Source organism: Gossypium hirsutum, chromosome A13 (assembly GCF_007990345.1).
Source record: "Gossypium hirsutum isolate 1008001.06 chromosome A13, Gossypium_hirsutum_v2.1, whole genome shotgun sequence".
In the NCBI taxonomy this organism is placed as follows: Eukaryota; Viridiplantae; Streptophyta; class Magnoliopsida; order Malvales; family Malvaceae; genus Gossypium; species Gossypium hirsutum.
In genome coordinates, this window is record NC_053436.1 from 19,884,303 (window position 1) to 19,956,391 (window position 72,089).

General features: G+C 34.8%; 2 protein-coding genes, 3 non-coding genes and 1 pseudogene across 5 annotated transcripts in view; 2 read left to right on the plus strand and 4 right to left on the minus strand.

Moving 5' to 3' along the window:
- Positions 1-10,248: 10,248 nt before the first annotated feature.
- Positions 10,249-11,769, minus strand: LOC107893951 (protein PHYTOCHROME KINASE SUBSTRATE 1). Its single transcript, XM_016819112.2, has one exon. The coding sequence runs from the start codon at positions 11,575-11,577 to the stop codon at positions 10,327-10,329; it is 1,251 nt and encodes a 416-aa protein (XP_016674601.1). The 5' UTR covers positions 11,578-11,769; the 3' UTR covers positions 10,249-10,326.
- Positions 11,770-21,967: 10,198 nt separating this feature from the next.
- Positions 21,968-22,074, plus strand: LOC121213050 (small nucleolar RNA R71). Its single transcript, XR_005908421.1, has one exon. It is a non-coding gene; the product is annotated as a small nucleolar RNA R71 (small nucleolar RNA).
- Positions 22,075-27,923: 5,849 nt separating this feature from the next.
- On the plus strand, positions 27,924-29,205 carry LOC121212423 (mitochondrial uncoupling protein 5-like; annotated as a pseudogene).
- Positions 29,206-33,803: 4,598 nt separating this feature from the next.
- On the minus strand, positions 33,804-33,910 carry LOC121212913 (small nucleolar RNA R71). The gene has a single exon (XR_005908285.1). It is a non-coding gene; the product is annotated as a small nucleolar RNA R71 (small nucleolar RNA).
- A 17,600-nt stretch (positions 33,911-51,510) lies between these two features.
- LOC121213322 (small nucleolar RNA R71) lies at positions 51,511-51,617 on the minus strand. Its single transcript, XR_005908705.1, has one exon. It is a non-coding gene; the product is annotated as a small nucleolar RNA R71 (small nucleolar RNA).
- Positions 51,618-69,462: 17,845 nt separating this feature from the next.
- Positions 69,463-72,089, minus strand: part of LOC107893952 (probable methyltransferase PMT2) — a 4,278-nt gene continuing 1,651 nt past the window's right edge. Inside the window, exons 4-7 of the mRNA XM_016819114.2 lie at positions 71,773-72,067; positions 70,836-71,225; positions 70,384-70,461; positions 69,463-70,105 (exon numbers count right to left, since the gene is read on the minus strand). Coding sequence (XP_016674603.1) covers positions 69,874-70,105; positions 70,384-70,461; positions 70,836-71,225; positions 71,773-72,067 — 995 coding nt within the window. The 3' untranslated portion in view covers positions 69,463-69,873. The remainder of the gene's footprint in view (positions 70,106-70,383; positions 70,462-70,835; positions 71,226-71,772; positions 72,068-72,089) is intronic.

Consider the following 72,089-nt stretch of genomic DNA (forward strand, 5'->3'; position numbering starts at 1 on the left):
AAAGACCTGCAGGCTATATGCTGGAATTATATCCGGGATAAATCCCGTAGGCTTCGTGCTGGTAATATATTTGGGTTAAATCCTGCAGGCTTCGTGCTGGTATTATATCCGGGATAAACCTCGCAGGTTCGTGCTGGTAATATATCCGGGTTAAATCCCGCAGGCTTCGTGCTGGTATTATATCCGGGTTAAATCCCGTAGGCCTAGTGCTGGTATTATATTCGGGCCTTTAAGCCTAGCAGGCTATAATGCCAGTGAAATGATATGTTATGCGAATTCGGTGTTCCTTGTAAGATAGGGATTTAGCCGAATGTTAAAGATGAAATGATAGTGTATTGTATCATGCTTATATGGCCTAATGGCAAGTATATCATGTTGGTAAATATGTAATGTGCTTTTATAATCGAATGATAAGTTTGAAATGAATGTGAGTGAAATGTTATGCATAAGCTATCAAATGCTAAATGTGAAAATGAGATGAAAGAAAAGTGTTTGAGATGTATAATTATATACGCTCGAATGATGTTAGTACTTAATTGATATGAATATGTTATATGGAACTTATTGATTTGATTATTCGGGCCTTTGAGCCTAGCAGGCTATAATGCCGGTGAAATGATAATCAGGCCTCGAGCCTAGCAGGCGAAATGCCAGTGATTTGAGAAAAATCTAAGACTAAGGTACCTCGTATTAGACTGACAAATGAATACATTCAATATGTTAAGTGGGCCAAGTACACATTATGTACGCATATGTGAGTTTGATTTGAAGTGAATCATAAGTGTGTAATGTGATACATACGTGAATAAATGTTATAACTATATCTTTGATCATGATACACCGGGTCAGGGTGTGAAGGTTTGTGAAAGTATTTGATTTAATTATGTTATACGAATTCAGATTAAGTGTGATAAGAATGCTGAACGTGCATTATGTGTTTGTATGTATTCGGCCAGATGGCAATATACCTAGAATATGGCCTATTGAGAAATTGAATAATCAAAGTAAAATTTCGTTTATTTGTTTGCATTGCTTAAAACTTACTAAGCTTATGAAAGCTTACTCCGTTGTTACATTCCTCTGTTTTATAGATTGTTGGCTCCAGTTACCTGCTCGGGTTGGAGTTCGCCGTAGATATTATCACACTGTCGAGCTCACGCTATTGGTGTAAGTAAATCCTAGTATTTCGAGTCTATGGTATGTATAGGGTTTTAAATGTTGAGTATGTGATACTATAAGTTAGCCAAAGGTGGTGGCTTGTATTGATAAAGTGTTTTGGCTATGTAAATTGGCTTATGTTGGCTAGTGATGTTTTGGGCCTTGTAAGCCCTTATATGGGACAGATTGCATGTGAAAAGAAAGGTTTTAAATAGATTGAAATTTTTCGGCAGGGTTTTTGTGTGATTGACTGAGTTTAAGTCGGGTAACACCTCGAACCCTTTTCCGGTGAGGGATACGGGCGAGGGGTGTTACACCCTAAACAAGTCTAAATTCCACAAACCATCATTAGTAACCATATCATACAATAAGTAGTCCAACATAAGATTATTTTGAGAATACAAATAATTTATCAGGGGTCTTAAGTTTGGGATCCAAGGGTCTTTTCAGCATCTAATAGAATCACCAACCCCCACAGACCAATATAAGTTTTCACGTAAGAAAGGCCATACCTTAGCTCTAGCTCTTTATACGGTTGAAGATCTTCCTCGTGCTATGCGTTCACGCATATTTTCCTTCATCATGTACTTCAATCTAAGAATTCGAACCCATGAAGCATCATCATTGGAAACTAAATTGAATCTTAACTTTAATAAGGAGGAATTTTGGTCTTCTAGATACCTAAATCCTAATCTTCCACATGCATGAGGTTGACAGATAAAATCCCAATTAACCAAAGATATTTTCCTCCTTCTATTAGAAGATCCTTAAATAAACTCTCTTGCCAATTGTTCAATTTCCTCACAAATACCTTTAGGGATCCACATAGATTGCATAAAATAATTAGATATAGAAAGAAGGGATTGAGCAAGGGTAACTCTACTCGCAATTGAAAATTGCTTAGCATCCCAGTTATTTAGTTTGTTGCGCACCTTTTCCACCACAAACCTCAATGTAGAGCAAGTAATCCTGTTATGAAATAGTGGTATGACCAAGTAAGTGCCAAGGTTATGAAACTTTTGAAACCAAGAATACTACTCAATCTATCATTGAAATCATCCTCCATGCCACTAGAAAAATAAATAATGCTTTTTCAAACATTGACCCGATGTCCTGAGAGATTGTAGAAAATATCAAGAATTTCCTTAAGGACCATAACATGCTTCAAATATACCTTAGCGAAAAGTACCAAATCATACGCAAAAAAAACATGTGCAATAAATATGGCCCCGAACAAGATAATCTGATAGAGCTTCAGCTACTGCTAGAAATTTTTGATTGAACGCTATGTCCTAGCAATTCCATACACAATACAAACAAATAAAAAGATAATAAACAACCCTGTCTAACCCCTCTAGAAGGCTTAAACTTAGCGTTGGTACACATTCCACAAAATTTGCATGGTATAGTTTGAAATGGCTAACATGATTACTTTCCTGAAAAATTCAGTATACCAGCTACTTGACGAGATCCATTAATGAAGTCCCAACGTAATCTATCATAGGCTTTTTCCAAATTGATCTTAACTCCCATCCATCTTTTATTTTTTTCCTGTATAGAATTTATGACCTCTTGGTCTATAAAAATATTGTTAGAGATGTTTCTTGCTGCAATAAATTCAGCCTACTCTTGACCAATAATTTTAGGGAAAACCAACTTGAACCTATTAGTTATAATTTTCATGACCAATTTATATAAGACTGAGTAAAGGCTAATAGGTCTAAATTAAGAAATATCCTTAGGATTAGAAACCTTAGGGATGAGAACAAGGAGTGTATTATTCAATCCCTGATCAATGGAACCACCATTAAACACATCTTTAACCCAGTCATAGATTGATCCACCAATGGTTTCCCATGGTTCTGGAAGACGAAAGCGTGGAAATCATCGTTACTTGAGGCTTTCCCCAAGAATTTCCTATCACATTGGTTGATTTTGGGAAAAAAACTTGGAGACAAAAATCCTTCGAAAGTCAACCTCTCCCTATATAAATTCTAAAAGAACTAATCGCCTCAACTTGAATATTATTTGGATCATACATCCACTCCCTTGCCTAGTTATACAAAGCAGTAATATGATTAGCCTTCCTCCTATCTATGAAAGAATCTAGCATTTCGATCCCCTAAGTTAAGCCAATAAGATTTTTGTTTTCCACAATAATTCCTTATGAAACAAAATAGATTCTAACTCCTCCCTAATCTGCATCTCCTTCTGAGCCAAAAAAAATCAAATCCAAATGTTCCAACACCTTTTTAATCCCAAATAAAGAATTAGTCAATTTCTTTTTGCACACCCCAATATGAAACTGACAGTTAAATTAGAAAGGGATTCAAGCATATCACCATCATACTTCCAAGATTTTTTAAGTAGATCAGAAAAGCTCGAATGCTTAGCCCATCTCGCCAAGAACCAAAAAGCCCTCCCTCTAAGAAAGGAAAATTCCTAATTAAATTTAAGGAGAAGGGGTCTATGATCCGAGTTGATTCTCACCATATGAGTAACCATGCAATTCAGAAAATTCTAAACCCATGCATTATTTCCCAAAGCTCGATCAGGCCTCTCAAAAATCATGCAAACTATTGACTCCATAAACTCACCAAAAGAAAGGCACATTTTCCTACAAGAAATGCCTCATTTTTTCTCATCAGACGATAAAATAACATTGAAGTCTCCAATTGCAATCCAAGCAGTTGAATCAGAAGGAACAAAAGACTTTATCTCCTCGCAAAACATTTTCCTTTTCTGTTTATTTGGCTACCATATACAAAGGTGAGGAAGACATAAAGATGAGAATTACAACTACGAATTCTAACCAAAATGAACTAGGGATGATTAAGGACCACCTCTAACATAATCGTGCTTTTCTAGCCAATCCAAATCCCTCCTAAAAAACTCATCACTTCAACCCGATGAGAGCACTAAAAACCTAACTTAGCTATAATACCATTAACTTTACCTCCACTAACCCTTGGTTCCACCAGACTAACAATTTCTGGTTTATTCTCTAAGAAATATTCCTTAAAAATATGATAAAATTTCATATTTGCACACCCTTGACAATTCCAAGAAAACACAAAAAAATTCAAACCCATTATTAAATATTAAACAAAGTAAACCTCAGTTACTGTCTAGGTGTCTCTTTGTCCTCTAATTGCTATTCAGCCTCCATAAGGCCATAAACTTCAACTCCCTATTTAATTTGAGAACTTAACAGCTCAACCAAACTACTTACTAGTTTAGACAAAGGAACTCGATTATCTGTAGTTTAAAAAAGATTCCCTTTACAACGAATAGTTTTGTTGAGTTTTTTACTTTTTCATCCACCACCTGTCTTTCCTTTAGCAAGGCGTGCACTAGCGGATCTATGCCTACCCCCCATATCTTCCCTTTGACCATCGCCCAAAGTAGCCATCGATTTAAGAAGAATATTTTCTTTAAATATGATTGCCAAATGCTTGGAAGAAAAAACTCCATTTTTCAACATCACCGACAACTCCAATACTTACTCAAAAGTCAAGTTGTAATCGGAGGAAACAAAAGAGTCAGTTCCAGCATTAAAGAAAGGAATCATCATTTTTTCACCATCAACATGTTTCACATTAGTCTTGATATTTCCTGCAGAAGCAGCCCCATTTGAAACAGACAATAAACAACCCACTTCTAACTGACCCACTGCACCTGTTGCATCTAACCTAGTTGGAAAATTTGGGCCTCTCTCTTTTCCAACCTTTTTAACTAAATTAGTGAAACCCATTCATTAACAATATCTGGTTTTCTTCCTTGGGTCTTTATGTCTTTCTCAACTGAAACCTTAATCTTTTGCAAACCTTTACTTTCCATTTTGGCTCAATTAAGTTATGACCCAAAGATTAACTCGCCTGTTAGATGAAGAAACAGAAGCCCTATTATTGTCAAAATATTTTGACCCTTTTGAAGTCCCTGCTCTATTTCCCCCATGTTTCCTTATGTTCTCTACAGCTAACCTCCTGGATTTTCTCTTTCCCATTAAGGGTTTCTAAGGCATCAAATCTGAATTTAACAGATAACCTCCTTGGTTTTCTGCTCATATCCTCCCAGAATCCCTATAATTGTGCCTATTTTTTCCTCTCTACCAACATCCATGGACCATAAACCCTGGAATCATCAGTGTTACTGTCGCCGACCACTACCGTAGTAGATGGCTAATCTCCTCCACCAATTGAATTCTCCTCAACCAACGGATCTGAGCTGTAACAACCCGATTTAGGGCCTAGTCGGAACAGTGGTCTCGGGACCACAAATTTGAAGATAAAAAAATTATTATTTTTATTATTTTTATGAGGTTATGGTATGATTATATTAGTGCATGAAAAATTTGGTGAGTTAATTTTAATGTTTTCTAGCTCGATTGCGAAAAATGACTAAATCGCATAAAAGGAAAAAGTTACATTTTAGTACCCAATGGTGCCAAGTAGCTAGAGAATTGAAATTAGGAGTATTTAAAGGGAAATTAGACCCTTGTGCATTGGCTTAGCCGGCCATGAGGAGACAAATTGGAGAGAAGGTCAAAATTAGGTGAGGGTGAGGTTATTAATTTTGACTAGTTTTATATTAAACAAAACAAAGGCCATTTCTTCTTTATTTTCTTCTCTTTCACCGATTTTTACCAGCCATAAGGGGTTTTTGAAAGCTTCAAAAATTTCAGCAACATTAAGCCTCTCAAGTAAGTGATTTTGAAAGTTTCTATTAATGATTTTTACATTTTTAGACTCCTTAAAGCATAGGCTTTCTAATGAGAGGTCTATTTTGCAACATGGTGGAAAGTTTAGGGTTTTTCCATAAAAATATTTGTAATGTTTGCTGAGTTTTTATGGAGGAATATGTGTCTTAATTGTGTTATAAACAACTTTTGTGAAAGGTGATAGCATGAAAACACCTAAAAGGACTATTTTGCATAAGTTGCAAAATAGGTGGTTAATGTGTGAAATAGTGAGATTTGGGATTGCTCTAGTAGTAAAAAGAGTTTAGCTAGGCTTGAAATACGAAGAAATTCGATAAAAATCAATTTTCGGGCATAGGGGTAAAATGATCATTTTGTCAAGGCCTAGGGGCAAAATGGTTATTTTACCAAAGTTGTGAATTTATGAATGCTTAATTTTGTTTAGTGACTAAATGAATGTATATTGTTAATATGGATCAAGATTTTCCAAAATCGAGCCTAGACTGAGGCAAAGCCAAGCAATCCGATTAAGCCTCTAGTCAAGCACTTTTTGTAATCCGAGGTAAGTTGTATGTAAATAATACAACTACACTGTTAATATTTGTATTCATATTGTCATTGAATTGATATTGTACGAATTGTTAAGTTATAATTGAGAATGCCTTATAATATTTGAGATAGTAGAAATATGCCGTTGAAAGCTTAGGATATGAACTGGATATTCGTGCCAAGACATTGGGTGATTTTTGCGCCAGTGTAAGACATGTCTGGGACATGCTTCGTCCACATTATGAGAGCCAGTGTAAATCCATGTCTGGGACATGGCATCGGCATCCAGACGAGGGCTAGTGTAAGACATGTCTGGGACATGCTCCAGCTATATTATGAGTGCTAGAGTAAAACATGTCTGGGACATGCATTGGCCTCGACAGAGGTAGCCAGTGTAAGACGTGTCTGGGACACGCAGCGGCTAAGAGTTGTGCTAGTGTAAGACATGTCTGGGACATGCATCAGCGCGCATATATGAGAGCCAGTGTAAGACCATGTCTAGGACATGACATTGACAATTTATCCCATGTTGAAGGTTCATAGAATATCCAGTAGTATTCCAAGTGGTTCAATGGTGAAAGTTATAGTTCAATTTTGATAAAAAGAAAAGATGATCATATTGTGAGTGTTACAAGTACCTATATGATAAGCATGAGTAACGAGCTTCATTTAGAAAATGAGATTCGAGTAAATGATAATGAGTAAGTTAAGTTATGTTTACTTTTGAACTATAAGAAGGATGGCAAATGTGAGATTGTTGTATATTTATTTATATGCAACTTACTAAGCTTTATGCTTACTTTCTTTTCTTTCCCTCTTCTTTTAGTATCGCCAGGCTAGTTTAAGGGTCCCGTAAAGTCAGAGATATCGATCACACTATCAGCCGTAGCACTCGGTATAGTTTGATTTATATTTTTGAAGGTGGCATGTATAGGGCTAGACTAGGATGTTGTATTAAGAGAATATTCATGTATTTTGGCTCAAGCCAAAAGCCCTTCACTTTGTATCAAGCCTGGAATAATGGCTATTATTCATTTTGATGAATGCATATAATGTTCTTTCTATGGATGAATTGGTGTCCATTGTGATGAAATTTGTATATTGACATGATCTTGTGTAGGTTGTGCAAAATGGGTGACAAAATGGCTTGGGAAATAGCCTAGTTTGTCCACACAGGTAAGACACACGGGCGTGTGTCTACGCCATGTGTGACACATGGCTCACACCCATGGGTGTGTGTTATTGTCATGCGTCCCCTGCACTTAAAACTTTAAAGTCACTTTAGTACACGGGTAGGTCACACGGGCGTGTGCCCATGCCATGTCATAAAGTCAGTATGCATGCTAGTGGTACACAGGCAAGAGACATGGCCGTGTGTCTCGGCCATATGAAGGATACGGTAATAGGGCACGGGTGTGTGCTTGGGCCATGTAGTTTTGGCAGAATACCCAGGTTTTCAAACACAGGTTCGAGACATGAGCGTGTCCGTAGCACACGGTCGTGTGTACTATATCCACACGGGCGTGTGGAGTCTTGATGCATGAAATATTCTAAGTTTTTCATGAGTTTTTGGATGGGTTCCGAACTACCCCGGATGAATGTTTTGGGCCTTGTAAACCTGTATATGAGACAAATTGCTTGTGAAAAGAGAAGTTTTTAAATTGTTTGAAATTTCATGGTTCAGTTTTATATAGTTGGTCGAGTTTAAGTCAAGTAGCACCACGAATCCTATCCTAGCGTCGGATAAGGGCGAGGGGTGTTACATGAGCGCTTCTCCCTAACCACCAGATTTAGATGTTTCTCTTTCATTAAGCACATCTCCTTCACATGGCCGTAACATTCATACGAGAAACATAATATAGGTAAATACTCATTTTCGATTCTTTGCAAAATTCTGTTAATTAAAACTTGCAAAACCAAAAGTTTATCTAAATTGGCATAAATAACCATTCGCGTAAATTTCCCCTTGCTTTGTTATCAGTGTTAAAATCCAGCTTAACGACCTTTCCAATCAACCTTCCAATCTTCCAAAGAATTTTCTTTTTGTACATGTATCCTGGAACCATATCCACGACATAACCACACTTGGGAAAGGCTGAGAAAGGACAAACTCAATGGTCCACAGTTGTACTGTCAGATATTGGCCATAGATAATCCAAGGACCTTGAGAGAGCACTCTTTCAAAGTCCTCCAAATTTTGGAATTTGGCCAGAAAATAGCCATTAGCAATATCCGTCAACTTAAATGGCTGAATCAGCTTCCATAAAGCTAGACTCTATTTTGAAGAGTTAAAAGCCCGATGCTCTTGCCTAAAAGCTTGATAATCATAGTGTAAGCCATTTCCTTAATTAAAAATTGATTGATGGAATTCCATCGACAAAAGATACCTCATGGACAAATTCACCGTCTTCTTCAAAGGTAATAGAGTCTTTCTTTTGTCCCAACTCACTAGAATTTCTCCCAATCAACCTCTCCTTTCAAGATAACGGTGGATTTGGATCCATATCCATTGCTATTACCACGTTCGAATCCACATCATCGGTCTTACATCCTTCATCCTTACCATCTTCATTGAGAGAAACTAATAGAGACGCCATGTATCATACGATTTTGATATCATATTTTCAACTTTTTTTTACAAAACTGTCGTTTTAGCTTTGGACTTTTCATTTCTAAGTAGGGGTGAGCGTTCGATTGAATTGAATGAAAAAATTTTGAGTTAATCGAGTTGAAGAATCCTATTTTATCATCCTAACTTGATTTAAAATTTTCACAAATCGATTCGAGTGAGATTGAATTCGAATCGAATTGAATCCGAATTGAATTGAATCAAATATATTTGGTCAAGTTAAATTTTAAAAAATGCCTTTGGATCCATGTAAGTATTGTCACCCACCGTAATCAAATTTGTTAATAACTTTCATCTCCTTATAATTTATTTATTAATATTTTATATACGGGTTAGCTTCTTTGCTTGCTTAGTTGCTTCAATTATCTTCTAATTTTTGTCACTATGTATTTTGAAATTAAAAAAATATATTAAATATAAAAAATGTGATTTTTAATAAAAGTTATCTTAAAGATAAAATCTGAAATCGATACCAACATAAAATTTTAACACAAATATTTTATGAGGTGATCAATAATTCAATTAATAGAATAAAAATTCAATATGATTAAATAATTCAATAATATAAATAGTAGAACATGTGAAATTTAATTTAATAATATAAATAGTAGATATAAATAAAATTATTACTATTTAGATTTAGGATTTTTTGGATGATTTTTTATTTTGAGGTAAAAGGTGAAAAATAAAAGTTTTAAGGGATAAATAAAAAATTTTGAGTGTTGGTGGAGTAAAATTTTGGGGGAAAAGTAAATGGGGGAGAAAATATTAAAAAAAAATTGCGTGGCGCAGGGGGAGGATTAGGTTTGGGGTAGATGGGGGTGAGATGGGAGGAGAGTAAAAATATTGAGGGAAAGTAAAAAAGTTTGAGGGTTTAGGGTAAAAATGTAAAATATTATAGTTTGACATTTAATTTATTCAAGTTATTCTAATTCGAAAGTTAAACTTAATTCGAACTCAAAATTCGAAAAAAAATTTAAGTTGGCTCGAATAACTTGATTAATTTAACTTGAAATTCAAATTTTTTTTTAATTTTTTAAGTCAAATTGAGTTTTGCTCACTATTATTTGTAGGTATTAGAGATTTTTTTGAATTTGTAAGGTTATTTATATCAATGAAGGTTTTTATTATTATTTTAAATTACTCCGTTTGGTTTAACTTTACTAGTAATTAGCTTGATTTTATGGAATTCAATACAACTAGTATAGATTCATAGTAGTAAACTTCCTGATAATAAGTTATGCAAAATTTACATGTACTAAGATAAACTCCAGCGCCAAGGTATTCCAGGCTACTGAATATACAGCAGATGTGAAGCTTGCTGTGGGGAATGTGAATGGGGAACAGGAAGGGAGCGAGTGGGGAGAATCTGCGGCGTCCGTGGAGGTTCAAAAGCACCGGCCTCGAGTTTAGTTTCCGCTCTAAATCTCGTGACAGGCAGGTAGGAGTCCGACACACGGCGCATCCTCGAGTCTAAATCTGCCTTCTGATTTGTTTTGTGTGCATCTCTGGCGATTTTAATAGTTTTCGAGCTGTTACACCCCAATAGACCACCCGAACGTGGTCTCTCTTTGTTGATTTTCGTAGTGTTGGTGTAAAATGTTTTTATTGGGCTCGGTAAAGTCATCGACGGCCTTCCCTCTTCATAGTCCGACATGGCCGAGAAATCAGCTGCACTTGCAGTGACCACACTCCACTCTATACTGGCCTCGCTCGGTGCGTAATTGGGTTTTCCCGTTAGGCTCTCGATCTCAAACAAATCCGAACTAGCATCACTTTCGGTATCATTACAATTAGCTTTAGAGTTCTCAGTTTCTTCAACTTTTGGAATAGCATGATGATCCCAAGACAACATTTTGAGCCTCCTCTCAAGGTTCAAAGACTTGTTTCGCCTTCCAATTCCAAGAACAGGGGACCAGAAAACCTCTAACGATTTCCTCCCGATTTCATCCACATCTCCTTGTAGTGGCACTCTAACAGGCCGAATACCCACAGCGGGATTCATTGTTGGGAAAGTGAAAAGGTCTTCTTTAATGCCTGCAGCTGTTTTTTTTTGCTTGCTTTGAAGTATTACCTCACCATTAGGTCTCTTGAAACTTATTTCACCAACCTCGATATCAATGGAGCTTCTATCGAAACAGTAGCATTTACAGGCGGGAAGGCAAGAAAGAAAGCTCTTTGCAGTTATGGACGTACTGGGTTTTTGCTGAGGAGGGTTTTGGATAACAGTATGGAGTAAAGGGTTTTGGCTGCTCCAGCTTGATTCAGATCGAATGCTTGGAGCGTGGATCAATGGCTTCATCGGCTCTGGGTTGGTGATCACTTCTTGATTCGTACAATATTCCAAGTTCTTTGGGATCAATTTTGTTGGTCTTGGACCACCACCGGCAGCAGCATCTATTGCTCCATTGAAGTATTTTTCAGCTCCGAATACTCCAATTTCTCCGTCTTCTTCTTTCTTCTTCATTGTATAGCCATTGGTTTTATCAAAGGGGAATGTTTGTGAGAGGTTGGTATTGTGATTGGATGTAAATGTAACCATAGCCGTAGACCGAAGCCTGAACCTCAAACTTATCTGATGGTAGAAGAAGAAGACAGTATGGAGTTGAGAGACTTCTTCCTCGCTGCTAGGCTTAATAAGTAGCCTTAAGGCTGGCTGTTAAATTACGTAGGACCCAATGCTTGCTTGGGGCTTCACCAAAACTTGGTTATTCTTTTTTCCCAAATTTGGAGCTACAACCTACAAATTTCCCATTATATTTTGCTATGAATTATGTTTCAAGCCTTCCTATAAATAGGTTTTGTAAAAAAAAAAATATTATTTTAAGTAACCTTGTGCTCATTTAAAGCATCAACCTAGCTTGATTTTCATTATAGTTAAATAATTTTAAAAAAATTTCACATATATATTTTTAATATTGATTCTTTTAATATTTTATTATACATATTTGTCAACTTTCAATCTTATTTATGAAGTCTAAAAATTTCATTGACAGTATATCAAATATATATAGAAAAGAAAATATTTTGTACACTGTCAATAAAATTTTTAGACTCCCCAAAAAGAATTAGGAATTGACAAGTATACTATAAAAATATAATAAAATATTTAAAATATATATTTAAAAAAATGAGATATACCTATTTTTTAAAGTTTTTTTAGAGGGACACTTGTTTTTTAAAATTATTTATATTAAAAAAAGGGATAAATCTCAAAAAGTATACATGAACTTTGATTTAATGTGTGATTGTATACATGAACTTTAATTTAGTGCAATTATACACATGAAACTCTAATTGTGGTTCAAATGTATACTTGAAACTTTAATTTTGATTTAATCATACACATTTAAAGAAATAAATACATCAATTTATTTTCATATTGGATAAATATAATTATTTATGTATGCAATATATAAATATAAAATGATGTTATATCAATAATTATGCTAATAATTTACAAGAAATGGATCAAATCAAAATTTATGTATACAATTACACATCAAACCATAATTCATGTATAATTTTAAGATTTATCCCTATAAGAAAACATACACTACTAATATACTAAATGCTAAGAATTGAAATTTGCCTATTTTGGGGAATTTGGCAAGGTGGAGCATCAAACCAAATGTCTAATATCCTTTCATTTTAGGAAAATTTATTGGGTTAATTGTTGTTACCTATGCAATCATTTTCAAAGTTGATTATTTTAGAAAAACTTAATGATTAGGGGCGAAGTTAGAAAATTTTTTTAAGGGGGCCGGATGAAATTTTAATTTTTTATAGTTTATATTTTTATAATTTGTAAAGGATTAAATTGAATTTTTATAATTTTAGGGAGAGCCAAAGTACAATTTTACTTTTACTAATTTAAAATTTTTAAAAAATTTCAAGAGCTTAAAATGAAATTTTTCATTTTAGGGAGGGCTAGGGCCATGGCCATGCCAACCCCTGTCTATGCCCTGTTGATCGTTCAAATTACAGTTGAACTTATGTTAGATTAAGATATTATAAAAGTTAAGTTTTAGAAAATCATTAAAAAAATGAGAAATCATATATATATATTTTAAAAAGTTATAGTATATATAATGCAATGGTTAACACCTAATCATTTTGTAGAATATTTGTAAATGATAATAGTTATACAGAATTTTTTATGAGAAGAGAGCAACGCAAGATTTTTCTTGAAACTACTTTTAATTAATTAATAATATAATTATTAAAATGAAATTTTCATATCCAAATCAAACTACAAAATCATAATTGATTGTTTTTAATATCGACAAATTAAATCGATGATCACTTAAAAAATTCAACTTTATCAAGCATAAAATTAATATGAAAAAAATTCTGATTTGTAAGATGGTGGTTGACGTTTTTTAACCAATGCATTGAGGATGATTGAGTTTTACAAATTTTTTAAGTTTTGAATTTAATATTTTCATTATAAATCTTAAAATTATATATGAGTTTTGATATAATATGTAATTTTATACATAAAATAAAAAATTTATCTGATTCTTATAAACTATTAACACAATTATTAATATATTACATATACAAATAATTATATTGATCCAATATAAAAATAAATTAATATATTTAATTTTTTTAAATGCATCTAATTAAATTAAAATTAAAGTTTCATATACACACTTGAACTACGATAAAAATTTTATGTGTATAATTACATTAAATTAAAATTCATATATCAAATTACACATTAAATTAAAATTAATGTATAAATTTCAAATTTATCACTATTCTTTTAAAAGGTGAACTACGTAGTTTCATTATGATCGCTTCAATTAAAAAACTTACAATTTATCACTACCCTTACAATAATCTATCATTTTGGACTCCAATCCTGTGCACACCATGTCTGTCGAAATTTACTGCAACTTATTGCTACTTGAATTGGTCAAGATATTTATTTCTATAGGAGTCAGTTAACAATTTCGGTCCTTTATTTGTGCAAATAAAATAGAAGTACGTTAGCTACTCTAAATCAAATTAGTTGAGATATTTTAGGGTATTTTGTTTAAATAGATGTCTTACTCTTAGTCAAGTTGCAACACTTCAAATTTCTATTTTCTTCTATTTTCTTGATTGAGTAATAACAACTTTCTTCTTATTTACACTTCTACTGTGTACATTTGTGTCAACTGGTATCAGAGCTAAGTGATGGTCGCTAAACTAACTAAAAATTTCGACTAAGGTAAGCGCACTTATCAAACAGTAGTATAGTTATGGTGAGACCGAAAATATCGTATCTACAAGGACTAAAAGTACTAGTACTTACTATCTTTTTATTATCTAGCCTAAAAATTAAAGGGATGTTTTTAAATTAAAATTAACTATTTAATTAACTAAGAACACGAAAGAAATAAAAGTTGGAGAACACTTTTGGAAAACCGATGGAGAAGACAATACCCAAGGAAGAATCCACCTAGACTTTACCTATTACTTCTGAATTAGATGATTTCTTCACTTTACTTAATCCGTAAAAATTCCTGATTTATGTTAATATGTCTCTCAAGACTAAAAAAAACTGACTCAAGGTTGATTAATTGAAATCTCTTTCTAATTAAAACCCCTATTTTTGCATTAAGACGATCTATGGATTCGCTTATTAGATTTGACTCTAATCCGACAGATTTACGTCGTCCTATGTCTAGGATTGCATTCAAATCCGCTTAATTATGCTAGATCTACTCTTAAACATGGACTTTTGCTCCACTGAATAAGCCCATCAAACTTGAATTAATATCCTGATATATTAAAGCAAGAATTAAGAACACATAATTAAGAGTAAGAACAAGTATTTATCATATAATTCAAATAAGAATAAGACCTGTCTTAGGTTTTATCTCCCTTAGGTATTTAGGGAGTTTAGTTCATAACAATGGGAGAAAACATCTCAAAATTGGGAAAACAAAAAAACATAAAGAAATCCAAAGAACTTCTAATGAAGTTGAATGGAGATTTTCAGTCTTGAAGTAGATCCTATTTCCGAGCTGATTTCGATGGCTATCTTCGAGTATTCTCTGCCTTCTGCTCTCTCTGTCCCCCGTTGATCCTCTTCTAGCGTGTTTATATAGACTTTAGAATGCCCAAAATAGCCCAAAATTAGCCTTATCCGAATAAAATTAGACTTGGGCTTGACAGGGACACGGCCGTGTGCCACACCTGTGTGAAGGTGCTCAGGCCGTGTGTAATTTTGACGTGTTTTAATGTCGACACGGCCATGACACAAGGGTGTGTGGCCTGTCTGTGTGCCTAACACGGGCGTGTAGATTACCCTCGTGGAAGTGCCTAGGCCGTGTGGAACACTAAAATCAGTCTATTTTGTCTATTTTTGGCTCGTTTTTGGCTCGTTTCTTGCTCTTTTCACTTTCCTATACTCTCTTGAGTATAAAAAATGAAATTAAAGGATTAGGAGCATCGAATTCAATAAAACTAATGATATATAATCCATAAATATGCCAAGCATGGGATTAAAATATGTATATATTATGGTTTATCAAATATCCCACACTTAAGCATTTGTTTGTCCTCAAGCAAAATCCTCAACTCACAATTAAAATAAATTCTTCTCAATTTACAATTCTCATCAATAATGTTTCGAAGTAATCCATAAGTAATCATACATTGAGTGTTTTACTAAAAGATCATCAAATTTTCAAACAATCCAAGTTGAGCATTTTATCACGAAAACAGAGGTATTTCCCTTTATCTAAGTATTTACCTTTAATTCAAAATCACACAGAGTTGGCATCCTCACTAAAGATTCGCTCAAATCACTCAAGGTGTTTAAGGTTAAAAAATAAGCGTTCAATTAGTCAAACATGAAAATTTATTACCATAGGCTTGCATGAAAATCAAGTCTCCACCACTATAAATGAGATGATACACAAATCAGATGGTCTTTAGCAGGGTTGTAATAGGGCTTGGGTTAAAGGTGTGGATAAAGGCTAAAAAAGAGGATTACAATCGAGATCAATTTAATAAATTACCAAACTTCGAAAAATAAAGCTAATTACTGAATTACAAACAAGTCCCAAAATTAAAGCTATCCAAAACTAATGAAGTGACCTTTTTCTCAAAATAGTAACTTTAACTTATCCAAGCTCAATATGAAAGAATAACAATATGTAATTACATGAATATATAAATATATATTATTTTTTTTAAATAAGAACAAGTATAGAAAGTACATAATAAGAAATAATTTAGCAACGGAAATGAACGAACATAGTTAGGTAACTAATCAAATCAAATCTCGATAAAAAGGGAGTCAATAAAAATGGAGAAATTCTTAATGAATCAAAAAGGGTTAAGTTGTGGGTTATCATTAAAGGGAAATCAAGAAATGATGTTCAAAGCTCAAAGGGGTTCACTAAGAGTTAATTATGTGGGTAGGCTTTTTATGGAGTAAGTAGGTTAAAACCTAAGTGCCTTTATCATCTCAGTATATCAAATCAAAGGTGTGGTCTCGATATGTATAATCAAAGAAAAATCTAGAATAACAAATCAGTATTGACATACTCATAAGCAACAATAAAAATGAGCAATAAGGGATATATGCTCTACAGGCTCAAAATCTCACAAAAATTATGGCTTTTGATGTCAATCCTGTGAATTTCAAACTTCAAGATAATACCTAAATTTGGGGAAAGAACCTAAAAATTTTTAATTCTCAAAAATAAACTTATCATGCTTGATTCTCTAATGTCTAAAAGTTTAAATAATCAATACATAATTATCTATGCTTTAATCCAAAAAATATTAATAAAGATCATAAATCAATCAAAATTCATTCTAATAGTAATATGAGAAAATTATTTGAGAATAAAATATAATTTAGAGATTTTCTGATAATCATATAATTAACCTCCCCACACTTAAGATGTACATTGTCCTCAATGTAAAATCAAATACAAATCATAATAGAAATAGAATATCATAAGATGGGAAGATAATTGAAACTGCCCTGAATGGTGGATGAATTTCCCAGAATAGTGAAAAGTAGAATTGTAGATAATTGTAGGGATAGTGCAAAACTCTGAGCAACTGATAAGAAAATAAACACAATGCTGGAGCAGATTAAAGGGTTACTCGTTAAGAAATAACCATAATAATTAATATAAAGTTTAAAATAGGAAAACAAAATAGACATAAAAGGAAAAATAAAAATAAAATAAAAGATAAAAATAAAGATAAAGATAAACATAAACATAAAAATAATCGGACTCAATGGTCATCCTCATCAGATGTGTGCGTCATCGGTGCTGGAGGAGTAATATGTAAATGCTGACAGATCTGTTGCAAAGTCGCATCAAGACTGTCAAACCGCTCAGTACAATACTGACAGAAACTCATAAACTCCTCATAGGATACTCCTCAAGAGCTAGCATGGAAGGGAGGATATCGATGACTCGATGGTGGAGGCTGTGGTGGGTCTTCGTGATAGGGAGAAACATCATCAGTGAAGTCTTTTGGCTCATCCTGGTCATCAGAGTGGACGAGTCTGTACTGAGGGGGGTCAAATCCATGACGTCACTCTATAATCCTCATATGGATCATACTAGAAATTCCATGAAGAGACATCTGGCCTATAAGTGTGAGTGTCGATAACATCTCTAGAGTGTTGAAGAGGCCGAAGTGTCGAGCAAGGCGAGTCACGTAGGGGCCAAGGCAGATGGGGCCCCTCCTATGGCGGTCTATCTAATGGTAAAAAGTAAGGGCAATAAAGTATGCCAAATTAAATACATGACCAATCACCATGCTCCATAAGAAGTAAGCATTGGTGGTGCTAATGACGCCGGTGCTCTCTCTCCTCCCAGTCAAGGTGTGGGCCAAGTTGGCATGGATGTAGCGTAGTGTTGGAGGAAGAGAAGTCGCCTTTGAGTGACTTGCGTCATAGGGAACAGTACTCGTCATAAGGTCAGTCCAACAGTAGGAGGGTGAGTGGTGTATGTGACGGTGAAGATGTAGAAAAACCTCGAAAGCCATAAACTCCTCCATGTAGAGACCCAAAGCAGCTCCAAACTCTGGTACACTCATGTGTCTTACGAGTCCACCAAGTCTAAAAGTGATAGTATCGGCCTCGTCATGGGTATTCATCACATGCTGTAGATGGAAAGTAGTGCAAAACTCTAAAGTAAGCTCCGAATAGGTGGGCTCGATAATTGTAAATAACCGATCTTACGAGGTAGTGGCAAGATGGAATCGAACAAGGAGGGCAAGATGGACCTGCTCCAAGGCGGTCCAATCTGTGCAGCGGCCCACTCCCAATGGTCGTGCACGGAGGAGCTAGAATAAGTAGTCCTGTGGGCCTGATGAGAATCAATGCAAAGGGTGACGAGCTTCGGTCGAAGTGCTCGAGGAGGTTGCGCCAAGACCCTTCCGCTTTTTCGCGGGAACAGCTACTTTAGATTTGCCTCGAGTGTTCATCATGAGAAATCTACAAGAGATCGAATAAATGAATCAAAATGACCAACCACATAATAGGTATGAGAGAAAAGAAATTCAAATGTTCAAAGGTGCAAAGTTGACTATAGGTATTAGTCAACAGAATATTAGAACCAATCAAGAATTTAGCATGCAAGTTTAAACTAATAAAGATCAATATAGCATATAGATTAAAATAGTAAGACGAGATCTAATCTAACAAAATAAAATATATATATATATCACTGTTGAGTTAGAAGGAAATAAACTAATTAAACTAGCTAACAAATTAATTCCAAAGAAGCAGTAAATCTAGTATGGAAAAGGTTAAAAAAACAAGAAGCAATCAAGCATAAGTATTAACGATTATGAGTTGAAAATGTGTCCTAATATGCGAAGAAAGGAAAAAAAATGGATGAATTTAAAATAGTAAGGAACCTAAAATCATAATAAACACAGAAAATTTTAATAAGCAAACTGATTAGAAAATCACGTGAAATAACATAACGGAAATAGGGGAACCGAAAGTTGTGATCGGGGATGTGGACGGAGGTGGGATAGGGTGGGCTTGGGCGGTGTGGGCCGATGGTCGTGCGATGAAAGGGTTGAGGTGGAGAGGGAAGCGTGGGCAGATGGTGGTCGGAGAGAAAGAATAAAGGGAAAGAAGAGGGGAAAAAGAAAAGAAAAGGAAAGAGGGGGAAAAAAAAGATGGGGGAAAGAGAAAAGAAAAGAAAGAGAAAGGGAAAGGAAAATAAAAAGGAAAGAGAGGTATAGTGGCCAATCAACAGACGGTGAGAGGGAGGAGGGAACGACGGCGTGTAGTTAAAGAAGATGGAGGAGAAAAAGACAAAAAAATAGAAAGGGGATTTAGGGTTTGAAGGGTTTTAAATTGGACACGATCGCGTGACGGTCCGTGTTGGGCCATACAGTTGTGTCACATGTGCGTGTGGCTCGACTTCCAGCCTGTATTCGTCAAGAAATTAATAGCCCAGTCGTCACACAGTTTAGGACATGCCCGTGTGTCCGGGCCGTGTGGTTCACACGGCCGTGCTCTATATTTTTCGCTTCTCCCACGCCCGTGTGGCTCGGCCACACACTCATGTAACCGATCGAGGCCCGTGTGGATCAGCTGTGTCTCGCACATGGCCGTGGGCCTTGTCCGTGTAACTCTCTAACTTGTTAAAATTCAAAAAATTAAGCTCTAGGTTTCACATGGCCTAGGACACGCTCGCGTGTCCAGGCCGTGTATTTCCCACGGCCGTGCCGCATGACCGTGTAGATTTATCGCTGGCCTTGTGCATGTCAATTTTTGGGAAATTTTAGCCCTATTTCCACACGGCCAAGGACACGTCTGTGTGTTCAGGCCATATGGGTCACTGTAAGTCCATAAAAAACACGAGATATAGATAAAATAAACGAGTTAGTGGTGTTAGTGCTCGGGTTGCCTCCTGAGAAGCACTTATTTAAAGTCTAAGCTCAACTCACCTCATATTTGCACTGCCATACTCCTCATTCCTACTATCAATCTTATAAAAATAAGGTTTTAGACGAGTACTATTTACCTTAAAAGTGCCAAATTTTGAATGAGTTACCTTGACTGTACCGTATGGGAAAACGTTGAGTACCACAAAATGGATTACTCTATTAGGTTCAAAAGTGGCAACACGAGGGTCTACTTCATCTAACAGTACTTTGTCTCGGGTCTACTTCATCTAACACTACTTTGTCTCCAACCTTAAGTTGATTCGATTCACTCTTAAGTTTATCATGACACTACTTTGGTCCATTGTGTATTCTCAGTTTCTCCTTAAATTTTGCTCGCCATTCATCTAGTTCCTCGATTTGTAATAGTCATTCCTCAAGAGTTGTTCGTGGCTCCATCACTTTATCTCTAGGGGTTTCCTGCACAAAAGTTTGAGCCAAAGTGTTATTCTCATGGAAAGAACTCATAATATCATCTCGATCACTAGATAGTCTAACGGAATTATGAGCTTGAAGTTTCGTCGTGTCATCACCTATACGAAGAGTTAGTTCTCCCGTACCAACATCAATAATAGTTCTAGCAATTGCTAAAAAGGGTCTACCCAGAATTAAGGGTATGTCATTGTCCTCATCCATGTTTAAGACAACAAAATCGACTGGGAATATAAATTTGTCAATTTTAACAAGCACATCTTCAACAATACCCCTAGAAAATCTAATAGTTTTATTAGCCAGTTGAATACTTATCCTAGTTTGTTTGGGTTTCCCAAGACCTAGTTGTTTAAACACTTTATAAGGCATGAAATTAATACTAGCCCCTAAATCAGCCAAGGCATTTTTAACATCTAAACTAACAATTAAGCAAGAAATAGTAGAACTCTTTGGATCTTTTAATTTGCTAGGTAGTCTATTTTGCAAGATTGTCGAGCAAACTGCATTTAACTCCACATGAGATAACTTATCTAACTTCCGTTTGTTTTCTAAGAGCTCCTTTAAAAATTTAACTGTATTTGGCTTCTACGAAAGAGCTTCAATAAATGGTAAGTTAATATGTAATTTTTTAAGTAGTTTAAGGAATTTACCGATTGTTCGTCTGTGTGGTCTTTTCTCGTCGCACTGGGGCATGGCACACGAGGTGTATACTATTTACTTACCGGTTTTGGTTTATTGTGGCTCAAAATAACCTTACCCTTACCTACCACCTTTTCTTGCCTCGATTCTGGTTCATTTTCAACTAACCCTTCTTCGTCGCGTACAGTGATAGCATGGAGTTGCTCCCTTGGGTTAATTTCAGTGTTACTTGGCAAGCTACCTTGTAGTCATTCAGAGATCAACTTGGCAAGCTGTCCTATTTGAGTTTCGAGTCCTTGAACCAATGCTTACTTATTCTTAAGCACGGTTTCGATGTTTTGGAAGCGTGTTTCTAACACTGAGATGAATTTGTAAGCATCTATTCAAGGTTCGATTTTTTCTCTTGTTGGTAAGGTGGCTGAAAGCCTGGCGGTGGTGGTGGTCTTTGATTTCCTTATCCTTCCCATGAAAAATTTGGGTGATTCCTCCAACCTGTGTTGTAAGCATTACTGTAAGGATTATTTTGAGGTCGAGGATTATTACCTATATAGTTCATTTGCTCATTCTCCATGTTAGGACCGTAGGGTGGGTATACTGAATTGCTCGTTCCACCTCCACTTACATCGCACTGCATTATTGGATGTACCTGCGTAGAACCAAATAAACCATCAATCTTTCTATTCAAAAGTTTTACCTGATCTGAAAGCATAGTAACTGAGTCTACGTTAAAAACGCCGGCTGCTTTTGTCGGCTTTATCTTCATGACTTGCCACTGATAATTGTTTAGTGTCATATCTTTTATGAACTCATAAGCCTCTTCAGGTGTCTTATTATTGATGGTTCCACCAGTAGCTGCGTCGATCATTTGTCTAGTTGAGGGATTCAAACCGTTGTGGAGAGTTTGAACTTGTAGCCAAAGAGGTAACCCATGGTAAGGGCACCTTCTCAATAAATCATTGTATCTCTCTCATGCATCATAAAGAGTTTCTAAATCCATCTGTACAAAAGAAGAGATATAATTCCTCAACTTTTCCGTTTTAGCCGGCGGAAAATATTTAAGCAAACATTTTTCGGTCATTTGTTCCCAAGTAGTGATTGACCCTCGTGGTGACGAGTTCAACCACTATTTAGCCTTATTCTGTAATGAAAAGGGAAATAACCTAAGGCGAATGGCATCGCCAGAAATGCCATTGATCTTAAAAGTGTCATAGAATTCTAGAAAATTTGCTAAATAAGTGTTTGGATCCTCGTCCTGCAAACCATCAAACTGAACAAACTGTTGTATCATTTGAATCGTGTTAGGTTTCAGTTCAAAATTATTTGTAACAATAGCAGGTCTAACTATACTCGATTCAGTTCTTGTTAAAGTAGGTTTAGCATAATCACACATAGTACGAGGAGCAGGATTTTGATTTACTAGATTTGCAGCAACTATAGGAGGTAGCGGATTATTCGGATTATCTGCCATCTCTTCGAGTATATCAGTCACGTCCTCTTGCTCTTCCACTATATACTGTAGGCTTCGCCTTATTTCTCTTTGAATTCTGTGAGCTGTGCTTTCTATCTCACTATCAAATAGCAAAGGTCCTGATGAGTTCCTTCTAGTCATAAACTAGAGATTCCTGCCAGAAGCAAATAATCGGGAGAAAAATTAGTAAATAAAAATAAAAACAAAAAATAAATTGCAATAACAATAAAAATGGCTAAATTAGTAAAAATCAAGCGTTCCTAATATCTTAGTCCCTAACAACGGCGCCAAAAACTTGATGGTCACTAATCTAACTAAAAAAGCGCACCTATCGAACAGTAGTATAGTTGTGGTGAGACCAAAAATATCGTATCCATAAGGACTAAAAGTACTAGTATTTACTATCTTTTTATTATATAGCTTAAAAATTAAAGGGATGTTTTAAACTAAAATTAACTATTTAATTAACTAAGAACACGACAGAAATAAAAGTTGGAGAACACTTTTGGAAAATTGATGGAGAAGACAATACCCAAGGAAGAATCCACCTAGACTTTACCTATTACTTCTGAATTAAACGATTTATTCACTTGACTTAATCTGTAGAAATCCCTAATTTATGTTAATATCTCTCTCGAGACTAAAAAAAACTAACTCTAGGTTGATTAATTGAAATCTCTTTCTAATTAAAACCCCTATTGTCGCATTAACAAGATCTATGGATTCCCTTATTAGATTTGACTCTAATCCGACAGATTTACGTTATCTTATGTCTAGTATTGTATTCAACTCCGCTTAATTATGCTAGATCTACTCTTAAACAGGGACTTTTGCTCCATTGAATAAGCACATCAGACTTGAATTAATATCCTGATATATTAAAGCAAGAATTAAGAATACATAATTAAGAGTAAGAACAAGTATTTATTATATAATTCAAATAATAATAAGATTTGTCTTAGGTTTCATCTCCCTTAGGTATTTAGGGAGTTTAGTTCATAACGATGGGGGAAAACATTTCAAAATTGGGAAAACAACAAAACATAAAGAAATCCAAAGAATTTCTAATGAAGTTGAATGAAGATTTTCAGTTTTGAATTAGATCCTACTTCCGAGTTGATTCCGATGACTGTCTTTGAGTATTCCTTGCCTTTTTCTCTCTCTTTCCCTCTTTGATCCTCTTCTAATGTGTTTATATAGACTTTAGAATGCCCAAAATTAGCATTTTCTGAATAGAATTAAACTTGGGCTCGACAGGGACACGGCCGTGTGCCACGCCCGTGTGAAGGTGCTCAGGCCGTGTGCAATTCTGACGTGGTTTAATATCGACACGACCATGTCATACGGGCATGTGGCCTGCTCGTGTGTCTAACACGAGCGTGTGGATTACTCGTATGGAAGTTCTTAGGTCGTGTGGAACACTGAAATCAACCTATTTTGTCTATTTTTGGCTCGTTTCTTGCTCTTTTCAGTTTTCTATGCTCTCCTAAGTATAAAACATGAAATTAAAGGATTAGGAGCATCGAATTCAATAAAAATAATGATAAATCATCCATAAATATACCAAGCATTGGATAAAAATATGTATATATTATGGTTTATCACTAAGTTATACAAAGTGTTTGATATTATTACTCAACCAACATGAATGGTGGAAGTGCTTATTCGGGAGCTACTGTAGAAAAGCTTGTTGGTAATAATTACAATTACTAGAAGTTATGTATGGAAGCTTTGCTACAGGGGCAGGATTTATGGGATCTTATTTAAGGTAATGAAACATTGATCCCAACAGATACTCCGTAGAATGTTAGATTATGGCGAAAATGGAAGATCAAGTGTGGGAAAGCTTTTTTTTCTTTACAGACATCGATCAACAAGGAATACATTGACCATGTTCATGATTAAAAGTCACCTAAACAAGTTTGGGAGACTTTTCAAAAGCTGCTTACTAAGAAAAATACAGCTTGGTTACAATTTCTTGAGAATGAACTAGTTGCGACAACTTAAGGTAATTTGTCCATTGAAGAATATTTCTTAAAAGTGAAGAACTTTGTTCTGAAATTTTAGAATTGGATACGGAAGAGCTAGTGGGTGATGCAAGTTTGCGTTGCTATCTTATTTATGGACTGGAAAAAGACCTTATGCCCTTTGTTTCTTCAATTCAACGGTGGGCGAATCAGCCTTCAATTATTGAATTAGAAAATTTGCTTTCTAATCAGGAAACTTTGGTAAAGAAAATCACAAGTAATAACAAGCTTTCTCCCAAATCAGAAGATGTGTTGTTTGTCAAAGATTAAAGGAGAGAGAAATTTTGCTCGAAATCTTCATTGAGTGATAGAAACCAATCCAGAAGTTAGCTTCTAAAGCTTGTTACAGCTGTGGAAAACTTGGATATCTCAAAAAGGATTGTTGGGTGAAAGTAGTGTGTGATCGATGTGAGAAGTCAGGCCATATAAAGGCAAATTGCTGAGTGAAAATGCAAGAAACAGAAACAAATATTGTACATGACAACAATGAGTTCCAACAACCAACTTGGGAGCAATGTTTATCCATTGAGGTTCTTGACCAGCTAATGAATGTGACTTCTATTGTGCACCAAGATGATGTGTCTATAGATGTTTTTAACTACAACAGGGAATGGATTGTTGATTCTAGTTGTTCTCTTCATGCTACTAGGAATGATACTCTTTTCTCGAACGTTCGTCCATATTGTAAGAAGAATGTTATTACGACAGTTGATAATTCACTATATTCTGTGATGAAAGAAAGAGATTTGATTAACGAAGATGTTCTTCTCAAGGATGTTTATCATGTTCCTGGCTTAAAAAAAATCTTGCTTCTATCTCACAAATAACAAATTCAGGAATGTATGTTCTTTTTGGTCCTAATGACGTTCAAATTTTCTCAAATGTGAAACATATGGTTATTGATTTTCTATTTTGTGGAAAAAGAAAAGAATCATTATATGTTCTATCTGCAAGTGATGAATATGTAAAAAAAAGGCTAGTCACAATGCAAGCTCAATGCTTTGGCATGCTCGCTTGGGTTATCTGGGTTTTCAATTGCTTTAGAAGATATCCACAAACCAACTTCTTGAGGGTATCCATTTTAAAGGTATTCATCATGATGAGATTTTTCTAGGTTGCCAATATGGAAAATCTCATCGTCTTCATTTCTTAAGTTCAAAGAGTAAAGCATCAGCGCCATTGCAACTAGTTCATTCAGATATCTTGGGACCAACGAGAATGCCAAGCTATACTGGCCTTCATTATGTGATGGTAATTGTGGATGGTTTCTCTTGGTTCACTTGGGTATACTTTTTAGAACACAAAAGTGAGGCTTTGTCTAAATTTTTTTAGTTCAAGCATGATGTAGGAAAAGAATTTGGGTTGCCAATCAAGTGCCTGCGCATGGATAATGGATGGGGATTTTTATCAAATGATTTTATGGATTATTGTAGAGAGCATGGAATTCAATGTCAAATGACTTGTCCAAAAACCCCACAACAAAAAGGGGTTGTTGAGCGCAAATTAGCTCATCTTACATCAGTTTGTTTGTCTTGGCTACATGCGAAGATTCTTCTAAGAGAACTATGGGCAGCAACTTTTCAAACTACTTGTCATGTCATAAATCGATTGCCTCTATGGCCAGGGACAGAACCATCACCTTTTGAGTTGGTGTATCATCATAAACCTAATGTGAGTTCTTTTCGTATTTTTAGGTCTATTTGTTATGTTCATGTATTGAAACAAAATCAAACTAAGCTTGACCTAATGGCCAAGAAATGCATTTTTGTTGGCTATGATACCCACATGAAGGGTTAGAGATGTATGGATTCGAAAATAAAAAAAGGTTATCGTTTTTCGTAATGTGGTGTTCAATAAAGTGTCATATCACAAAGATGATGCAAATGGCAGCAAAGTTACAAGTCTTGCACTTTTTCCTGATGATTTTTTATTAGGAAGAAATATTTCTTTAATTGAAGAATGCATTCAATTTGAAGAAAATACAGAGGCCACCACAAGTAGTGAAACTGTTACAAGTAGAAATCCTCTGAGACAGAAAAGGTTGCCGAGCCATTTTCCTGATTATGTAGTTGAGATAAATCATTTTTTTTTATTTTATCTTGCTTTTTCATGGAGGAGTATGTGAAAATGAACCCAAGGAGTTCCAAAATGGGAAAATGCAATTGTAGAAGAGATTTTAGCACTCAACAACATGTGGGAGCTTGTACCAAATCCATTTGATCCTCGATTTAATTACTTTTACAAAGCCATTTGATGTCGATTTAATTACTTGTAAGTGGGTTTATAGGTTGAACAAAAAGGCTAATGGTATGCTTGATAGATACAAAGCTCGTCTTGTTGCTCATGGGTTCTCTCAACAATACAGATGAGATTATGACGAGACTTTTAGTCCTAATACAAGGATGAAAATGGTTCAAGCAATCAATTATTTAGCTATTAGTAAAGGCTAGAAATTATGGCAACTAGATGTGAAAAATGCTTTCCTTTATGGAGAGTTGGATCATGATATTTTTATGAAACAACTGCAAGGATTTGTATCTAAGGAGTATCTTGATTATGTATGCATACTTAAGAAGGCGTTATATGGTCTCAAGCAAGCTCCTCGTGTTTGGTTTGGTAAGATTCATCTAATTGCCGCAAATAGGATTCTTCGTTACATCAAGGGTATTTTAAGTTATGGATTAATGTATGAGCAATCTAAGCCATTTTCTTTGAGTGGCTTTGTGGATACAATTTGGGTTGGTGATGTGAATGACAGGCGCTCTAAAATAGGTTTTTATTTTATAATAGGTTCTGCTACGATTTCGTGGTGTAGTAAAAAATAAACTACCGTGGCTCTCTCAAGTTGTGAAGCAGAATATGTAGTAGCTACAATGGCTACTCAAGAATGTTTGTGACTAAGGAGACTTATTAAAGAAATGGTGACTACTCTCAATCATCCAATTCAGATTTATTGTGATAATGAGACTACTATAAAGCTTGTTGGGAATCCGTTGTTTCATGCTCTTTCAAAACAAATTGAAACTCATTATCATTTTGTTCGAGAGAAAGTGTTATCTAAGGATATTGAGTTGTAGAAAGTACGAACCGATGAACAAGTTGCAGACATATTTACTAAGGAGGTTGCAAAAGCCAAGTTTGAAGGCTTTCATGAAGCTCTTGGCGTTATTGATAGCAAGTTTGCACTGAGGGGGCTGTTGAAATTTAGTGCAACTTATTACTACTTGAATTGGTCAAGATATTTATTTTTATTGGAGTAAGTTAACAATTTTGGTCCTTTATTTGTGCAAATAAAATAGGAATACGTTAGCTAATCTAAATCAAATTAATTAAGATATTTTAGGAGGTATTTTTATTTAAATAGATGTCTTACTCTTAGTCAAGTTACAGCACTTCATATTTCTATTTTCTTATATTTTCTTGATTGAGTAATAATAATTTTCTTCTTATTTCCATTTCTACCGTGTGTATTTGTGTCACATGTCATCATTTTTATTTTTACTATTCATCTTTTTCCTCCCATTTTTGTAACTGAAATAAGCAAGTGCAAATCCTCAGTTCTCTCCATCTAAAACCATTTCCTGATATTGACACTCTTGACTACAAAATGCTTTATAAAAAATGATCACATGGCATCAATTGTCACATGATGTTCAACCCACCACTAGATTTAATCAAAGTTCGAATACAACTCCAAGGTGAATCCCAGGGCCCTAACACGGTTGCTCAAAATCTCCGCCCTTCTTTAGCTTTTTAGACTAACAACACCACCTCTGTTGTCCAACTCAAACAAGCCACTGTGGCACATATTGGACTTGTGGCTACTGAGATTCAGATATTTAAAATCGAAGGCTTCAGAGCTCTTTTCTTAGGTGTTTCTCCTACCGTACTCTGCCAGGCCCTTTATTCCACCACTTGGATGGCAATCTACGACATCCTGAAATCGAGAAGGAGACGAATTCCATGCCTCTTGCCAGCAAAATCCTCATCGGGTTAATAGTCGGTGTTATGAGTGCTACCGCCAGGAACCCAGTCGATGTTGCAATGGTTCGTATGCAGGCTGATGGTCGCCTCCCTTTATCTCAACGCCATAACTACACCAGCGTCGTTGACGCCCTTGCTCGCATGACCAAACAAGAATACATTGTCTAGTTGTGGCGTGGCTCATCGATGATGGTGAATCGAGCCATGCTGGTGACGGCGCCGCAGTTAGCGTCCTACAATTAGATCAAGGAAACAATTTTGGCAAAAAAATAGGCGAAAGATGGGCTTGATACACAGTGGTGGCGAGTTTCTTGACTGGATTTGTGGCGGCTGTGGTGTTGAATCCTGATAACATGATCAAGACAAGAGTAATGGCTTTGTATAAAGGCCACCATATACCAGGGCTTTGGATTGTTCTATAAAAATAGTGAAGGCCAAAGGGCCCATGGCTTTGTATAAAGGCTTTATACCTACCATCTCCAGACAGGGACCGTTCACGGTGGTGATTTTCGTTACGTTTGAACAGGTTCAGAAGTTGCATAAGAATTTCTGAACTATTTTTACAATGACAAAGATGATGATGACGACAACAAATCTTAGGATTTCAATGTTTTAAGTTATTTCTTTTTTCAGTTTTATAAATGTCATGGGAATGAAAATAATGAAATTTGGAAATATTGATGATGAATGGTAATCGGGTAAAAAATAAAAAAATAAAAATATCATATTCAATTACAGATTTAAGATGAAAACGATAAATTATTCTAACTAACATAAATTAAATAATCAAAATGAAACAACCAAAAAGTTGAATTACAAAACTTACCCTTTTCCTTTTTTAAATACAAATGCAAGAAGAATTAATTCATTGTAAATGTCATATAATAAATAGTAATTGCACATTTAAAAATAAATTAATTCATTGTTATAGAATGAATCATTCAATGACATATTTTAAATGAAATCATAAAAATTTTCTAATTTTTATAAATATACTGAAAACAAAAACAATTAAAAAATAGGTTGAAAATTTTTAAATTTATCAACCTATGTTGTTTTTGAAGAGAGAAAAGAAAACGTGTCCTATAGGGTGCGTTTTTACTTAGCTAAAAGTTATTTTTTTTCTTGTGGTTGGAAATATGAAGTTCGTAGATTTATTTTTGTTCGTGTTTGAGATAAACATGGTTATAATTTTAAGGAATGTTTCAATTTACGGTGGTGTCGTGAAGCTGAGTGACCTACAGATTTCATATGCCATATGAGTATGGAGCCATCACTCGGGAAGCCGGATCGCGTTGCAACTCAAGGTCGTAGTTGACGACGATTATATAGTATCAGGTTAAATTGTAACTAGGGTTTCAAGTTTACAAAGGTAATACTATCAAGGGATAAAGCAGAAATGAGGTTGTAGTTAGTAGTGGTTATGTAGGCACGACAACGAGTTCTTCTCATCAGAAGAGGATGCTTTATAAAACTCATACAAAAATACGAGGAAGAAAAACGCAGTGGCATTTTAGTGTAATAAGTAATGCGTCTTATCCATCACCATCGAAAGTGGTGACCCCGTTATTATAACCCATGATAGAAGTAGGGTGTAACAGGTTTTACAAACAAGGTTATTGGCTTCAGTGGAGATGGAAAACACGAATTAGTTTATTATATTGGAAGGCCCCTTGTGTTTTCCTTCTTCGCACTTGTGTATGGGTTTTATGAGACATGCTTCTCTAGCGAGGAGAAACTCGTTGTCGTGCCCGTATTAACACCGTCAACTACAACCTCGGTTATGCTCCATCCTTTGACAGCATAACCTTTGTAAACTTGAATCCTTAGTTACACTTCAACTCGAGACAGTATAATCACCGTAAACTTGGACCTCGAGTTTCAAATCAATCCCGGCTTCTCAGGTGATGGCTCTATGCTCACACAACAGGTGAAATTTGTAGGTTATCGAACTACACGAAATCATCGTGAACCCAAACACAACTTAAAAATATGACTATGTCTCATTCAAAGCGAGAGAGAAATAAATATTTAATTTTGAAAATTTCAACATGCAAGAAAAAGAAAAAAACAATTTAAAGGATATTGAGATATGGGTGAGTAGGGGATGAGAATGTACATTTATATAAAGGATGGGGGGAGGTAAAAAGGAAAAAAAATCTTTTTATTCCAGGTTGCAGGGGCTCAGAAGCAATTAAGTTTGGTGGTTGAAACCCCTAGAGAGAAAACTCTCCTTTCGAGTTGGTACCGAATAAGAAGTCCGGCGCAAGCTGAAAAGTCAGCCAAACTCAACTCAGATATGAGGCAATATGGGTATTCAGGAGTGTGGACACACACTAAGGTTATGTGGTTACTATAGGAAACTACGACATATGAAGCCAATATGTACACACAAGCTAGGAATATCAAGGAGAAGAACTAATTAAAACACTAACTCATGCAGTGAAAAGACTAACTTATTCATTTATTCATTAATTTTTCTGTAAAGTGTAAGTTAATATTAATTGTTGAGGTAATATATATTACAATACACAAGTCAAAGTTTTAATCTTTCTCTGAACCTTTTGAGCAATTCTTTACTTTCTCAAAATATTGTACTTAACAAATGAACGGAGAAAAACTTAAATGAAAAAGTAACATAAATAATTGTAAATTTTGAACTCTCAATATGATATGATACAAAGCAAACCAATTTAATAAATTTGTTTTGTATATTGTAAATAAGTGTACAATTGGGATGTAAAACAAAGTATACAATTTGGAAAAATTACAAATAACATAATCATTGACGTCCCAAATGTGCACCACAATCGGGTGGGCATTGGGCACACTGGAAACACAAACATATATAGACTTTTTCAGCACCTTTTGAGCTTTAATTCATGCACTTACGTAGTAATTTTTGTCAAAATTCATAATTTAATTATAAAATAATTAATTTGCACTTAAATTATTAACATATTTAATTTTAATTATTTTTATAACAAATTTTCACAAATTTGGTTTATTTTCGACAGTTTTGCAGAAAATGTGAAAATTGGCTCGGTGTCACCTCGAAAGGCTTAAACCATTGGAGCAATTTTCTGCATCAAGTGAATCAAGAGTAGGGCTAATTATTTTTCCGGCCAAGTATGATCCAATAAGGATTATTATACATATTTTATAATCAAATCTGATCCAAAATTAATTGGGTTACAAATTAATTATAAGCTTAAAGAAGAAAGTGACCTGATTGTGCTAAGTAAAAAAGGACTGATCCAACAAGAAGGGGGTAGCCTAAACCGTCCATATAGCTGACCCAATTAGCTGATTTTTACACTTGCAAAATAGCCCTTGAACTTATCCTAAAAGCCATTCAATCCCCTCAACATTTCATGCCTTTTACTTTTTGCGCCAAGCTAAAAATAACAAGTTTGAATCACTGAAACTTGCTCAATGCATGGCTGGCCAAGGGAGAGGGAGTGACTGATAATTATTTTCTATTTTTATCAATAATTCCCACCTAAAAATCCCCCTCTTCCCTTCTTTATTTCACAGAACACACATCTCTCAATTTTCTCATCATTCTCCTTTTTGTCTCCCATTTCCTTCCTTGCTTTCATATTTTCTTGTCCTTTTCCTTTGCTGGTTTCCCCTTTTGAAAGAAAGCTTGCATCCCCCTTGGAGTAGCAACATTCAAGTGTGTGTGAAGGCCTTGAACAAAATGAGCAAAGAAGAAGAAGAGCGCACTAGTATGGCTTCAGAGAAACACCATGATTTGTTTCCTAGTTCCCTTCTCTTTAATTTTTCTCGATTGTGTTGTGATTATGAACATGAATATTTATTGTGTTATTGTTCTTGATTTAATTAAAATGACTTAAATTTAATTCGTGTTAGATTGATTGCATTCTATTCGCTTAAATTATTAAAACCATGTTTGTGTTGTTATAGGCATTGGTAAATTGTTCAATTAAATAAAATCATGCTTATGTTATACTTGCATTATAAATTGTAAGGTAACAAATGAATTAATTATTATCAGATTGAAATTATAATTAATTGACATAGTATTTAATTGGTGCATGTTTAAACTTCTAAGGTAGCTGAAGGTTAAATTAGCGACAATATTAAATGGTACATTAGCCTTGCATAACTTGCAAGATTATTGTGGTTAAATTGTTTCAATATAGGAATATGTTGTTACTTCACTTAATCTTATACTTGCTTATGAAAATTGATTAATTGTTTGATTTGACATTGGAATATGTTCAAGAGATTAATTGGTGTAGTAAATATGTATGTGCATTAGTTAACAAAATACCAAGTTTTCGTGAAATTATTCGTAACAACATGAGCATTCGTAACAACATGAGCATGGGTTTAGTAGTTCTGAGTTAAGGAATGTAATTGATCTAACACATTTATGTCACGTTGATTAACTCATTTTTAGGAAGCGCGCATTGGAATTTTTAGTTTTTAGATCACTTTTTCAAATCAACATATTTTACCTTCACCAAATTGTTTAAAGTTGCATTTCATAAATATTTTTTTCTTTCACAGTCCTTATGGGTATGATAACTTGACATTTACTTGTCACTTTATTATTTATTTATGATTGTGTACACTTGCACGTTTTCGTCGTTCCAAGTTTTTGGCGCCATTGTCGGGGACTGTTTTAAAAGACATTAATCGTGAAATTGTTGATTTTGCATTTTGGTTTATTTTTCTATTTTATTTTAATTTAATAATTTTCTGTGATAGTTTTAGGTGCTTAAGAGTATTGATCAAATTATGGACTTACTCCCCGTAGATCCTAAAATTAAAAGGACTTTTCAACAAAGAAGAAGACAAGCAGTTCAGAGAAGGACCAAATAGATGAACTTTGAAAATCAGAATCAAGGAAACGGAACAAATCATGCTCAAAATCCTATCAAACTGAGCTTTAAGATAGTATGTCATGTCGTTGTTTCATGAGCTTAATCCGAGCATTAGGAGACCTGAAATCGAGGCACAATAATTTGAGCTAAAGCTAGTCATGTTTTAGATGCTTCAGATAGTGGGCCAATTCAGCAAAATACCGAATGGGATCCTCACCTTCACCTTAGATTGTTTATAGAGGTGAGTGACTCCTTCAAGTTAGTTGGAGTACCCAAAGAAGCACTAAGATTAGATTTGTTCCTATATTCACTAAGGGACAGAGCTCGAGCCTAGTTGAACTCATTACCACCCGATTACATTATCACATGATAAGAGTTAGCAAAACGATTCCATATAAAGTAATTCCCATTTAGCAAGAATGCTAAGTTGAGGAATGAGATCACTACCTTTTAATGGATGGATGATGAGTCCTTGTATGAGGTGTCAGAAAGATTCAAAGAACTATTACGAAGACGCCCTCATTATGGAATCCTACGTTGCATCAGATTAGAGACGTTTTATAACGATTTCAATGCTCACGCAAGGATGGTAGTAGTTGCTTCTGCTAATGGTGCTCTCCTTTCTAAGTCTTATAATAAGGATTATGAAATCATTGGGAGAATTGCTAGCAACAATTACCTATGGCCAACCAATCAAGCAATGCTAGGAAGACGAGTCGCAAGAGTACATGAAGTGGATGCTCTCATTTCACTCGCATCTCAGGTATCCTTGACATCCTCAATGCTTAAAAACTTTACTACTAATGAGTTTAATAATTTTGTAGCTCAACCACAGAATCAACTTGAAAATGTAGCTTGTGTTTATTGTGGGGAAGGGCACTTGTTTGAAGAATACCTATCAAACCCAAAATATGTTTATTACATGGGTAACCAGAACCAAAATCGAGGAAGGCAAGGACTGCAATCCAATTTGTGTAACCTATCTTGGTGAAACCACTCGAATTTTTCTTGGAGTAACCATGGGGCTAGACCTAGTAACACTTATGCACAACGTCGATGAACCCAACCATTTGTATTTACCCAACAAGTTCAGAAACCAACTCAAGCTGAACCTTCCAATAGCCTAGAGAACCTATTGAAGGTATATATGGAAAAAAATGATGCCACTTTAAGGAATTTGGAAAGTCAAGTGGGTCAACTTGCTACAGAATTTAGGAGTCGACCACAAGATGTTTTGTCTAGTGATACGGAGAATCCAAGAAATCTAAGGAAAGAACACTGTAAAGCATTGACTTTGAGGAGCGAAAAGAAATTAGAGCCCAACATTGTCGAAGTTGAGGAAGAGCCATGTGATTCTTAAGTTGCAGTGGAAGTTCAACCAAATGTTGAAATTCCAGTCTCACCAGAAACAAAATTTGCAAAATTTGATAAGATAGCTTCTGACCCAATCAATTTTGATAAACTAACACTTTTGTTAGATACAGAAGTGCCACAAAAGACGAATCAACCAGTTCAAGTTAAGAATCCTCCACCACCCTACCCTCAAAGACTCTAGAAGCAAAAATAGGCAATCCAATTTAAGAAGTTCTTAAACGTATTCAAGCAACTTGATATCAATATTTCATTGGTAGAAGCACTTGAACAGATGTGAAATTATGTCAAATTCATGAAAGATGTCTTGTCCAAGAAACAGAGGCTTGAAGAATTTAATACGATAGCTTTGACGAAAGAATGCAACGCATATCTACAAGATAAGCTTCCCTTAAAGACGAAGGACCCTGGATGTTTTACCATACCTTGCAACATTGTAGCAACTTATTATGGTAAGGCATTATGTGATTTGGGTGCAAGTATCAACTTGATGCCCATGTCCATATTTAGAAAGTTAGGGATATGTGAAGTTAGACCTATTACGGTTACACTTCAGTTAGCAGATCGATCCTTAGCATATCCAAAAATAAAAATCGAGGATGTATTGGTACGTTTAGAAAAATTTATTTTCCTTGCTGACTTTGTTATCTTAGATTTGAAGCAGATAAAGATGTGTCAATCATCCTAAGAAGGCCTTTCCTAGCAACTGAAAGGACCCTTATTGATGTGCAGAATGGCGAGCTTACGATGCATGTTTAGGATGATCAAGTGACATTTAATTTTTTAAATGTATACGATCTCCTGACACAGTTGATGATTGTTCTGTAGTATCTGAGTTAGAAGAATTAGTCGTGGAATGGGAAGTCAACTTTGTTGAGGACCCATTAGAATAAATTTTGATATCAGACCCTCTAACTGATGAAGAATGGAAGGAATACTTAGCTTTGTTAGAAGCTAACTAGAAGGGATTTAATCTGCAATCCCATTTTGAATTTTCGGAATTAGAAAATAGAGATTATGTTCAACCAAAAGTGTCAATCGATGAGCCACCTAAATTGGAACTAAAGGTACTTCCCTAGCACTTAAGAAATGTTTATTTAGGTAACACTTCAACTTTGCTTGTGATTATTTTAGCTAAGTTAATTGAAGAGCAGGAAGAGAAACTTATTTCAGTGTTGAAACAATTCAAAAAGGTTATCGGATGGACCATAGCTGACATTTGTAGTATTAGCCTATCCGTGTGCATGTAGCAAATAATCTTAGAAGATGATGAGAAAGGGACGATTGATGTACAATTGAGATTGAACCCCATTATAAAAGACATGGTAAAGAAAGAATTCATTAAGTGGTTAGATGCGGGTATAATTTACCCCATCTTAGACAATTCATGGGTAAGTCTGATCTGGTGCGTGCCAAAGAAAAGAGGTATTATGGTCGTAGAGAACAAAAATAATAAGTTGATACCGACCAGAACAGTTACAGGATGGAGAATTTGCATAGATTACCAAAATTTTAACAAGGCAACTAGGAAAGATCACTTTCCTTTACCATTCTTGGATCAAATGCTGGATAAACTCGTGGGGCGAGATTATTTCTGTTTTCTAAGATGGGTACTCAGGGTACAATTAGATCATAGTAGCACCAGAGGATCAACAGAAATCAAAATTCACTTGTCTGTACATTATATTAGCATTTAGAAGCATACCATTTTGTTTATGTAATGTACCTGCTACATTTCAAAGATTTATGACGGCTATTTTTATTGATATGGTGGAAAAGTTTTTGGAAGTTTTTATGGACAATTTTTCATTGTTTTAAGACACGATGATTGCTTAGTCAATCTAGCTAAGGTACTAAGGCGGTGCTAAGAAACAAACCTAGTACTCAATTGAAAAAATTGTCATTTCATAGTACGAGAAGGTATTTTTTTGGGGCACCGAATAACCATACAAGGGATCGAGGTAGACAAAGAAAAGGTAGATGTCATTGAGAAACTCTCGCCTCCAACATCTGTAAAGGATGTTAGGAGATTTTTGGGACATATTATATTCTAGCGAAGATTCACCAAAAACTTCTCCAAAATGGCTAAACTCTTATGCAAATTATTTGAGAAGGACACAACATTCAACTTTGATGAAAAATGTTTGAAAGCTTTCAATGATCTGAAGAATCGGTTAGTTTTGACACCCATTATCATCACACCAAATGGGGAATTACCATTTGAATTAATGTTTGACACAAGTGACTTCGCGGTAGGAGCTGTGATGGGATAGCGAAGGAAAAAAAATTGTCATCCCATTTACTACACAAGTCGGACTCTGATGGGAGCTCAACTGAATTATACGGTAACAAAGAAAGAGTTACTTGCTATTGTTTTTACTTTATACAAGTTTTGATCTTATCTCGTAGGTAATGAGCTGATTGTCTATATGGATCATTTGACAATTAAACATTAACTTTTACTCCAAGAGTTTGATCTAGAAATTCAAGATAAAAAAGGGGTAGAAAACCAAGTAGCAGATCATTTATCCAGATTGGAACCACAAGAAGGAACTTCTCTACTTACACACATCCAAGAGACATTCCCAGATGAGCATATACTTAAGGTAAATCATGTCAATAACACCCATCGGTTTGCTAATTTTGCTAACTATCTAGCTTGTGGTTTGACTTTGATTGATAAGACATATCAAGAAAAGAAAAAGTACCTTCACGATGTGAAGTACTATTTTTGGGAAAATTCATACCTGTTTAAAAAGTGCGCAGATCAAATGATCAGGAGATGCATGGTAGAAAATGAAGTACATGAAATTTTATGTCATTGTCACACAGCTCTAAGCGGGAGACACTTTGGAGGTTTACACACTATGGCCAAAGTATTACAAGCTGGATCATTTTAGTGAACTCTGGTCAAATATGCATATGCCCATGTAAAGAGTTGTGATTGATGTTAGAGGGTTGGAAACATCACCAACAGAAATTAGATGCCCTGAACAAACATTATTTAGGTAGAATTATTCGATGTTTGGGGTATTGACTTTCTTGGTCCGTTCCCTCCTTCTTTTGGTTACAAGTATATATTAGTACCAATAGACTACGTATCTAAGTGGGTTGAGGTCGAGGCATATCCGATGAACGATTCCAAGGTTGTAATGAAGTTTTTGCAAAAACATGTGTCCACAAGGTTTTGAATTCCTAGGGCTATCATTAATGATGAGGGGTCCCACTTTGTGAACAAATGGTTGAAATGGTTGCTCGATAGACATGGAGTGAAGCAAAACGTTGCCACATCTTACCATCCGCAGACAAATGAGCAAGCTGAATTGGCAAATAAAGAGATAAAAGGTATACTCAAGAAGGTAGTTTATCCAAATCGACAAGATTGGTCCAAAAGACTGGATGACGTTTTATGGGCCTATAAGACAACATTATAAACACCTTGGATGACTCCCTATCGGTTGGTTTTTGGTAAAGCCTGTCATTTGCCCTTGGAGTTAAAACATAAAGCTTACTAGGCTCTCCAACAGCTCAACTTGGATCTTAAGCTTGCTAAAAAGAAAAGGATGCTTCAATTTAATGAATTAGAATAATTCCAAATGTTCTCATATGAAAATGCCAAATTATTCAAGGAAAGATTAAAAAGATGACATGACAAGCACATTCGAGTTTGAGAGTTTGAAGCAGGTTAGCAAGTCTTGTTGTTCAATTCCAAATTAAGGTTCTTTCCAGGTAAATTAAAATCATGTTGGTCCAGTCCATTCACTATTCATCAAGTCTTCGCATAAGGGGTTGTTGAACCTCACGGTATGAGAGGTAATTTTAGAGTTAACGCTCAGTGCTTGAAACATTACTGGGGGGTAAAATTGAGCGGGATAAAACCTCGTTCATTTTATCAGATACCTAAATTTTTATTTTTCTTTAAAATAAATGACTTAAGCTATATTGTCTAGATTAGTATGTTAAAATAAATTTTTTCTAGGAGATTGGAACTAAAGCAAGACCGCTAGTGACCCTTCTAATATTTCCTGAGAATTGATTTTAATATAATCTTCCAAGAAAACATTTCCTAAGTGACAAAATAATTTTTTAATTTGTCAAATAAAAGGGTTGATTTTGATCCAAATTTTAGTTTGCAACTTAATTTCAAATTATCTTTAAGTCCAAGTACTTAATTAAATTATTTGAATAATTAAGTGGCTTTTTTGTAAATATTAAAATTAGTTGTCTTTTTCTATAAATATTTTAAAACAACTAAAATAAAAGTTTTTTATTTTTTATTTTTAATAAACAGGATGATAACAACTAATGTATAATTATTTCATATAATATATATTAATTGTTATTGAACCTGTATAGGATTAGAATTGCTTAGTATTTTATCACTATTTTATTTAACAGTTTTTATTTCAAAGATAATATCAAGTAATATATTAATATACTTTACATTATATATTAATTGTTATTGTCTTTAAATAAGATTAAGAGTTACAGCATTTTATTATTATTTGATTTAAGAATTTGAGTTAAAACTTCCCATGCTCACATTTTAAATACCACTTTCCTGTTCACTTTTTTCTTCCATCACCCTTAACACCATCCACCCTTCAAGCTATTTAGTGTTGCGGCCCCCATCTACCATCATCGGCAATTGCCCATAACACCTACAAACAGCCGCATGCCCAGCAGCCACCATCGCAAGCACCATCACTCCCTTGCGCACCAACTTGCACAGCTCTGCCCTGCTCACACACCTTACTGCTCGCGCGCCATCGCTGTTGCTTCTAGCACCCTAGCATTCGCACGCCATCGCTGCTACTTCCAGCTCCTTAGCCTTTGTGCACCGCAGCTACTCCTTGTCCTTGACACGTGCACAGCCTTGCTTCAAACACACTACCCGCGTGAGCTTTGCTACCTTTACACCACGACACCATCACAATTAGCCACAACCATCAAGTCACCAAATAATCTCCCTCCAACCAACTCTAAAATAACATTATTAGCTTCACACTTTATTTATTGAGTTCTTAATTTTTAAACAAAGATGGTAAGAAAATTTCTCCTAAATTTTAATTTGATTGATTGTTTAACTTTTCAATTTTATGAATTGTTAATATTTTATGGTAATTAGATTTTGGGAAAATATTATTTGTTTCCATCTTATGTGATGTTTTGGTTAAATCATGCCTCGTAAAAGAAATCGTGCCTCTGTTCAAGTTGAAGAATCACAAAACAAATTTCATAGTGAATAAGCCGAAGCAAGATACAACAGCATTTTCAAAAATAAAAAAATACTCCCAGAACAAGATTTTACATTGAAAGAAAACAACTATACTAATTTCATGGCGAGCATTCAACAAGTTATTGAAGCTTTAAATTGGGAAGTGTTTTGTGAGAAAAGACCGAGTACAGATGAAGAATTAATTCATGAATTTTATGCAAATTTGACCTCAAGTGAATTAACAGAAGTCCCTATATAAGGAATCAAGGTACCAATAAACTCAAACAATATTAATGAATTCTTTGATTTACCTAATTTTGAAGACGACAATGTTCTTCCCTAATGGAAAACATTGACGCCGAAAAATAAAAAAAAAATTCTCGAGGAACTTACAGTTTCGGGATCTAAATGGACTGTGTCAAAGAATGGAACTCAACTTGTCACAGAGAATATTTGACACCATTAGTGAAGGTATGGTTTTATTTTGTTCGGTTCAGCCTTATGCTTATTTCACATGGGAATGCAATTTCAATAGAACGAATGTCTTTCTATACTCAATTATGACAATAAAGACCATTGATGTGGGAAAAATCATTTTGAGAGAAATTTGAAATAGTGTCATTAGACGTTCTGGTCCAACATAATTTCCCTTTACAATAATAGTTTTGTGCTTGAAAGCTAAAATTCCTGATGAGGCAGAACCTAAACCAATGACCAAACCTAACATGGCTACTTCGACGTATATAACTCATTCGCCTTGTCTGATCTTCATGATGAGCTGTCAAAGTTGATGGACATAATGCAACATATGCAGTGGCAACAACAAGCTTACTGGAGATACTATAAAATACAGGACGACTCAATGAAAAGTGCCTTTACAATAATATTTCATGACTCGTTTATTTTTATGCCTGAGTTTCCAGATTTTATATTTCAACCTTGGAATCTAATGTCAAAGAGGGAACGAGGCGATTCAAGAAAAAAAAAGACGATAGAGCAAAAGCTGAGTGAGATTCTAAGAGGTCTACAAATAAATAAAAAGGGGAGGGATCTTTACTTTACTTTATTTTTATTTCTTAGGATATTTAAATTTTTTAGGATTAGGATTTTATTTCTCGCATAATAAAATAAGAGGCGGAAATCATCAATAAAATTGAACAATTTGCAGAATAAGAAGTGTGACAATAGATATGTGCATGTCTAGGATTGGATTTGCTTTGGAAAAAATTGGTATTTAAGCAGTCAAATTTGACTCACCTCCAATTCCTTAGGTCCTACCTGGTGTATAGTATCTATTCACTTCTATATTTTCATTCTCTCTATTGTTTTTAATAATGGGGACATTGCTCATCTTAAGTATGGTTGATCATCTTAAGTAGTGAGACGGGAAATTGAAACTGTTTTTCTTTTTCAGAATACATTTTTTTTCTTATAATTATGGTTAAGTTATATTTTGTTCAAAAAATTGAATTTTTGTTAATTATGCTAAACTTTAGTATAAATAAAGTTCTATTATCTCAATAATTGCTATGTTTGCGGAACTATGACATAAATGTTACTTTTAATAAAGTTTGTAAGTCATACCATAAAATTTTTAATTGTTTAGGAGATCTAGGCATGAATGAAAGTTTAAGTCTCTAAAATTGACTTAGTAATTTCTTGAGGTGAAATCCTAGGAAGCATGGAATTTTGAAAATGACTTAGGCAAGCTTTTGTTTGGACTATTTGAGCCTTTCAAGCCAACCTTAACGAATATTTATTCCTTGAAACCCAACTTTGAGACTATATGGCCTAATTTTATTTGAACCTTTGCAATATTAAGCCATCACTTCTCTCATAATTATCTCTAAATTGTCCCAAACACTAGATTCAGTCTATCAAGAATATTCTCTGAAAACAAGTTTGGGAGAGTTGAAAAGAAGTACCAAATGCTCAAAAATTGTAGTACATACAGTAATATGCTCGTGTTAAAAAAGAAGAAGAAGAAGAAAGAAAGAAAGAAAGAGCATGTGTACGCAAATGCAAAATGAGTTGGTGAATTTTAAGGTGTTTATTCCGAAGGTCCAATGCAAGCTAAGTCTAGGGTTTTTAGCTTAAAATTATCTATCTTTTACCTACCCCTAGGGTAGCCACATTACAACCTATTTAAAAGACCTTTCGATTCAGATTTTTGTGCTGCCTACATTAGTGGAGAGAAATTGCTAAGTTCAACATATGAAGGGATGAATTAAACTTAGTGATTGCAGTTTATTCTTAAATAAGGGAATAAAAATTAATTGGTAAGAATTAACATAACTTTAATGAGAAAGTATTTAGTCTATTCTTGCTATCATGATAATGATTGAGAATAATTCGAACAATATGTATACTTGAGTTACATAATTTTAAAATTCAGGTCTTGAGCATAATTACACTAAACTCATAGTTGTGGGGGAAATGTGTTATAAAGATATTTTTCAATGGTGATTTCCAGAAATTTCTTTTTAAAATCAGTGCATTACTCAGGATGAGTAATGAATTAAGTTTTGGGGTGTGGAAACACAAAAATATATAGACTTTTTCAGCACCTTTTAAGCTCTAATTCATGCACTTTCATAGTAATTTTTGTCGTAATTCATACTTTAATTATAAAATAATTAATTTGCACTTAAATTATTAACATATTGAATTTTAATTATTTTTATAACAAATTTTCACATATTTGGTTTATTTTCAACAGTTTTGCACAAAAGGTGAAAATTGGCTTGGCAGTCACCTCGAAAGGCTTGAACCAATGGGACAATGTTCTGCATCAAGTGAATCAAAAGCAAGGCTAATTATTTGTCCAGACAAGGACGGTCCAATGATAATTATTATACATATTTTATAATTAATTTTTATCAAAAATTAATTATAAGCCTAAAGAAGAAAGTGGCCCAATTGTTCTAAGTAAAATAGGACTAATCCAACAAGAAATGGGCAACCCAAACTGTCCATATAGCTGACTCAATCAACTTATTTTATTTGATTTTCAAAATTGCAAAACAACCCTCGAACTTCTCCTAAATTCCATTCAACCTCTTCCACTTTTCATGCCTTTTACTTTTTGCCCCAAGCTAAAAATAACAAGTTTGAATCACTCAAACTTGCTCAATGCATGACCGGCCAAGGGAGAGGGAGTGGCTGATAATTCTTTGCTATTTTTAGTAGTCATTTCCACCTATAAATACCCCTCTTCCCTTCCTCATTTCACAGAACACACATCTCTCAATTCTCTCATCAGTTTCCCTTTTCTCTCTTCCATTTCCTTTATTGCTTTCCTATTTTCTTATCTTCTTCCTTTGCTGATTTCCCCTCTTGAAAGAGAGATTGCATCCCCCTTGGAGTAGTAACATTCAAGATTTCATGAATGCCTTGAATCGATAGAATGAGCAGAGAAGAAGAGGAGTGTATTAGTTTGGCTTTGGAGAAACACTGGGATTTGTTTCCTAGTTCCCTTCTCTTTAAATTTTCTCGTTTATGTTGTGATTATAAACATAAATATTTGTTGAGTTGTTGCTCTTGATTTAATTAAAACGACTTAAATTTAATTCATGTTAGATTGATTGCATTTTATTCACTTAAATTATTAAAACTATGTTTGTGTTGTTATAGGCCTTAGTAAATTGTTTAATTAAATAAAATCATGCTTATGTTATACTTGCATTATAAATTGTAACGTAACAAATGAATTAATTATTAATTGGATAGAAATTATAATTAATTGCCACAGTATTTAAATGATGCATGTTTAAACTTCCAAGGTAGTTGAAGGTTAAATTAGCGATGGTATTAAATGATACATTAGCCTTGCATAACTTGCAAGATTATTGTGATTAAATTATTTCAATTTAGGAATATGTTGTCACTTCACTTAATCTTATATTTGCTTATGAAAATTGATTAATTGTTTGAATTGACATTGGAATATGTTCAAGAGATTAATTAGTTTAGTAAGTATGCATGTGCATTAATTAACAAAATACCAAGTTGTCGTGAAATTATTTGTAACAACATGAGCATAGGTTTAGTAATTCTGAGTTAAGAAATGTAATTGATCTAACACATTTATGTCATATTGATTAAACTCATTTTTAGAAATCACATATTGGAATTTTTACTTTTTATTTTTCTTAGTTTAATTACTTAGTTAATTTTTAGTTTTTAGATCACTTTTTCAAATCAACATATTTTACCTTTACCAAATTGTTTAAAGTTGCATTTCATAAATATTTTTTCTTTCACAGTCCCTATGGATACAATAACTTGATATCTACTTGTCACTTTATTACTTGTTAACGATTGTGCACACTTGCACATTTTCGTTGTTCCACACGCCTAGGGTTCCATCGCACTACTTGGGTTGGCAACTCTTCATTAACTTTGTCTTCATCTTCACGTGCACATTAGGGTTGAACGCCACAATCATCTCCTTCCTCCGTCATTGACTGTGACCATGTCCTAGCCGCCCATCGTACATCCCCTCTGTTTGAGTCGACGATTGCAAAGATAACCCAACTTGGTAGAATAATGATGTTGGGGGTGTTTGTGACACTATCAGAGGATGATTGATGGGTCGATTGCAAATAAATGGTTAGAATTATCGGTGATACCAGATGCATCAATGTTGCTGGCCAAGTCGGCGTGTAATATGATAAGGCGAGTGGTGATCGTGTGAAATATTTCTAAAGAAGGTTTTGATGTAGAGAATTATTACGCTTGTTATGGTGCTTGTGTAAAATAAACTAGTGCTAAATGTGTTGATGCAAGGAATGGTTGTGCGTGCTGTAGTGCTTATGTAAAATAAATTAGAGCTGAAGGTGTTGATGTGAGGAATGAGTGTGCATGCTGTGATGTTTGTGTCATATAAACTAGGTTAGAACCAAAAATAAATGAACAATACTGACCGGGAGGCTGCATGGCTATCAGGTCCTCCAATACAGATGAAGCAGACGTTGATCCCCCCGTGACATCTTCTCCTAACCTAGGATTTATGGGACCTCATTTTGGTCTCTTACGATGACGTTGCCTAGTCTTTTCTAAAGTTGGCGATAGATATGACTTGTTGTTATTCCTAAACCAATCCATGTAATTTGGAGATGTCGCAAACTCCGGTATGTGAAATGGTTTACGCGTTAGCAAGTAATCGTACTTATGCTGCCAAATATTGATATACTTCTTGTGAAATGTTGGCAAATCTTCCTCAAATCTCCTTCACATGTCGATTTTGTGTAGGTCATCGAGCTCCTAGGGTATTGAAAGAATACGTTGTTCGCACCTAAACTATCCCATCACTCGGTCAGATTCATGCATCTCGACTGTTACAAAAACGATTAATGGCACTTTCACGTGCCAGATGTTGCGATTGACCAAAAATTCAGTCGGGACACATTCTTGAATCCTCATATCTGCATATAGCATCCATACAAACTGTATTATGAATTTATAAATTTTAGCATGTGCCTAATATTTAATTTCAAATGTTGGAATAAAATATCGATAACTTTGAAAGTCATAAACTAACCTCCTCTTCAATTTGTTGATCTAAAGCTAGTCAGATATCCTCAAGCTCGACCGATATACCGCTGTGTCTCACGGGGTTGTTTCACTTATTCAAATAATATATTATGTCAAAATTACAGCATTGAAAAATAAAAAATGATAATGCTATTATCAAGTGAATTTTACCATATTACGAGTGGGAATTCATAAGGGAGTTCCACTCGGAGGCCTACAACCGTCGATTTTATCTTTTTCTGGTATTTTCGCTCAACACTTTTCTCAGTACAATGTCGCCAGCACCGTTGATCCCCAATTAAGTCATCCCGCTTCTTTCAAGTCGGCTAGTAGTAGTAGTCACACTAAATGTACTAGATTACAAGATTTATCTAGCTTTAGCAGACCCCCGATACACCTCAAGATGAATGCACAAGCGAATTGTTATTTTTCAATGTCAGTCATAGAAGCCTTGATAGTTTGGAAGTTGTCCTCCAACCATCTCATATCGATCCATCTACCCCTAAACTTATTAGGAACCTTCCCTAGTAGTTTCTCACATTTTGCACTCCAATCGGCATTAATAATTGGCACCGTAACAATTTCCTCATCGACTGGTAGGCCGAGTTGCAAACTAATGTCCTCGAGTGTAATTGTACACTCATCGCAGGGAAGATGAAATGTGTGTGTGGTCTCTATCTTTCGACCAAAGCACTAAAAAGTGGGGGATCCAATTTAGTCCTCCTGAGCATGTGAGCCACATAAAAAAAATCATGCATCTTGCAAGTGTCCATAAATGACATCCAATGTACAGTTGCTTAAATTGTTTATATATGTCTCCAAAATTTGATCTTTGGGCTAAGTATATAAACATAAAAAATGAATAATTTAAATAATATAGGAATTAACTATTTAAAATTAAATAATTTAATAATATTTTCTTATCATTTGTAATTGAACGCTAGAGATATGCTTGTCATCCACTGAACAATGGCCTTATTCTTTTTCGAATCAACTCTAACTTCATCTGCCGAGATAACATGTCCCAAAAACACAACTTTGATAACCAGAATTCGTACTTGTTAAGCTTTCCATATAACTTTTTCTCTCGTAACACTTGTAAACTTGCTCATGCTCAGATTCAGATTTCAAATAGATCAATATTTCGTCAATAAAAACTACTTCAAATTGATCCAAATACGGTTGGAAAATACAGTTCATAAGATCCACGGATGCCACTGGAGCATTAGTCAGCCCAAAAGGCATCACAAAGAATTCATAGTGGCCATAACGTGTACGAAATGCCGTCTTAGGTACGTCACCATCTTTCACTTTCAACTGATAGTAACTTGATCTCAAATCGATCTTAGAAAAGACAGAAGCTCCTTTTAGTTGATCAAACAAGTCATCGATATTAGGTATGGGGTACCGATTCTTAATCATCAACTTATTCAATTGTCGATAGTCTATAACAAATAACACTAGAACTCCCCAGGGTGATATACTAGGGCGTATAAAGCCACGATCCAACAAATCTTGCAATTGCACCTTCAATTCTTTCAAATTTGTACGTGCTATACGATAAGGAGACATGGACACCAGAGTTGTTCCAGGAAAAACTTCAATTGAAAACTCAACCTCCTGATCTGGTGGTAATCTCGGTAATTCCTTGAGAAACACATCAGGGAATTCGCAAACAGTTCGAATCTTACTACCTTAATTATCACTAGAATTCGAGTTGATAACATAGGCTACAAAAGCTTCATAGCCTTGATTAAGGAGCTTATTAGCTCGAATTGTCGAAATGATACGAGTTGACCCACTCGTTCGAACACCACTCACCTCAATTATGTTATCGTCTTCACTTTGAACCACAAACTTCTTTTTACGACAGTCTAGAATCACTCCATGCTCAGTTAGTCAATCCATTCCCAAAATTAAATCAAAGTCGCCAAATGACATTATCAACAAATCAACAGGGAAGGTTATATTTTGTATCTCTAACGAACATTGCCTACACACCTGATTCACTATTATGGACTATCCCAAAGGACTTGACACAACTATCAATACCCTAGATGTCTCGGCTTTTAAACTTCTCGATTTAACTAACTCAGCATTAACATATGAGTGTGAAGATCCTGAGTCTATCAAAGCATAAATAGGTTGTGAATGTAATAAAAAGATACCTACCACAACGTCGGTAGCATCACCATCCTCACGTGTCCGTACAATATAAGCTCATGTTGGTGTTTTGGCCTCTACCAAGTGAGTAATAGTATCACTTCCCTTCCTAGCACCACCTCTAGCAAAAGAACGATCACGACTTGTTCCACGGTCCCTAGATGCAGGCACAAACCTCTAAGAAGAAACAAGAGTAAGATTCTCATTCTTTGGACACTCTCGAGCAAAATTCACCATAGATCCACAGCAAAAATAAGGTCGAGTTAGCTTCCAACATTCACCACGGTGTTTTTTCCCACAATGTTCGCAATTCGAAACGTTAGTATCCCTGGACGGACCTCACACACTACCCGTAGACACAGTTGGTTGTTGATTACAATTTCTATCAGATTTGTCAGACTTAAATGTCAATTTCCAGCCACCGCGAAATTCCTTCATTTGTTTTGATTGTGGATGTGAGCTAGCAGCTCCAAACTGTTTCCCAATAGTAAGAGTAACTTCAGTTTTTTTATTAAGTCTCAAGGCTTGTTCTACCATCTTTTCCCGTTCGACTAGAGTGGAAAATTCTGTAATTCGATGCAATACCAGTTGTCCCCATAGTTCATCACGTAGCCTACGTAGAAATCACTTACAACTTTCAATTTCATATGGTACAAATTCAGTAGAGTACTTACTGAGTCATATGAACTCTCGTTCATAATCAGCCACTGACATCCCACTCTGCTTTTACAGCAAAAGCTCTTGCCTTCTATCTTCAAGATGCTGTTCTCCGACGTATTTCTTTTTGAATTCCTTTTGAAAGAATTTCCAATTGGCCTGTTCAATAGGTACGTGGCATGTCACTAACTGACACCAGGTGTATGCTTCTCCTTGCAGTAGAGAGACATAAAAGATTACGCTTTCGCACAGTTGCATTCAAGTTGCTGTAAAACACACTTAGTGGATTCAATCCAACCTTCTGCTGCTAAAGGATCAACCCCTTTCAACCCCAAAAACTCAATTTCACCATATCTCCATAAATCTTTTATCAGAGCCGTTGAACAGTAGGTGCAAGCACGGTAGTAGACGTAGTTCTCGCAACACGCTGAAGTACATCAGCAGTAGCTCTAAGTAAATATGAATCACCTTCTCCCTCATTATTATCTTGCTCAACATTAGGTCATTGAGCACTAGTTGGGTTAACATTCAGAGTTATCGACTCCATTTCCTCACAATCATCAATATGCTAATCCCTAGAGTAAAACTCTTGTTCAACTTCATTATCAGATTCGTTTTTAATCCTTTAACTATAAAAAAAAACAATTATAATCACCATCCAAATCCCGAATCAACTAGACTCAACTTTGTCATGTACCTCTAAACTCAATTCTGAGTTTGATTTAGTCCGAGAATTGGCTAAGCCTATAGCTCTGATACCACTAAATGTAACACCCCTAATCCCTCTCCGTCGTCGGATTAGGACCGCAAGCATTACTAACAAATCAAACATTTAATCAATCATAATCAACATGTAAGCTAACCATTAACATTATAATATACAAGGGCAGGTCACCACAATTTAATACTTTCATACTAGAATATTAAACAATCAAATAACGAATCATGTTATGCAATGCTAAACTTGGTCTTCCACTGTCTACACTCTTATCACTATTTATCCCTTCTTGTATGCTAGAAGTTGGTTACATACAAGACTATTCCAATTATTAGCATTAGAGTATTGGTCCATACTTCGACTATTTATTTTCTTTATCTTCGATGATGTTAGTAGAATGCACTATGATAAACCCTAATTTATACATATTTTTACCCCATGTTTAATGCATTTTATGGATGATTTCTCATTTGAATTGGTGAATTCGATGCTCCTAATGCTTTAATTCCATGTTTTATACTTAGGAGAGCATAGGAGAGCGAAAAGAACGAGAAACAGGCCAAAAACAAAGAAAATGGGCCAAAGTACGAACTCAACACGGCCTGGACTTCCTCACACGGGTAGACCACATGGTCGTGCTAACTTGGCAGAATTGAAGCACAATTCACATGGGCAGACCACACGGCCGTGTCAATTTGGCAGGCTCGAACACGGGTGTATGCCAAGGCGTGTCCCTACCAAGCCCAAGTTGAGTCCAATTCGGAAAAGGCTAATTTTGAGGGCCTCTAGGCATTCCAAAGCCTATAAATACACCTTAGAGGAGGAAGAAATCGGAGACGGAGAAGGGGGAGTAAGGAATTACTCCAATAAAGCCGATTGATCCATCTCGGAAGCCGGATTCATCATCAAGACTGAAGATCTCTCCTCAATTTCCTTTCAGGAGTTTTGGGTTTTCTTTATGTTTTGTATTCTTTATTCTTCTGAGATGTTTTCTTATTTAGTTATGAACTAAATCCATAAATACCTAAGGGGAATGAAACCTAAGATGAATCTTGTTATTATTTTCTGAATCGTATGATAAATATTTAACTTGTTCTTAATTATGTATTCTTAGTTCTTGTTTTGATATCCCAGAATACTGATTCAAGACATGCTCTTATTCAAAGGAGGAATAGACCCTGTCTAAGAGTACATTTTCCATAATTAAGTGGAGTTGATTGTGTGCCTAGAAATAGGGTAACAAGATTTTGCCGGATTAGGGTGAAACCTAATAAGGGGATCCATAGATTGAGTTAATGCAACCCTAGAGTGTTAATTAGAGAAAAGTCTCAGTTATTCAATATAGGAATTAGACGTTATTAGTCTTGAATAGGGATAATAACATAACTTAGGGATCTCTAAGGAATAAGTTGAATGAATAAATCGTCCGATTCGGAGCCAGAATAACAAGTAAAGTCCAGGTGGATTTTTCCTTAGGTATTGTCTCAAGTCAATCGATTTTCCCCAACCAATTCTTTTCTCTGTACATTCTTAGTTTAGATAATTAGTTAATTAAAACAAAACCTCTTTATTTTTAGGCTAGATAATAAAAAGACAATCATTACTAGTACTTTTAGTTCCTTTGGGTTCGACAATCTGGTCTTGCTAAAACTATACTACTGTTCGATAGGTACACTTGCCTACATCGCGATAATAGTTAGTTTAAGAAAGAGTAATAATAAATATTTAAAACCTATCATGAAACCTCGCAATCAAGTTTTTGGCGCCGTTGCCGGGGAACTGAAATATTAGGAACACTCAATTTTTATTACTTTAGCCATTTATTTTTCTTACAATTTAATTTTATTATTATTTATTAACCCACTCTTTCTTTCTCTTAGCAGGATTTTATAGTTTATGACTAGAAGAAACCCATCGGGACCATTACTTTTTTACGAAGAAATCGATCGTACAGGTCGTAGAAACTAAAAGGAAATAAGGCAAAGCTTAAGATATACGGAGAACGAGCAAGAAGACGATACTCAATCCCCAACCGAAGAGATGGCTGAAAACCAAGGCAATCAGCTACCTCCTGCAATTGCGGCTAATCAAAATCCTACTCCACGTACTATGTATGACTATGCTAAACCTTCTTTAACAGGAACTGAGTCAAGTATAGTTAGACCTGCTATTGCTGCGAGTAATTTTGAACTGAAACCTAACACAATTCAGATGATACAGCAGTTTGTTCAGTTTGATGGTTTGCAGGATGAGGATCCCAACACTCACTTGGCAAATTTTCTGGAATTTTGCGACACTTTCAAAATTAATGGCGTTTCTGATTATTCCATTCGCCTTCGGTTATTCCCTTTTTCACTGAGAAACAAAGCTAAACAGTGGTGTAACTCGTTACCATGAGGGTCTATCACTACTTGGGAACAAATAACCGAAAATTTTTTACTAAAATATTTTCTGCCGGCTAAAACGGCTAAGTTACGTAATGATATCTCTTCTTTTGTGCAGATGGACTTAGAAACACTTTATGATGCATGGGAGAGATACAAGGATCTATTGTGAGGGTGCCCTCACCATGGGTTACCTCTATGGCTGCAAGTTCAAATGTTCTACAATGGTGTGAATCCCTCGACAAGATGGATGATTGACGTAGCTGTTGGAGGAACCATCAACAACAAAACACCTGAAGAGGCTTATGAATTTATTGAAGAAATGTCACTAAATAACTATCAGTGGCAAGTCATGAGGACTAAGCCAACAAAAACAGAAGGTTTTTATAACGTCGACTCAGTTACTATGCTGTCAAATCGGTAGAACTTCTCAATAAAAAGATTAATGGTTTACTTGGTTCTACGCAGGTACATCCAGTAATGAGGTGTGACTCAAGTGGAGGAGGTGTGCATACAGAATATCAATCCTTCAATCCTACAACTGAAGAGGAACAAGTCAACTATATGGGTAACAATAACTTTAGATCTCAAAATAACCCATACAGTAATACTTATAATGTAGGTTGGAGGAACCACCCAAATTTCTCCTGGGTGGTCAAGGGAATCAAAAGCCACAAAATCCTCAGGGTTTTCAACAGTCACCTTATCAACAAGAGAAGAAACTGAACCTTGAGGAGATGCTCTCTAAATTCATCTCGGTGTCAGAAACTCGTTTCCAAAATACCGAGACAGCACTTAAAAATCAACAAGCATCGATCCAAGGACTCGAAACTCAGATAGGTCAGCTATCCAAACTAATCTCCGAACGACCACAAGGTAGCTTACCAAGTAATACTGAACCTAACCCAAGGGAACGCCTCAACGCAATTCGTACTCAAGATAAGGAAGGATTCATTGCGCCTGAGCCAGAATTGATGCAAGAAACTGTGGCGAGCAAAGGTAAAAGTGAGGTAAGTCATAACAAAACGGTGAATGAAGAACATAAACCTCGTGTCCCATACCCTAAGGCAACAAGGAAAGACCGCTCGGACGAACAATTCGGTAAATTCCTTAAACTTTTGAAAAAATTACATATTAACGTACCGTTTATTGAAGCTCTGTCGCAGATGTCGAATGTTATGAAATTTTTAAAAGAGGTTTTAGTAAATAAGCAGAAGTTGGACGAAGCATCGCATGTAGAGCTAAACGCAGTCTGCTCAGCTATTCTACAGAATAAGCTACCCCACAAATTGAAAGATCTAGGGATTTTTACAATTCCTTGCTTAATTGGTAGTTTAGATATAAATCATGCATTAGCTGATTTAGGGGCTAGTATTAACGTCATGCCTTACAAAATGTTTAAGAAACTAGGTCTTGGGAAACCTAAACAAACTAGGATGAGCATTCAATTGGCAGATAAAACTATAAGATTTCCTAGGGGTATTATTGAAGATGTACTAGTGAAAGTAGATAAGTTCATATTTCCCGTTGACCTTATTGTTCTAGACATAGAAGAGGATAATAACACCCCTTTGATTTTAGGGAGGCCCTTTTTAGCAACTGCTAAAACAATTATTGATGTTGGCACAGGTGAGCTTACACTTCGTCTGGGAGACGAAACGATCACCTTTCAAGCTCGTAATTCTAGCATCACATCGAACATTGAAGGCAATGGTCCACACCAGTCTACTAAAACTGACAATATGACACAACCTACTTTGCAGAAGTTGAGTTTCAAAGAAGTTCACGAGCCATGTTCCAGCAATGATAGAGGACACATTCATGAAGAACGAAAGCTATGGATAGAGGAGCTAGACGAATGGCGAGCACATAAACCAAAAACACACGATAAACCAAAATTATGCCAGAAGGAGTTGGATACCTCTCCAAATCAACTTAAGGTTGATAATAAGGTCTTATTAGATGCCGCAGATCCCCACATTGCACTACCACACTGAATGAATAAATCCCTCTTACGGTACTCAGTATTTTTCCATTCAGTACAATGGAGGTGAGTCATCCCAAGTTCGGCACTTTTAAGGTAAACAACATCCAATTAAAACCTTATTTCGATGAGATTGATAGCAGGAATGAGGAGTATAAACTCCTCAAACCCCCATGACCATTCACTGAAGAGGTAAGTCGAGCTTAGACTATAAATAAGCGCTTCTTGGGAGGCAACCCGAGTACTAACATTATTAATTTCTTCAAATTTTGGTATTTAACTCCTAACCTACTAATAGAAATCTTGAATACAGGTGTTTCCACAGAGACACGGCCAAGCACACGGGCGTGCCTAAGGCCGTGTAAAACAGGGCAAAAGAATTCCCCAACATGGGTTGCGATAAAATGCCACGGCCGTGCGACATGGCCGTGGTCGAGCCTGCCAAAACAACACGGGCGTGTCACACTCCCGTGTGGAAGAACCATGGATGAACCTGTTAAAACAGCACGGGCGTGTGACATGCCCGTGTCTAACACCCGTGGTCAAACCTGTTAAATGAACACGGGCATGGGGCTTGCACACACGGGCGTGGGAGAAGCGAACGAAGCTAGACACGGTCGTGCGACACGATCGTGTGAACCCACACGCCCGAAGAACACGGGCGTGCACTAAATGTCAAATGCGCCCAAATTTGAAATTCGCGAATCACACAGGCTGAAATTGGGGAACACGGGCATGTGCCATGGCTGTGTGCCTCAAAATCTATAAATACCCAGCACTACTCACTTTATTCTCCATTCAAAAACCCTAACCTTAGCTGCTGCAACTCTACACGGCCCCCCTGCCACGCCCGTGTGCCGCTTCCAACTTCGTTTTTAAAGCTCAATCTCTCTCCCTTAGCATTTTTTTACTCCTTTCACTTCTATTGTACTTATTATTAATGCTTATTATTACAATAATCTCCATTACTTTTGAACTAGTTTTCATTTTTTTCATTACTTTATCATTTAATTTGCATTTTTAGGTTCTTTATTAACATTTCGAATTAAATCAAGTTGTTAGGCACACCTCATATCCATGACATTACTATGCTTATTTTCATGCTATTATCATGCCAATGTCTATCACTTAAATTGCATTCCTAGGTTAGTTACGATACAACTTATGTTAAATTGAGACTAGGAAAATCTTATACCCATTACATTTCTATTCTCATTCTCATTATTATTGTGGCTGAGTTTGCTTCATATTAGTAGTCTTGGCTGAAATAGTTTACTTCCCCTTCGAATATGTTTACCTATTATTATTATTCTTTATATTACAGGCTTTCAATGTCATCTTCAAGAGGAAAGAAAATTGTTGTACCAGCCTCGAAGAAGAGGAAGGGAGCGTCATCTTCCACGGGTCCAACCGCGAAAATTCGTCACCCTTTCCTACAGTTTCCACGAGGGCCCCAAGAAGAGCTCTTCCAAATACTTCGGGGCCGACCCTTAATAGTGGGCCGCTGTATCGACTGAGAAGCCGTAGAACAAGTCCAGATGGTTGATGCGATTCAGGCTCTCCTAACCACCGACCCTTGGGAGCTGTTCTTCAAGATTATCGAGCCGACATACCTCAAGCTCACGATAGAACTATGCTCAACGTTCCATCTTCAGACCATAATGATGAGGTAGGATGATCCCGTCACGGTCCAATTTTTCCTAATCGAATTAATCCGCCAGCTAAGCGTCCTAGAGTTTGGTGTTGCACTAGGCTTACACACAGAGGAGTTCAGGGAGGAGAATAAACTACATGTTCTCAGTCGCCACATACATTTCTCTTCCTCGAAGTGCTGGCACACGTTGGCCCCTAGCACGACCTCCTACAATCTTAGCCGCTCCAAGGCATCAGTTCTCCCTCCATCCCTGAGGTATTTACACGCTATTTTAGCTCACACGATTACAGGGAGGCGAGAGAGTACTGGCGTCGTCAACACCCATAACGTCTACCTCTTATGGTCATGTCACAAGGGCACGTCATCTACCTTGCCTATTTCATCGCCCTTGCGATTCACCACCAGACAGAGCGGCATCAGAAGGGGGTCATCTCCATTAGCCCTTATGTGACCGGACTAGCACGACACTTCGAGCTCCTCAACACCGCGGCCCAAGAATCATCCCTCACCCTCATCGGCCAGATGTCTCCACAAGGCATCTCGAGCATGCTTAGCATGAGGATGATCGAGAGGCACCGAGGAACCTACCCTCCCCAGTATCGTCTCGCACAATCTACCGAGGAGGGGGCCTACGAGGACATTCTTGATGATGTCCCCCCATAGCAAGAGGACCCACCGACTCAGTCACCACCACCCTCTCGTCCAGTTCATGCGGCGACTTCATAAGAAAACATTTCTGAGCACCTCGCTCGATTCGAGCATCAGTGTTTTCAATAATTTGGCAACATTGATGCTACTTTACAGCTGATTTGTCAGCACCTCCACATCTCATCGCTAGTTCCACCTCGCGAACCATCCAGCGATGAAGATGTTTAGAAATATTTATTTTATTATTTTTTGTTTTTAATTTTTATTCAAACTACTTTTTATTTTTATTTTTTGGCAAATTTTAGAATTCTATTATAAATTTTGGTTTTTCTTTATGAGTAATTATTCTTCCTAATATCCCCAAAAAAGTTCCTAATTTTATCACAGTTATATAAAGCTCTTAAGCTCATCATCACATAGGAACTAAAACTCCATCGGGAAAGGTTCTCCACGACTGCCATGTCCTGCTCGACCACGACCATAGCTACCACTAGATATAATATTCTTTTGGCGTAGGACTTATGGTCTAATGAACCTCTACGACCGCCGGAGTATCCTCCTCCACTCTCGAACCGATCACTCTCCAAAACTCTAGTTCAAGGAATTCATCATAAAAGAAGTTTCACTTCTCTCCCTATCTTATTTTTATACTCTAATATCTATCTTTGTACATTTAGGGCAATGTACATCTTAAGTGTGGGGGGAATTCATTCATTATTAGAAAAATCCCTGAATAATCATCTTGTTCTCTTGAAAAACTCTCATATCATATTTAGGATAAATTTTAATTAATTTATGATTTTGATTGATATATCTTGAATTAAAACATAGGCATTTATGCATTGATTGTTTAAACTTTAAGACATTGGAGAATCAAGCATGATAAGTTGATTTTTAAGAATTTAAAATTATAGGTTGTTTCTCCAAGTCTAGGTATTACTTTGAATTGGAATTCACGAGTCTAAACATCAGAAAGCCATAATTTTTGTGAGATTTTTTAGCCTTTTGAGCATTTATTAATCCTTTCATGCTCACTTTTATTATTGCTTTGAGTGCGTCAGTATTGAACTATTATTCTAGAACTTGCTTGATTATGCATGTCGAGACCACACTATTTGATTTGATATGTCAAAATGATTAAGGCACTTAGGATTAACCCACTCATGCCATGAAAAGCCTACCTCCACGATTAACCCCTAGTAAACCCCCTTGAGCCTAACAAGCCATTTCTTGTATTACCCTTAATATTAACCTTTAACCCATTATTGTTGAAATCCCCTAAATTAATCCCTATTTTTGTCGAGATTTGAGTTGAATGGATTGCCTAGCTATGTTTTGTTCTTAATAGTTAGTCTATATTATTGTAACTTGTTCTTAAAAAAAACTATGTATACATATCTGTAAAGATTAACTCTTTTTCTAGTTAGGAAATTTTTCAATTCAATCTCGATTCTAACCCTTTCTTTCAGCTTGTGACCACACCCCCCTAACCAAACCTCACTACAACCCTCTAAAGACCTTTTGACTAATGTATCATCTTAAATTATAGTGGTGGAGATTTGATTTTCATGCAAGCCTATGGTAATGACTTTTCATTATTGACTATTGAGTGCTTCATTTATTGTCCTTAAACGCCTCGAGTGATTTGAGTGAACCTGTAGTGAGGATGTGAAACTCTATGATGTTCTGAATCAAAGGTAATTACTTAAATGAAGGGAGACACCCATGTTTGCATGAATAAAATGCTAAACATGGAATGTTTGGAACTTTTATGTTCTTTTAGTTGAATTCTCAATGTATGATTACTTATGGATTAATGTGAGATATTATAGATAGAAATTATAGGTTGAGAAAAATTTATTTTGATTATGAGTTGAGAATTTTGCTTGAGGACAAGCAAATGCTTAAATGTGGGGGTATTTGATAAACCATAATTTATACATATTTTTACCCCATGTTTAATGCATTTTATGGATGATTTCTCATTAAAATTGGTGAATTCGATGCTCCTAATACTTTAATTTCATGTTTTATACTTAGGAGAGCATAGGAGAGCGAAAGGAACGAGAAACGGGCCAAAAACGGAGAAAATGGGCCAAAGTACGAACTCAACACGGCCTAAACTTCCTCACACGGGCAGACCACACGGCCGTGCTAACTTGGTAGAATCAAAGCACGATTTACACGAGCAGACCACACGATCGTGTCAATTTGGCAGGCTCGAACACGGGCATATGCCACGGGCATGTCCCTGCTGAGCCCAAGTTGAATCCAATTCGGAAAAGGCTAATTTTGAGGGCCTCTAGGCATTCCAAAGCCTATAAATACACCCTAGAGGAGGAAGAAAAGAGAGACAGAAAAGGGGGAGTAAGGAATTACTCTAATGAAGCCTATTGATCCATCTCGGAAGCCGGATTCATCATCAAGATTGAAGATCTCTCCTCAATTTTCCTTCAGGAGTTTTGGGTTTTCTTTATGTTTTGTATTCTTTATTCTTCTGAGATGTTTTCTTATTTAGTTATGAACTAAACCCCTAAATACCTAAGGGGAATGAAGCCTAAGACGAATCTTGTTATTATATTCTGAATCCTATGATAAATATTTAACTTGTTCTTGATTATGTGTTCTTAATTCTTGTTTTGATATCCCAGGATACTGATTCAAGACATGCTCTTATTCAGAGGAGGAATAGACCCTGTCTAAGAGTACATTTGCCATAATTAAGCGGAGTTGATTGCGCGCCTAGAAATAAGGTGACACGATTTTTTCGGATTATGGTGAAACCTAATAAGGAGATCCATAGATCGAGTTAATGCAACCCTAGAGTGTTAATTAGAGAAAAGTATCGGTTATTAAATCTAGGGATTAGACGTTATTAGTCTTGAATAGGGATAATAACATAACTTAGGGATCTCTACGAAACAAGTTGAATGAATAAATCGTCCGATTCGGAGTCAGAATAACAAGTAAAGTCTAGGTGGATTTTTCCTTAGGTATTGTCTCAAGTCAATCGATTTTCCCCAACCAATTCTTTTCTCTGTACATTCTTGGTTTAGATAATTAGTTAATTAAAACAAAACCTCTTTATTTTTAGGCTAGATAATAAAAAGACAGTCATTACTAGTACTTTTAGGTCCTTTGGGTTCGACAATCCAGTCTTACTAAAACTATACTACTGTTCGATAGGTATACTTGCCTACATCGCGATAATAGTTAGTTCAAGAATGAGTAATTATAAATATTTAAAACCTATCACAAAACCTCACGATCACACTAATTATAGGTTTGCTAATCTATTCCAGTTCAAAGTAAAAGTTAAACTTACAGCCCCTATTTCGAGTTTACGAGACCTTAAAATTAGTTTGAAAATAGGAAGAGACTAATTTGGAACAATTTTGAAAGTTTAGGTTCATTTTAAAGAATTTCTAAAAATAAGGAATACACGGCCATGTGACTCTCGAAGTTGGGACACACGATCGTGTCCCAACTCGTGTAACTCACTAACTTGAGACACATGGCCGTGTCTCAGCCCGTGTAACCCATTGACTTGGGTCACACACCTGTGTGTGTTGCCCGCGTGTGACACATGGTCATGTGCTAGGCCATGTGCACCAAAATGTACCTTAAAACTCAAGTTTATCATTTCCTACTTACTTGGACAGTAAACAACTCAATTACCAATCGTTTAACCTACTCAAAACACAATTAAACATGCCTAAAATATACCAAATTCATCACCTAATATGCCTAACCAATGTACCCTCATTGGTACCATATTTTATATGTTCAAATACATTAACAACATATCAAACATTCAAGACTTTCATTCATAACACATTTACCCTAATTAGCCTAACCTTTAACTCCCAAAGTTACTAATTTGAAGCTAAGCACATACCAAGCATTAAGCTAAGCTACCATACTAACATTTGCCTCAACTATAACCACACACACATATATATATACGATTTATTCATCACTTAACTAAGAAACCAAAATACCATAATCATAAACATATCAACAAACGACTCCTTAGGTACATGCCATTACAAAATAAGATATCACCACACTTGAGCTCAGGATTTGTTGTTTGATGTTAAGTCAGGACTATGTCGAAAAGTACCTAGCTTGTGTATGGAAAATAAAATCACACACTGAGTAAAACTTAATGGTATTTCTATAATCCGAACAATTTAATAAGTAATTGAAATGTAAAAATGCAATAAGCAATGTTATGAACATATGTTTTAAATCAATAATATAAATTTGCTCATTCTTTATTACATCCACTAAAATTTCACATGTTCAAGTATATATATACATAACAATTACATTTCATATAACATTTGATTCAACCCAGGTAATGGCATGATTCATCTCTTTGATTAATACTTGAATTCATTTCAAGTTTCACATCTCATTTCATCATTTCATGTTTCATTTCTCATCTCATATTCCTTTCTCAACTTTTTCATTTCAATATTTTCTCATCTCATATTCATTTCTAATCTTTTCCATTCAATATCAATCACATTAATTATTATTTTACTTTCCCCTATTAACACGACTCGGACTCTGACGGATTCACGGATGCAACCAATACACCAGTTTGGCACCCAGTGCCTCATTGGATAAATCTGAAGTAATAACTGCGCTCAACGCTATATAAATTGACACCCAGTGTGTCATTAGTTAAACTGAAGCAAATTGGCACCCACTGCCTCATTGACTCGAGCTCGAACAAATTCTTGAACTCTTCCTATCCTATAATGTGCCATCAATATCTGACTCATCCTGATACAATTAATAGGGTTTCATTTCACTTTTCAATACAACCAATGTCTCAATTTCACATATATACACATTATAACATATAAACATATATTCAATTTGATAATAACCATATTTTCTCAATACACATATATTCAATTCAACATCATAAAATACTACATTTTACAATATTCATAGTCGAGTCATTTTATTCATCATTTGATTTATTTATGCCCAATGTTCAAAAGTTCTCACCTCATGTTGTACCATGCACAATAGTTCAAAATGCAACAATTTACGAGAGTTCGGATCATAGAAACACAAACCGTGAATTCCGAGCTATTCAACATCGATTTTATCATTCCCCTTTTTACTCGAGGATTCCAGTACAATGTTAGCTACAGAATAAAATAATTAAATCACATTAATATTACACATTTCAATTTCAGATTAAATTTCAATTTTCACACTATATTTTGCTTATTCTTCAATTTAGTCCCTAAACTGAGACTAATTTTAACCTCCACATTTAAACTCAAAATTTTATGCTAATTTTGCTCTAAGCTAAATTTAGCTTCCTCTTTTCCAGTTCGACCCCTTAATTTTAATTTTTCTCAATTTAGTCCCTATTGCTCAAAATCAACAATTAATTCCACAGTTTAGTCTTTTTCCATTTTTAACTTAAAAATCTATCTATTTAATCCCTAATATTTAAAATATTCAACAATGCCAACATCTAAAATCTTGAACAATACTAAAATTACAACATGGGTCGGGTAGCCCTAGGTACTGGGATTCCAAAAATGTAAAATTTACAAGTATAGGGACTAACTTGCACTAACCAATTTGGATTTGAACTTCAAACCCTCCCAGCCGTGCAGTCTTCTTTCTCTTTTTTTTTTCTCTCTTTTCTTTTCTTTCTAGTTTGCATGTTATCATCTCTTTCCTTTTTCTTTATTCTTTCTTTTATTATAACTATTATTATGAAACATATATACATATATTAAACTATCACAACATATATAATATATATACATTCATTTCACTTAACCGTGCACTTTAAATGAAACAAAGGCATGATTGCTTCTTTAGTCCTTTTAATTTTATTTCAATCTATAATTCAACTTTTAACTCTCACATGATTTAGTCCATGTACCTTAACAACTCCTAATTTCAGGAAAGTTACTTAACTAGAATCTAATTCACTACTAACTAACCTCATAAATATTTTTATGTTTCATAAGAATAGAGTCTCAAATCTCACTTTCTGACAACCTGACTATTGGGTCGTTACATGGTGGATAGTTAGTGGAACTTAATTTGTCATTTTGGTTTATTATCGTATTATCATTAAACAATTAATAATAAAATAAGATAAAAGAAAAGAAAAAACAAAAACATCATCTTCCACTTTCATTATTTTTGCTTTCAACATCGAAACTCCATGGATGAAAGCTTGGAGAATTCGGCTGATTTTTCTTCCTTGGATGTAAGTATTTTCAAGACTTTTTTTTAGTAATTTTATGTTTTTATGATCATTACAATTAGGTCCATCTAACCCAAGTGTTAATTCGTGAAACTATTAAATATTATGAAATGTGAAATTGTTGAATTTGTGAGATTTTTGAAGTTGTATGATAGTTTTGTAAAGAAATTTTTAAAATTTTGATTATTAAGGATTTAATTGTTAAATTAGTAAAATTACATGGAACTGTTGTGAAATTGAGAAATACATAGGTTGTTTAATGATTATAGGAAATTTGGCTAGCTTGGTTTAAGCTTAATTGTGTTTGCAACACCCCCTACACGTATTCAAAGCCGGGACAGGGTTCGAGGTGTTATCGGACTTAAACATAACCAATCATACAAAATCAGGCGATAAAATTTTCATTCAAATCAAATTCATTCATACATGTGCAAACTGTCCCTTATATGGGCCTATGAGGCCCAAAACATACATCGAGGGTGGTTCGGGACTAAACTGAGAACTTTGAAAATAATAGGAAGACTTAAAAAATTTTCTTGATTTGGAGAGTCACACGACCGTGTGGGTAGGCCATGTGGTCACACACGCCTGTGTGGCTTGGGACACACCCGTGTCCTCAGCCTGTGTAACTCTCTATTTATGATGTCATCAACCAAATAAGGTCACACAACCAAGTCACATGCCCATATGCTTAGGTCGTGTGGTGAATTAAATTCCAAAAATTAAGTGCAGGCTTCACACGGCCTGGGCACACGCCCATGTCCTATGGTTGTGTCCTTCACACGGCTGAGACACACGGTTACGTCTTTGCCCGTGTGTTTACTACTTGGTATTCTGTTTTGTATAATTAGGGTGCAGGGGACACACGGCTGGATCACACGCCCATGGGGAAAATTGTGTGTCAAATATGACCTAGACACATTCCCATGTGTCTAATCGTGTGGACAATTCCTAGGCTATTTTTTAAGCCATTTACTTACACTCGCTTCATGGCATGTAACATGGCACATTTGATTACTCAAGCATTCACATTCATGGTTAAATTATGACTTGGTAATTTCAATGTATCACCTATTCAAACTATCATGCTTTCATATGGCATTCCATACCAATTTCATATTTGTCTATCATCTTCACTAACCTACTTTCAAGTTACATACTTGCATTACCTTTATTGTCATACACATTAATCATATTTCATACACTAAACATACATGCCATCCATCACACTCATTAACCATAAGCAACCATAACCACATTAAAGCCTAAGCACATTTGCATGCATGCATCAATAACTAGGGTTACAACCCAAAATAATCAATATGAGCCACCTCTTATGGCTATATACAAAATAATCATAATAACATCATGAGCCAACACATTGGCTAATCAATATGACACATAAAAAAATGGCCAAGTCCCTATATATGCCATATCCAAAATGATAAAGCTAACTATACCCAAATCTTCAATTGATAGTGTGATCGAGTCTCCGATGTTCTTCGATCCCCGAGCTAGCTTGGCGAAACTACGAGAGATGAAAAAGAAAGGGGGTAAGCATAAAGCTTAGTAAGTTCACATGCAAATAAAAGGCAACTTAAACAAGCTTAAATCATGCATCTAACATAACAAACATAATCTTGCATTTTATCAATTCTCATAAACTTATTCCTCAGATATATAAATACATGTTCTTACTATGAGCTCATCATATTTCATGTCATTCACATGAGTTCGATGTACATACATGTGCCCACTCGTAATGTCGATGTACACAGATTTTGCACATTATTTCATGTCATTCACATGTCATTCACATGAGTTCGATGTACATACCTGTGTCATTCATGTCATTCACATGCATCGTAAACCTTGTTTTTTTCCTCGGTCAAAACCCGAATCATGTTTTTCTTGATCTATAATACCAGTTTCAACTTGTTCAATACATACATTGCTCATATCGACCCATAACACATACTTTGGTAAATTTACTTTTTTACTCCTAACTTTTCACTTATTTACACTTTAGTCCCTAGGCCCGTAAAATGAAATGCATGCAATTTTTTAGTAACCCAAGCCTAGTCGATTCATATTCTAACTCATATCAGCTCAGATTTTCCTTTATTTCACATTTCTACTACTTATTTTTACACCTTTTACAAACAAGTCCTTTTAGGTGTTTTCACTAAAAATCACTTAGCAAAAGATATTTATCACACATCAAACATTCATATTCCTCCATTAAAAATCAAAGTACAACCATGTCACACATGGGTCAAATTTCATACATGAACCCTAGCTCAAAATAATGGTAGAAATAGCTAGATCAGTTGATGGCAACTTCAAAAATGTAAAGAACATTAAAAATGGGGCTTGGGAGCACTTACAATCAAGCTTGAAATGTTGAAAACCCTAGCTATGGAGTTCCTTGAAAATTTCAGCACCCTTAGAGAAGATGGACATCATTTTTGCTTTCTTTTTCCCTTTTTAGTCTTTTATTTTCCAAAAGACAAAAATGCCCTTAAGGCATTTCTTTCAAATTTTTCCTATTTATGCCAATTTTTGTCCAAAATTTTAGAACTTGGTCAAATTGCCATTTAAGGACCTCTAATTAATAATCCAATGTGATTTCATGCTCAAAGCTTCTAGAACACAAGTTTTACAACTTATTCAATTTGGTCCCTAAAGTCAAATTGGACATCTTAGGCATAGAATTTCTTCATGAAAATTTCATATAAACACGCAATCATGTCATGGACCATCAAATAATCATAAAATAATTATTTATATTTTGGATTTGTGGTCCCGAAACTACTATTCTGACTAGACCCTAATTTGGGATGTTATAGTGTTTAATTTGATAGTTTCGGGTTTAGGGACTAAATTGCATGAAGGGTAAAGTTTAAGGGTAAATTTGTAAAATGTAATTAAAAAGGCTTAAATGCATAAATTTTACTATTTATGTTGTTTGAATAGATTTAATTAAATTAAATTATACTTTAGATCAATAATCTCAACGATCGAAGGACATACGAGGAAAGGAAAAATTATCGATTAGTCCCTCATAGTTGAATCACTTCGACAGGTAAGTTCATACTATCTTCTGTAATTACAATTTTTTATTAAATGTTGATAATTAATTGTATATAAACTACTGAAGTTCGAAATCAAACTATGTGGTAATAAATTGAATTATGTGATAATTCCGACGGATTGAGTAAAAGTCTCATACATGAGATTTCTGAATGATTCCCATTTTGGTCCGAGCTCCAGTATTTGTTGTAGCTCAAATATACATGTGACACAGATTTAGCCTGGACTGGTAAATTGTTGTCATTTTAAATGTTTAGCTTGGACTAGTAACCTTATATGTATATATATAGCTCTAGCCAAGCTATTTTTCTGTGTTGTCATTGGTTTAGCATGGATGGGTAACCTAACACATATATTTCTGAATACGATTAGCTCAAATGAGCATTATTTAGTTCTCGGACTTGTGTATTGAGTTCTTTTACAAAGTTCAATCAGAAAAACAAAGATTGTGTAATGTTAAACTATTTCATTAAAATTGATAAAAATATGAATTCTTAATATCCGTATATTTCTGTTTACTGACTTGGAGTTGTTGAATCATGTTGTGTTAAGGTTAACACTTTGAAATGGTTATATGAATTGGTTAAATAGATATAGATATATGAAATGGTTATATGAATCAGTTATAAGGAAACAGGTAAACAAAATAATTATATGAAGTGATTATATGGAAATAATTATATGAAGTGGTTTATGAAATGTTCATATGGATAGATATGTAAGAAGGGACATTTGAAATGAACACTTAAAATGGAAATGTGAATTGTTAAATGAATAAATGTTGAATGAATGGTATATCAAATGTGTTTACTTGTATATGTTTTATGAAAAGATAAAGTTATAAGTTTCGTATATGTGAACTCACTAACCTTGTGAGACTTGTGATATGTATAGGTTAATAATGAACTCATGACATTCCTATGAATTTTAATTGCAAAATGTTTAAGTTACAACCTTTATGGTAAGTTAAATTTTAAGTTTAATACGAACTTACTAGGCAACGATTTGCTTACATTTGTTGTGTTGTTTTTCTTGTAGATTGTAGGAAGTTTATGTCGGTTAAAAGTTCAAGTTGGAGATCACACTATCCATTTATCGATTCAATATAAATTGTGATTACTTTGATTTAGATTATAAGTGGCATATACTAAGAGTCCAACTGCACTTGTTATTAGACATGTTGTTCCATGCTTTGTTATGTGATGTTGTGGTTGTGTTTATTTGGCTCTTTTGGTATGTTTTAACCATATGTATATAAATGGTAAGATTCATACTTTTCCAAGTTTGGTTTTGATTGTGATTTAAGGTTATGAAATGCTTGATAGATACATGTTTTGTGTTTTGGGAATAATGTATGTGAGTTGGATTCTAAATGTTTGAATTGTAGTACCAACGAGGGTATATTGATTAAGCATTTAGGTTGAATGTTTTTCGTATGTTTTTTACTTGTTTGAATGTGTTTTGAATAGGTGGTAATGGTTGGAAATGGTTAGGTTTAATACCTAAGAAATGATGTTTGAAATTACTTGTTTTTGAAGTCATTTTAGTTGCACACGGCCTAAGACATGGTTTGCCACACGGTCGTGTGCCACACACAATGGTGTGCCTTATTGATTTTTACGTGCAGGCTTTTCCACACGGTATCAGGCTATTACACGGCCTGAAGACATAACTGTGTGCCTCTAACTTTGAGCTGTACACGATTTGGCCACACGGCTGTGTGACCCCTATTTTAAATTTTTTTCACGTTTTTCTGTTTTATTTCAGATTAGTCCCTATTTATTTCCAAACTATTTTGAAGGTCCTCTGGACCCAATTTAAGTTCCATTTTCACATATATACTATGAATAATGATTGACTATTGATTTATGATGAATAAATTGAGCTCTAAATTGTTTTGATTTATAATTGAACTGAAAATTTGAAAATGTTGCAAATTAATCCTAGTTAAATTCCGGATGGTATTGGAGCATACATAAGCCGTATATAATATGAGAAATGACGTATTTGTTAATCATAAATTGAATTGACTATGTTTGGATGATTTTTGTTAAATTTGTGTAATAATTATGCATTTATGAAGTATTCTATGTTTATTTGAGATAATCAATGTAATTTGAATGTGTTCTATTTCGGTTATAACTGTAACATTCTGTAACTTGGATCCAACGAATGGATCGAGTTATAGGTGTTACACAAACAAATAAGTGATTTGCCATTTAAAATTATAATGAATAAAAATAAAATCAAAGAGAATAAAATTTAAAAAAAATAATTAAAAATTAATTGAGTACTGAGGATTGAAAATTGAAAATTTAGGATGGAGGAATTAGTACTGAGTATTTTATTGAAAAGAATGAAGTTTGGAGAGGTTTATATAGGAAAATTTTTTGCTGTTGAAATCCTTTTAATCGTTGGAAAAGTTACCGTTAGAATAGTTACCATCGAAAGGAAAACACATCCTATAGAGTGCATTTTTATTGATGTGGCAGTGAAAACACATCCTACAGGACGCACTTTTCTTTCTCTCTCCAAAACCAACATAGACCGGTAAATTTAAAAAAAATAGCTTAATTTCTTAAATTTTTTTCGACATATTTGTAAATTTTAACCCATAAAAATTCTAAATATAATTATTTGATATATTTCATTAAGTTAATATCAAGAACATCTAAAAACAATTATAAAATAATATAAAGTTAAATGCACAAAAATCTTAATCTTACCAACCCAACTAAAATTTAATTAACAATATTATTTACAGTTTTAATTACTCTATCAATAAATTTTTTTTCAAAAATATCATTTGATATAAGACAAAAAATATAATCTCTTCAACTTCAATATGAAAATATTTTTTTTAATGCCTACAGCCTATTTTAATGATAGAAAAATATCCGCTAAATAAGTCCTATAGGCCGATTTTAAAATTATTTAGGAAAATAGGTCGATTTTGAGGGAAAGCTCATCCAATTAGGTGAGCTTTCCATACATGTGTCAGGAAAACTCACTTAGCTGATCGCGCTTTCCTTTTAACTTGTAATTTTTGACTTTTTTAATATAATTAATTTCTTCGGCCAGATGGTTAAATACTAGTGGAATTCCTCTCTCACTCGCGTTTATATTTTTTTATTTCATGTTGTTTTAAGCTTTCTTCTTCTTTCTTTTTAATGAATGTTTTTAACATATTAACTTCCTTAGTTAAATGATTAAATAATAATTATTTCACATTTATATTTTTATTTCATGTTGTTTTAAGTTTCTTTTTTTTAATGAATGTTTTTAACATATTAAATTCCTTAGTTAAATTATTAAATAATAATAATTTCATCATTGAGACCCAATTTCAATTCCCCTTTTCTAAATACATTCGTAGTTTTTATTTCATATTGTTTCAAGTTTTTTTAATTAATAAATATAATTTTTTTATTTATTAAAATCATTTTAATTAATAATTCTTTTATTCATAAAATTAAATAATAAATATGTAATTATATAATAAAAAATTTATACTTTACATATATAATTATGTTAAAAATATTTGAAATCAATTACTCCTTTATATATAATATAAACATCAACTAACTTTTTTGATATATTTTTCTTTATATATAATATTTATATGTCAGATATTTATTTTCTCCACATATATTGTGGGTATGGTGATTTCTAAAATTATAAAAATGAAAATAATTATTTCAAATATAATTATTATTTTTATATGTAAAATATTTCAAATACCATTATTTTTCATCTACATAATAAGTATGCTATTTCAAATATTTTTATATGTGAAATATTTCAATTAATTATTTTAAATATTTTAAATACACATACAAAAATATTTACTAATTTACTAAAAATAATCATATTTGTAATAATTATTTGATTTTATGAATAAAAGAGTTATTAATTAAAATAAAAAATTGAAAACAATATATTTATTAATTAAAAAAAACTTAAAACAGTATGAAATAAAAATTATAAATGTGTTTAGGAAAAAGGAATTGAACCTGGGTCTCAATGATGAAATTATTATTATTAATCAAATAGATAAGGAAGCTAATATATTAAAAATATTCATTAAAATAAAGAAGTTTAAAACATGAAATAAAAAATATAAACATGAATGTGAGATGAATCAAATTCGGAAACCACCAACATTTAACCATCTAACCAATAAAATTAGTTGTATTAAAAAAGTCAAAAATTACAACTTAAAAGAGAGAATGTGTCCAACTAGGCGAGCTTTCCTAACACGTGTACAGTTGGGCAAACTTTCTCTTAAAATCGACCTATTTTCCTAAATAAATTTCAAAATCCGCTTATACCCCTTATTTTCCCAAAAATATCTATATAGACTATTTTAAAAACGTTTCTATCACAAATTGAATAACACAAATTCAATAAAAAAATATATTTGTAACATAAAAAATGTTTTAATACATATACTTATTATTCTCAGGGTTAATCTAGGCATTATAAAAAAAAAAAAAAAAGAAAACCTTGTCAGACAAGAACATGCATTAACTTCTCGAGCTAACATTTTGCAAATAAGACCAAAACTAGATATAAAGCTTTCTATTGCTGTCTGTTTATAATTTAGTACAAATGAACCCACAGTGATCGATGATCCATCCATAGTTTGTTACCTGAAATCTTGTGACCCGCCTCCCTAACACCGGCACAATCATGCAGAAAAAAGATTTTCAGGCCGGGAATTATCGGATTTATGTCACGAACTTCGTGTAACAGAAAGCATTGGTGGCTCAGATAACGACGAGGTTCCAAAGTCTGCTCTCTCCTCTGCCGATCACTGCACGGATGTCGAGTTTGCACCTACAACCCAATATCGCTTAACAGCAACCAATATCTTCTCAGGAACTAATGGACCATCTTCATGGTCAACCATCTTAGTATCCCACCTCATGCCTGCAGTTATCTTCTTGACTTTAATTAGAACATCTACCTCATCGCGGAATATAACCGCGCCTTCTGGACGCAAAATTCTGTCCATCTCCAATAGAATGTCCTCCAGATTACATCTGCAAACATTGGATAAATATATTAAGTTCTAATGATAAGAAATGGGATGTTATATAGCTCTAACAATGGTGAGCTCTATACAGAGATTTCAAATTATAGAAATTGCAGAACAAATAAATACACAGGGATATAGGTTTTTGTTAGGAACTATGGTGAAAACATATCACATGTCTAGAAGTGACTCGAACCAATCAATATACGAGTACAGAAAAGTACTACTTAACAAACATGAACTCATGTACATCAATGGAATGCACATTTAACTATGGATACTTACTTGTCCTTGTACAAACTGAAAAGACCATGAGCATGAATGAGATCGTATGTCCTTGGATATGTGGAGAAAGCCTCACACCTGAACCAGAACAAGACAACAGAAACCAAGTTCAAGCTTATGCCACCGTATTAAGTGAACAAACATTATTAATTTTCAAACCATAGAAGTAAGAACAATGGAGAATAGCTCAACTGTAGCCAGGTAAATTAAAAAGCTAGGCAGTGATTTTCTGGCTAGCAAATAAAGTCTACAAATCGCTAGAAGATATTAATTTAGTCTCAATTCAAGTTCATAGCCTAAAACGGAGACTAAAAGGATATCAGATATTATAGGGGAAATTAAGAGGAAGTTCTGGCAAAAACTAATTAGCATTACAATTGGAAAGAAAAAGAAAAAAAAACACTTTAGAACAGAAGCCATCACAAATCAAGCCAAAATTTAGTAAGCCTTACCAGTCATGATAGATGCCAATTAATCCACGTTCAAATATAACACCGAGGGTATCTTTCTCTGCTATAGTGGGCATGACATTCATGACCCACAATTTAGGGGAGTCAAGAGCTGCAGCAAATCCTCCCAACCCAGCATTCATATCCAAAATATTACGATACCGCCCGGAGTCTATAAGTCTATTGATTTTCTTATAAGCACCAACATGCTTCTTCCACTTCTCATTGTCCTCTTGGTATGTTTCAACAGAAACTCCAGGAACACTTCCACTAGCAACTCTAGGAGGGACAGCATATAGCCTCTCTGGGAATGGCTTCAGTTTCCCGCCAGCAACTTCCTCTGGGTTACTAACATCTGGATATGGAGTAAGGCAGGCATCCATTTTCTTGTACCTAGAAAACATCACAAGAGAAGTTGATTCAAATGAAATTTAAGCTCTAAAAGGAATTAGATTACTCAGATCCAATGCAATGCCCATGCAACATAAATTGTAGAAATATATCAGTTGGTTTTAAAAACCCCAAAAGAAATGCAAGATAGAAACCCTGAAACTAAAAGGTTTCAGACCCACATATGGATCACATGCTAGATTAAGAATAACAGAGGGGAATTAGTGAAGTTGATTTACAGACTTGATGACATTAATAAACTGCTACACTAGAGAAATAGGTTCCAAGTCATGAGACATGCATTGCAGGTACCAACATCTAATGTTTGAAGAGCTAAGGCAGTTTCTGTTACAATGACATGATTAACTATAACATATGCGAACTGGTGTGAAGCTAATATGAATGCAGGCATAAACATTGACAGAGCAGAGGCAATATGCTTCACTGCAATTTTAACTACTCCAACTGTTTTCCTGCATGTAACTTGAACAAGTGATATTGTTTTTATTGCAAACTGTATGATTCTAAAAGTTCCAAGCGCAGCTCATACCAGACATCATTAGCTTCTTCAGCTTTGCAGAAATTAGCTTGAGAATTATGTTGTCTACTACGACAAGCTTCATCATTGACCCTCTTTTGCCAAATGGCAATTTCACCCTTCTCATGTTTTTTCTCCCAGCAAAGAAGTTTGGCAACTTCCTCAATCTTTTTCTGTTCCTCCTCAAGTTCCTTCTTGGGACGTTGCCATGCTCTGTAATTGTTCCTCCAATTAATTGGTGGACCAGAAAGTACCCAGTAACCACCAGGTCTAAGAACACGATCAACCTCCTTCATATACATTCCATCTGCCAACAGACAAAACCATTA

Excerpts from the sequence above, each read along its gene's own strand:
- LOC107893951 (XM_016819112.2), bottom strand. The coding sequence starts at position 11,577 with ATGGTTACATTTACATCCAATCACAATACCAACCTCTCACAAACATTC.